Source organism: Hakea prostrata, chromosome 10 (genome assembly GCF_041222555.1).
Source record: "Hakea prostrata isolate BN-2017 chromosome 10, UWA_Hpros_2, whole genome shotgun sequence".
In the NCBI taxonomy this organism is placed as follows: Eukaryota; Viridiplantae; Streptophyta; class Magnoliopsida; order Proteales; family Proteaceae; genus Hakea; species Hakea prostrata.
In genome coordinates, this window is record NC_142609.1 from 24,996,280 (window position 1) to 25,068,368 (window position 72,089).

The 72,089-nt window shown below is 38.9% G+C and overlaps 2 protein-coding genes across 2 annotated transcripts; both read right to left on the reverse strand.

Moving 5' to 3' along the window:
* Window positions 1-12,701: 12,701 nt before the first annotated feature.
* Window positions 12,702-23,576, reverse strand: LOC149002345 (TMV resistance protein N-like). Its single transcript, XM_089137021.1, has 10 exons — window positions 23,071-23,576; window positions 21,792-22,899; window positions 21,459-21,701; window positions 20,098-21,372; window positions 19,081-20,009; window positions 17,811-18,979; window positions 16,767-16,824; window positions 15,020-15,883; window positions 13,857-13,908; window positions 12,702-12,795 (listed from the first exon to the last, which is right to left on the reverse strand). Exons 1-5 carry the CDS (start codon window positions 23,574-23,576, stop codon window positions 19,290-19,292), a joined length of 3,852 nt encoding a protein of 1,283 aa, XP_088993147.1. The 3' UTR covers window positions 12,702-12,795; window positions 13,857-13,908; window positions 15,020-15,883; window positions 16,767-16,824; window positions 17,811-18,979; window positions 19,081-19,289.
* A 24,095-nt stretch (window positions 23,577-47,671) lies between these two features.
* On the reverse strand, window positions 47,672-51,502 carry LOC149002346 (TMV resistance protein N-like). The gene is made up of 6 exons (XM_089138693.1): window positions 51,000-51,502; window positions 49,697-50,804; window positions 49,445-49,568; window positions 49,326-49,336; window positions 48,395-49,240; window positions 47,672-48,312 (listed from the first exon to the last, which is right to left on the reverse strand). Exons 1-6 carry the CDS (start codon window positions 51,500-51,502, stop codon window positions 47,758-47,760), a joined length of 3,147 nt encoding a protein of 1,048 aa, XP_088994819.1. The 3' UTR covers window positions 47,672-47,757.
* Between the last annotated feature and the right edge of the window lie 20,587 nt (window positions 51,503-72,089).

Here is a 72,089-nt window from a genome sequence, read left to right on the forward strand (position 1 = left end):
AGTGTCACTAAGGAAGGTGATCTACATGCATGTACCTTTTGATTTTACCATCAGTTAATGCCCATAAGAGCTGTCCTTGGTTGTTGCCATTAATATGTGCATGCCTGCATTTAAACCTTCTCTGATCATAATTCACTTCATTGATCCCAAGATTAATTAATGTTTTTTTCCATTTTCACATCAGTTTGAATCGTTTGATCACTTGAATCAGTCCTTCACTCCTAGCCCCACCCCCAGCCCAAAGGGAAACCTAGTAACCTACCCCAACTCTCCCCTGTACATGGGGCCCACATCTCATGTAACACTTCAATCAGTTCTTCACTCTCGGCCCAACCCCAAAAGGTAATTGATCCGACTCATCTATGCAGGGATTTGATCTTCTACCTGCAAGGGTAGATGACTGAATTTGGAAAAGGACTTGTTCATAGAGAAAACAATGAGTGTAGACTGAACGAGGTGGTTGGAGAGCCGCTTTCGTTGATTAAGTCAAAATGGGAAAGCAACACTACCTCCACTGCTAGGGGGTAGAAAGCTCAGAATTGGCTTTTTGCAGAGCCCAAGGGTAATAAATAAGCACTTGCCATTGATTTGTAGTTCAATTACCTTTGACTACGGTTGGTTGAGGGTTTTTATTGCATAACCTAAGGTAGTATGATCCATTGGATGTTCAAGGTCGGCCTTGCTCTCCTCTCTGTCTAACATGTCAAATGCCAATCGGTGTTGGTTACAGCCTGATATAGCAGTTACTGAATTTATTGCCGTGAGTAGCTCAGGTGCTACGCCATTCACAACAGATATGGCACTGAAATCTCACTTGAGGAGGATACAGTACTAGATCTTTGGTCATTTTGATTTATAGTTATGGGCATTTTCGAGCTTCATTCATAACTTGTCTATGCATCATCTGAAGGGCATAGGGTTGAGCCCCTTGGTCGACTCGGGTAATTTTGATCGAAGGCATGGATTGGGTTGGGCCATGGGTTTGGACCAAGTTGGTTTACTTGATGGAAATTTGTACAGTAAATACAAAAATGATCAAAGCAAATCCATGAACATTAATGCTTAATTGGCATTCAGCTATGCCAACTTTTATGGGCATATTCAAGATTTCTTCACATTGAGTAGAAAGAACAATTGTACATGTAGCAACAATTGGGCTTAATAAAACTCATACCCAACCCTGTATCCAAAGCCAGATACCCCTATTATACCCTCTCTCAACTCAAACTCTCAAAACCCCTAAAAGATGTTTCGAATCAAATAGTACTCCACAACTAGCTCACAGCTCGATTTTTACTTTCTTAAATGCATGTATCGATCCACCTTCTCACCCTCGTCATCTTATATAGGTAAAAGAGCATTTAGAAGGCTTTTGCCTACTATCCAAAATTCCTTGTAGAAGATTTGCTTCTTGGTCAAAATCTCAAACAACACAAGCTGCAGAATTCTGACCCAGGCAGCTAGTAGGAAATTAAAAGGTAAGGATAATCTAGGCATTTCATATGGGTTGTCATTTTCGGTTGAACCGGCTGGTTCACTTGATTTGTATATGTTTGCTGGGATGGTTTAAATCATTATGTTGCAACTCGATTTTGGGGTTTTCTGATTTGGGAAAAAACATGAGCTCTGGTGATTCGTTCATGGTTGTGCTTCGACTCTCTGGTTTCGTCTCTGTTCATCGTTCTTGGAGGATTCCTAAGGAGCTTTGAAAGGTTTGTGTTCACCACAAGGAGAGGGAGACTTGATGGAGGTTTGAGCATATTTGATTGCCATTATACGGTTATCCTGTGTACATTTCATTTCCCTGACTTGTAAGTTCTTTTCAACCCATAGTGAAGATCGGACTCTATCCAGAGTCCCAGAGAGTAGGTTCATATGAACCGAACTCCGTAATCAAAATTTTTGTGTTGTTCTTGCTTGAATTTGGTAAATTACACGGGTCTATCACCACCGCGATCACAGATTGGCATCAGAGCCAGGTGATTGGTGATTAGTGTTTAGATGGAATCAAATTAGGGCTTGTGTATGGTTTTACATCTAATTCGATTGTATAATCTCATACAACATGTAGGTTCATTACATTTTTCTTCTGCTGCTTCATAACCTAACCATATGTATTCGGTTCTATATGTATGACTTGTTTTTTGATTCTATAGTTGGTATAACCTATGTATGAGAGTTAATTCTGATATGTTTAATTGTTTAATTAATCACTGATTATAAGTTTGCTAAAAATTTATCCAAGTTTGCATTATTGTGTTCATTTGTTAACATTGGCACTTTATTTGGTTTGTATTGGCCTATTATGTTAACAATATGCTTGATTTAATGCTGTTGAAAACTGTATATTGTTAGCCAATAAAGTGTGATTGATTAATGCTTGATTATTATATTTTTTTCAGAATTGTTTATATCAGTATTGTGAATTATTTTCTTGTATATACTAATTGGTGTAATTTACCGGCTCCAAAGTGGAGTTAAGCAAGGGACTAAGTCTACCAGGGGAGGATTCTCCACCCAGTGTGGTCACCACTGGCTTTAGTAGAGCTGTAGGTCTAGGAGAGAACCCTAGGTACCTAAGTTTGGACACTCCTATGGGGGGTTCCAGGGATAGACATAGAGAAGTTTGATGGGACTCGGGATTTTGGAATATGGAAAAACAAGAGTCAGGGCCCTCATGGCACAACAGAAACTCCTTAGGTCAATAGATGATCCAAACACTTTCTTCGAAAGCATTGACCTTGTGTTGAGGACTGAAGTGATGAAGAATACAATAGGTTGCATGCTCTGGAACATCACTGATGGTGTTATCAGATGTTTAGATGAAGATGATAATACCCCTTTCAAGGTGTGGAATAAGCTTGAATAAATTTACCAGAAAAAGAACCTAGGTAACAAAATTTATTTAAAAGAAAGATTGTATGGGTTTAAAATGGACCCTGCTATTAGTCTAGATAAAAACCTAGACGTGTTTAAGAAATTGGTTCAAAACTTGGCCAATACTGGGGAAAAGAGCAAATTTAATGACCAAGACCTGTCTAGTATGCTGTTAAATTCCTTTCATAATGACTATCTTGTCGTTAAGAATTCAATTAAGTATGTTTGTCAAAACATTACCTTTGAGCAATGTATTGATGCTCTAAAGAATAGGGAGTCAAAGTTATTGGTTTCTGAAAGACTAAAGGGAGTGGGGAAAATTTTGTTTGTTAAGGGCAAGGGCTCTTACAAACAAGGGAAGCCCAAGGGAAAGGGTAAAGTGTATTACAATCATGAAAATAACAACAAGAACAATAATGGGAATAATAAGTCTAATTCTAGCACCAAAAGATGTTTTTACTGTAAGAAAGTGGGTCATTTTAAGAAAAATTGTTTTGCATACAAAAGGAAAATAAAAGAAAATGAGACATCTCATTCTGATATGCCTGGATCTAATAATGGTGAAGCTAATGTATATGAAGACTTTTGTGAAGTATTGATCATATCTGATAGTGATAGGCAAGATGGATGGATTTTAGATTCAGGGTGTACTTACCATATGTGTCCTCATTTGCATTGGTTTACACACCTGACTGAGGTAGAAAATGCCAATGTAATGATGGGAAATAATGATTTATGTGATGTGATTGGAATTGACACTGTTAAATTGTTCACTCACAATAAATCTATTTTCACTTTGCATGATGTTAGATATATACTTGACTTGAAGAGAAACTTAATTTCAATAAGTAGCCTTGATAGTGCTAGGTTTGATACAAGTATCTCTGGTGGTATTCTTACTATTTCTAAAGGTTCTCATGCATGTTTGAAAGTATGCTTAGTCTGGTTTGTATGTGTTTGATGGTAGAACATACCTAGATGGTGTTTCTAGTATAGTCTTGTCTTCTGGAAGAAACTCCTATTTTTTATCTCTTGTTGATGACTACTCTAGGAGAACGTGGATTTTCTTGTTAAAGTCCAAGGATGAAACTTTTGTCAAGTTTAAGGAATGGGTTGCTTTGGTAGAGAATTTGAGTGGAAAGAAAGTTAAGACATTAAGAACTGATAATAGATTAGAATTTGTAAATGAAATGTTCAAAGGGTTTTGTAAAGACAAAGGCATTCAAAGGCATAGAACAGTTAAGTCTACCCCTCAGCAAAATGGCATTGCTGAAAGAAAGAATAGAATTATATTAAATAAAACTAGATGCATGCTCATTAGTTATGGGGTACCCAAGGGGTTCTGGGGTGAGGCTTTGACTACAGCTGTTCACTTGATCAATAAGTGTCCTTCTGTAACCCTAGGGTCTAAAACCCCTGAGGAAATGTGGTGGGGGAAACCCCCCAAGCTAGGCTACCTTAGGGTGTTTGGTTGTGAAGCCTTTGCTTATCAGAGCATTGGCAAATTAGAGCCTAGGAGTAAGAAGAGCATATTTCTGGGGTATCCTGAGGGAGTGAAAGGCTACAAATTGTGGGATAGATCTATACCTGGTGTTAAGACCTTTGTGAGTAGGGATGTTCTCTTTAGAGAGAGTGTATTCCCTTGCCTGTCCATTGACAATATTAATCTTAATCCACTTGATCAAAGAATGACTGATTTCACTTAATTTGACTTAGAACAGGTTGATGTTTCCTTTAATCTTGTTCAAACTGTTGATTGTAGTAAACCTAAAGAACCCTTAACTTCCCCTCAACCCTGCTCTAGTGATAATGAGCCTGTGGTTGTGGTTCCTGATATTGATAGTGGGCCAATGCCCTCTTCTATGACTTCCACTGAAGAGGTGGTTGAGGCTCCTGATTTGAGTAGTTATCAGCTGGCAAGAGATAAAGTGAGGAGAGAGGTTAGGCCACCTAAAAGGTATTTAGAAAACTTTGCTCTTGAGACTAATGATTCAGTTTCTGAGTTTGAGTCTGATGAACCTAGTTCCTATGAGGAAGCTTTAGATTCCAAGGATAAGGATTTATGGATTCAAGCCATAAATGAGGAGTTGGAATCATTGAATAAAAATCAGGTTTGGGAACTTGTTGATAAGCCTAAGGACCAAAGGCTATTGCCTTACAAGTGGATATTTAAAATCAAAGATGATGGAGTAAACAACTCTAAAAGATATAAGGCTAAACTAGTTGCTAAAGGTTTTGTCCAGAGAGAAGGGGTGGATTAAGATGAAATTTCTTCTCCTGTTGCTAAGTATAAGACTATAAGGTTGTTGTTGTCCCTAGTTGCTCAGCCAAAAATGACAATAGAGCAAATGGACGTCAAAACTGCCTTTTTCATGGCAACTTAGAAGAAATGATTTATATGCAACATCCTTTTGGCATCTCGGCAGTAGGAGATGGATCTCAAGCTTGCTTGTTGAAGAAAACCCTTTATGGGCTCAAACAAGCCCCTAGACAATGGAACAAACGGTTTGACTCATTTGTTTTGAGTGTAAGTTTTAGGAAAAGTGTTTATGACAGTTGCCTATATTTTCTCATTTCAGACTCTGTTATTTTATATCTAATACTTTATGTTGATGATATATTGATTGCTTGTGTTGATTCTAATCTTATTCAAGATGTCAAAGACAAGTTGAAATCTGAATTTGAAATAAAAGAACTTGGGATAGCCAAGAAAGTTATAGGGATTGAAATTTATAGGAGTAAGGGGGAGGATACAATGTTCATCTGTCAAAGTTTATATTTGTTAAAGGTTCTTGAGAAATTTAATATGTTAAATTGTAAACCAGTGAATGTTCCTTTAGCTGCACATTTTAAACTTTCTAACGATCATTGTCCTAGAAATAGTTTTGAAAAGAATGAAATGTCAAAAATCCCTTATTCTAGTCTTTTAGGTTCTCTTATATATCTCATGATATGTACTAGACCTGATATTGCTCATGCTGTTAGTGTATTGAGTAGATTTATGTCCAATCCTGGTAAGGAATACTGGCTTGCTCTCAAGTGGCTCTTGAGATATTTGAGAGGTACTATTCATAAAGGTCTTGTGTTCAAGTTCACATCTGGTGACCTAATTCTTGAAGGATATACTGACTCTGATTATGCTAGTAATAAAGATAACAATAAATCATTATCTTCTTATTTCTTCATGTTATTTGGTAATTGCATCAGTTGGAAGGTGCAACAACAGCCTGTAGTTGCTTTGTCTACTATAGAGGCTGAGCTTGTTGTTGCATCTGAGGGTGTGAAGGAGTGCATATGGTTAAATGGCTTGTTATGTGAATTGGGTATTTTAAAGATTAAGCCTATTGTATTTGTTGATAATCAACGTGCTATTTTCTTGTGTAAAAACCCTGTTTATCATGATAGGACCAAACATATTGATATTACGTACTTCTTCCTTAAAGAGAAAATAACTGATGGTGTACTTTTGATTGAAAAAGTAAGTACTGAGCATAATCATGCAGATTGTAGTACTAAGTCATTACCTCTTTCCAAATTCTTATATTGTCTTGATTTGTTGGGAATTGGTAATGTTGTTTCTTAGTTTATATATTTTTTGTAGTCTTGCGTTGTATATTACTTGTTCTTTTAGGTTGTGGTGTGTGTGTCTTGTGGTATTTTATGTTTTATCAGGTTTGCATATGTTGCATTTTTAGGGGAGATGCTGCCCAATTTTTTATGGTTCTTGTTTTGTTTATCTCTCTTATGAGATATATGTCTGTTTGTGCATGTCTACTCTCCATGTTTATTTGGTTGAGTTGTGAACTATGAGTTGTTGTTTATGGGTTTCTCTACCTATTACATTTGTTGCATGATGTGCCTACAGTGAGTCCTTTGGTGTTGCATGGTTAGTTGCAAATATCTAGGTATTTTGCATATTTGTGTTTGCTTTGTACTTTGATCTCTTTTCTTTTGTATCTTGCAGGTACACTTGGACGATGACGGTTGAAGCCCGGTCTTCTATGGGTATTGTTTTAGGCTTACAGATTAAGGGGGAGATTTGTAAGGGTAATCTGGGCATTTCATATGGGTTAAGTCATTTTCGGTTGAACCAGCTGGTTCACTTGATTTATATATGTTTGCTGGGCTGGTTTAATTCATTATGTTGCAACTCGATTTTGGGGTTTTCCCGATTTGGGGAAAACATGAGCTCCGGTGATTCGTTCATGGTTGTGCTTCGCCTCTCTGGTTTCGTCTTTGTTCATCGTTCTTGGAGGATTCCTGAGGAGCTTTGAAAGCTTTGTGTTCACCACAAGGAGAGGGAGATTTGATGGAGGTTTGAGCATATTTGGTTGCCATTATACGGTTATCCTGTGTATATTTCATTTCACTGATTTGTAAGTTCTTTTCAACCCATAATGAAGATCGGAATCTATCCAGAGTCCCGGAGAGTAGGTTCATATGAACCGAACTCCTAATCAAATTTCTTGTGTTGTTCTTGCTTGAATTTGGTAAATTACACGAGTCTATCACCACCGGCGATCATAGAATTGTATCTACTTGTTGATCCACCTTTGCTGCTTGGAAATTTTGCACAATAGATGCATGAAACTGAAATTACGACAACCAATTATTCCATTGTAAAATTTCTACCAAATCCTTTTGAAAATGACTATTCTAATCATAGGAACTTATTTTTGGTATACATATTTTTGAATTAAAAGAAAAGTGGATAGCATACCTACGAAGAATGTAATTGGTATGATCATCATGTAATCATGGGTTTCCCATGGAATGTAAGAAAGCCAACAAAACCCCTTCCCACTACCAAAATCTTGATTTCCTCACCCTTTCAACTACAAAGTTTATTTATTTTTTCAGGTACTCACCTGCAGAGCTTGAATGGTGTGTATGCTTCTTGACTCCCAGAAAATGCTTAAGTAATTTCTAATTGGTGTTATCTAGTATCTACCTATTACGCGGAATCTAACCCCTTCAAATGGAACTATCGATCAGTATTGTAACCTGTTCATGCAACAAGACAACTGAGAAGGTCAATTCAGAGGTTCATCAGCCACCTCCAAAGGTCAAGCCAGATTCAAAAATAACATTTCTCTGACATAGGGAAAACAAATGAACAAACACAACCGAATAGTAACACGAGACTAATGCGCACTACTAGATTGTTGGTAGGTGGGGAATATTCATAACGGACTCTGGTTCAACGAACCAATAGACCGTGTTAATTCTATGAATATCAGCAAGTTTTAGGTCAATACATCAATCCCAATAAGCCCATCATCGTTTTAAGTACTAGCACATCTAGTGCATCCTAGACCGCCATTGTACATTTATAAGGTATTCAGAAGTTCCCTTCCATGGGACTTACCTAGGTAATCAACCTTTGGTAAAACCAAGTCTCGGCCATTCTCTTATATTTGATAGGCTTCAATGGGTCAACCTTGATTCAGATTTTCTAACTAGATTGATGTAGCTCATTGCTTGTGGGGGAATTAAATTCATATATGCATCCTTATTGTGCATATATTTTAACACAACTGGTCTTTACCTTAAAACAACGTGAATAGCTAGTCCTGAGTTAATATTAATTGTTAATAATTATCAAGTGAGGCCCACATGTGCATAATGACATACCATTGTGTCCAAACCCGACCTCTTGAGGAAATTGTGACTGGGTTTGGCAAAGAACTTGTTCCCAGAGAAAACAGTGAGTGTGGGCTGAAAGAGGTGGTTAGATAGCTACTTCCAATGATAAAGACAAACTACAAAAGCACACTACAAAAAAAAAAATCAGTTTTAGTGGTGGTTTTTTCCGCCACTAAAAGTGCCCAAAACCGCCACCATTTAATTGGTAGCGGTTTTTTACATCACCACAAATCCGCCACCAAAGGCACCGCAACCATTGCAAATAGTGGCGGTTTTATTAGACCGTCACTAATTATATAAATACGGTGGCGGATAATACCGCCACTAATTGTGTTTTGCGGAATGGAATTAAGTCTATTTAGTGGCGGTAAGAGAAAAACCGCCACAAATTCTGTCGTTTTTAGTGTCACCAATTGTGTCATTTTTATTGGCATGAATCAGGTGCTATTTAGTGGCAGTTTATATTAAACCGCCACAAAATGTGTTCAGATTAGTATCATGTGTTAGGGTGTGCTTTCCTCTAATTAGTGGCGGTTTTTTGTTTACCGCCACCAATTAGATTAATTTTTTTTTAAAAAAAAACCCCTATATTTGCTATTATATTACATTTATTCCTGAAAGACATTACAAATACATGAATACAAAGAAAATTCAAAAAAGCTAAATGTATTCATTGAACACAATTTAAGAAAAATAAATACAATACATATTAATCAAGTCAACAAAAACTACATGTAGTACTCTACTTGATGTTACATGTTAATCTAAACACCAATAAGAGAAGAAGAAGAAAACGACACAAAAAGGAATAATCCAATCACATTTCGAGTCTGACACAACCCCACCCTAGATCTCAATATCGCGTCTGCAACATCATCAACAGCTAGATCTTGTCCAACCACTCTTGTCTTCACTCTCTCTGCAAGGCTAAGCAGCCACTCTCTCTTTAGTAAGACTTAACACAGTGAGTGTGGGTCCACGGGCTCACCCTACATAGTAAGGAGCAGCATTTAGAATACAATTTAACATTCATTGAGGATAGCCAGATGATTTCTTCACTTGATAAGAAACAAACACATGCTGTAATCAGATTGGAAAGAGACACCCGACTAACATTTGAGGGAAGCTTATTAAATATCCTGCTACTTGGTAGTAGAAGGTTTAAACACGAAAAAATTGATGGACAGACAATAGCAAGATGAAACAACAAAGAAATAGCAACAAACTATGTCCCATGTATATAACCACTATTCATGTTGGCTCTAAAGTTGAAAATCCTAAATAAGAAATAACAACCATTCCAAATTCATAACCAAGGCATTCTAGTGCATGGTCTAGTCTCATCTCACCCTCCCAAGTAAGTTACATATAATCCCCACCCCACTTATCCTGTCCGCAACCTTCCCATTCCCTCCCACTTCAGCCATAGCATTCCCCAGCCCTTTCCTTCTTGCCTAAATCAACCCCAACCTAGTTGCAATTCACCCTAGCACCTTCCCTTCCTGCTTCCACAACTCTAGCTCCTCTCCCTCATCAATCATAGGTCATCCCCTTCCTCCTATGTTCCTACGCAAGCAGCAGCACCTCTCCTTGATTAAGCCCACCTCACCAGCCCTTCTTGAACCCTTGTCTCCTTCCCTAGAGTTGTACCCAGCCATATAACAGGAAACCCCAAGGCAACTACTCAAGGTCCGTAACAGGGGTTTTCCTTGCTCCCATAGCTTCAAAGATGTAAACATTAGTCAGTCATGAACAATCTTGAAAAACATGTTCTACAGGTGCATGACAGTATCGTCGAGGACTACTTTGCATCAAGCTCAAATCCAATTCGGACTTAGAGACAAATACAGCTGCAATAGCTAGTAACTAAAAATTTAGGAACATTGAAGTTGAACCACTGTGATAATTTAGCTTTCAGAGAAACCCAATGAATTACAGTGTTAACTTTGAAACAGCTGGACATGGGACCAAACCAAATGATCCTTAAATTAGATTGGCTCGTAGCCAGTTCCTAGTCTAAGTTAAAGGCCAAGGCTTAGCAACACAATAGTATTTAATCTATTAGTACGGAAGAAAGTTCAAGCCAGATCTGAGTTTCAGACCTAGACTTCAACTCCATAAATTAGTTCAAATTATTTTCTCCATTATGAAACTTCCCTCACAAGCATAAACACATGTAAGCTCTTCTAAATGCCAAATTGAAGGCCAATATATGACACGTATCACATTACAAAAGAAAGCAAAGGCAAACATTACCTAACACAGTGAGGTGTTTCGCAACCGATACCATATATGTTGTAGAACTTGATTCCTTGGGGAAGCTTAGCATGTGACATGATGTTTCGAGTCTCATTAATCCATTTCAAGATCTCAAGGTTGAATGGGAGCGGAATATCCACTCCATCATAATGAACCTGATCATGGCAGTAGTTTAGATTAATGACATCAACAGATCGACATACATATCTACCAGAGACTATCCTGCCAAATGTAGGACATGAAAAAATGTTCACCGAAACCATCCACAATAATGATTTGGGAACCACCACTACATACATTTCAGGCCACATCATCCTCAACTCAGAATTATCAACATCCTAGAAAATTCCCAGAATTCTAATTATAATTTATAAGTGCAGGCTAACTCCCAGTACGTTAGGAGGCATGATCTGCTTGGCTTTGTTATCATTGTTGTTATCCTGACCAGAAAATCCCTACCACCATAAAATTGGGAAATGCATTTGATCCACAATAAAGCTGTTGGGGCATGAGAGAGGACCATTAAACACCATGTTACTTGAAAGAGCTTCCGCCATTATTGATAATGCTTCCATTGGTTCAGATGATTCACACGCAACAGTTGGTTTACCATCGTCATCCTGCTTTTCTCTCCATAATTTAATAAGGGAACATTTTGCCAATTGAAATTTGGACAAGCCAACAATTCATATATTGAAGGACATTCAATCAGCTGAAAAAGAAAGCTAGTTAGACATGAAATCATAACATTATTGAAAAGTTTTAACATGACCTTAACAACCAATCATGATTAGTAGTCCACTATAGATAGGCTTAGGACAATTTGACCCAAAAAAATAGCAGCTTAGGACAACAATCTAAAGTTTCTACACTAGTGCATAGACGAAGTACATGGCTCAACATCAGCAGCAGCCCCTTGAAAAATATTAAAACACTATAATGTTGAAATGTCAAATGTGCTTCTGCATGGGACACTTTAAGAACAAACAACAAAAACCAAGGGAAGAGTTGCAAAGCATGTGAAAGAAAAAACTTACGAAAACAGTGAACAAAATAAGAAGCTATTTGGGGCATGGACATTTAAAAACAGAGCTTCTATGCCACCAAAAACTGTCAGGGGCTCAAATAAAGGGGGAATCAGGAACAACAAAGTGTATCACTGGGTGATGGTTATTAACTACCCTAAAAAAACAAATATATCTTAGACCATAAGACTCCTTTTCTTACTATAGATAGCAATCTGATTATTCAAATCCATCATCATATATGCATCAGTGCTACAATATTAAAGAGAACGACTGAGGGAAGCCAAATGTGTAAATAGGGATATTAGGAAAATATGAAATAAAGCATGTCAATTTATAAATTCATCTGTTATGTACCAAAAGTCATTGTGGGATATCACAAAAACACAAAATAAATCATGTCAATTTATAAATTCATCTCATTACTGCCTAAACATTGTATTTTACTTCACTGAAACTCTTGGAAGTCAGAAAGAAAGATCATACAAACGTTACAAAAGGAAACTTTAAAACTTTCAACTCAGACTTCCACCATGGCATCTATGAGATGGCAAAACAAAAGAATCTTCCAAATGACAATTTTTCTCCAAAGGCATTCATTCTTTCTAATCCCTAACGGCGATCCAATTCACCACTCTAAGTACACTAATTCACCACAAAGACGCATCCATGTATGCACTTAAAAAGTCCAAAACAAAAAAAAATTATGCTGACATCAAAATTTAAGAGAAGATACTCCAGCAGATAACTAAAATGTATTTTTTTTTGTTTATATATCCAAGGAAAACAAAACCAAACACACCCTAGTCAAAATGCAAGATATTCCAAAGAGAGGAGTATACAAACCAAGTAAGAATTTTTTTAAATGCAAATAGAACAGTTAATACTAGCTGGTGCATGCTCCATTTTGATATGAAAAAATTATGTTCCCACCCTTCAACAAATGACATCCCATTCAAGAGGGTGGATGTGACATAACCAGGTGCACCTGATCATGAATGATTGTATTAGATTTGAACATTCTTGCTTCAAAATATATAGAGGTCTGGTTAAAATCAAGAATCAAGAACGCATTAGAAGAGACATTTAAAAGCACAAGATGGAAACAAAGATTCATGGTACTATCTAAAGAAATATACACCTTTCTGATCTAAGGGAATGGGGTTCCCTCTACGAAATTACTCCCATCATGCCCCTCATATAAATGTTACATGAAAGATCGGTTCCCACTAAACGTTGGTGGACACATTGTTCGCATGGTGTTCTTTCTTACACTGCTTGAACAACAGCAACCCTAGAATAACAAGAAAAACTCCATAAATGTTTGTCCATTGGCAGACCGAGATTCACAAGTGGCATAGCCAGAGAGCACCCCATCTATCCAATGGACAAACTTATCGATTTGAGAAGCAGAAAACTACATGGCAAAGTAGAAAAGGTCCCCAATAAGGGCAACGAAGAAAATTTCCTTTTGCTAGAAGTTTGAAACTTCACCAGCCGGCAATAACAAGGGAGAAGTTCAGTGCAGAGCAGAAGGGGATCTAGAGTCTGAACATTACCAATCCAGAGGGCAATTTAATTGACAGTCTCTACATGGCTGATGATCAGCCACATGTTTTTCTTAACTAGTACTTTCAACATGGATGGGGCATTGTCTAGATCAACAATCTCAAGGTCAAGTGGGAGTTCAAGAGGGAGTGGCAGGGGCAAAGCCATCTATAACAACAGGATCCACATCATGATGCAAAAGAACAAAACCACCAACCATGTGGAAGATATAATCTGTATCAGTATTCCCATATTGATAGCACACCACATTGCCAGAAAGTACTCATCAAAGAGATATAATAAAGTCCACCACGTTTGCATCTAATGTATCCTTTTCTTTTCCTTTGCATGGAGGGGGCCCCTAATGTACCTTGAAGATTTGAACAACATGGAATATCGTTGCAGTAGAGTTCAATCAACATATCAAAAAACTTGAAGATAACATGTCAGACATCCAATACTATCAACAACACCTTATAACAAATTATCAAGGTTACTTACCCTGGAATGGTGCAGCAATCGCAATCCAATTCTTCACATACTTCTCAAAAACCTGAGAACAATATTTAAGTAAGATGAAACAGCAAAGAAATAGCAACAAAGAGTGTCCCATGTATATAACCACTATCCATGTTGGTTCTAAACTTGAAAATCCTAACTAAGAAATAACAACCATTCCAAATTCATAACCAATAAGAAATAAATTGCCGAATCATTGAATTTACCACGCAAAAATTCAGAAATAAAAGGAGTTGAAGATTAATTAGTAGAAGAATACTGATAAACAAATAAAGGGTGACTGCAATTAATAAAGATTCTCAAGAAGCCACTGTGAATGATAATCGGAAATGACTTGAAATCTTATAGTTGGTAAGGCACCTGAGATCATCAAGGCATTCCAGTGCATGGTCTAGTCTCATCTCACCCTCCCAAGTAAGTTACATATAATCCCCACCCCACCTATCCTGTTCGCACCCCCACTTCAACCATAGCATTCCTTAGCCCTTTCAATTTAAAAATGCTTCAACTCTTTGTAGATTATATTGACAGTAGAACCAAACACTTAGCATAAATCAGAAACAAAATTAAAGCTTAGGTGATTATGTTATGACAGAAGCTACAACAGCCAGCCCTCAGGATGCTTAGGTGATTATGTTATGACAGAAGCTACCATAGCCAGCCCTCAGGATATTTAGCAGGGACAAGTATAAGATCAATGAGGAACATCATAATGATTACTGCATTACCATGGAGGACTGGATAAAGAAGAGAGGAAACTTTGAGATAGAGCATTGGAATTGCAGGAGAGGGACAGAATCATGAAGCACACACTCAAGTCAGTAACCCAAAATTACTTTGTAATTTAAAACCTCCTTTCCAATGTTGGGTAGGTTCAATTATATAAAGAAAAACAAAACAAACTAGATTCTAACACAAAAACTAGACTTCAACACTCAAACTAATTTCTCATCATCATCATCAACAAGAAGCACAACAAACCATGTCCCAAATGAGTGGGATTGACTAGATGGATTGTTGACTTTCAATCAGCTCTATTTGAGTCACTTATATGAATCATTCATAAGTATTAAAAGCTTGATCAACTCAACCATCCAGCAGCACAATAAATGGGAAATAAGAACAAAAAGAGTGTAATAGAGCACCTCTTTCATATCAAAACTAGATCGGCTGAAGCATGACTGCCACGCTCCATCATTGTAATCAGGCCATAATCCATCTGGAATAGAATGGTTGTATATGATTTAGCTCAAACATTTTAAAATAGAAAAGGGAGTTGGGGATATCAAAATCTTTATTATTTGCTTGGACATCAAAATCGAATTTGTAGACCTAAGTACTCTGTAACTTGTAGACCACTCTTTGTACTGAAATAATAGAATTTCTATTGTTCAGTACAGTTTGGGTTGCTCTCATATTACAAAGAAGGATTTTTAGATGGGATACACGAATACCAAGCGTTAAAAACTCCTCTAAACAAACAGAACAGCATTGATGCAACCATCATTCTCTGGGTTATTTGAAACTTGAGCGTATTTTCCTGTAATCATTGATCAAGATTAGCAAAAGGAAACATGAACATATATGAACTAAATAAAATACAAGAAGAAGACTCACCCCACACAACTTTTCCAGCTGGAGTAACTAGACCAAGTTCACTAACATTCACCGCCAGAATGGAAAAATTTTTCATTAATCAAAGAAATATCTTCAGGAAGGTATAAACAAATGGAAGATATCAAAAGAACCACGAAGACTAGGCCTTAATATTACCTCAATGATAGTTCCCCTGGTCATAACACCCAAAGAAGTATACATCTGACCATTGGGATTTTTCTTCACTCTAATTATCTCTAGATTAAATGTGCACTTAAGCTCAGGGTGTGTAACATGGGCCTTAGTGAACCTCAAGGCGGAAGGACAAATGAACCGTTCATACTTTAGAGGCTTCCTTGTAAAACTAGGTCCCACGAATTTGGACTTGGTTATCATCCTCTTCCATTGCTTTGCTGCAAAATAAAATATTAGGAAACTTTTATAAATTTTAACAGCAAAAGGGGATGACAATGCCCAGAAGAAAGGAGAGGGTATTAACTCTATATTAATCCCAGCTTGGAATGACATGCAATGAGACATAATATGTATGCGAACAAGAACAAAATTAATTTTATTTTCATCCACTGGAGATAACAAAATAGGCCTGATTCTGTTTTGTGACTCCTGCCATAGGAATGCAACAAACCTAGAAAATGTCCTAGTTCGATTCTTAAATAATAATACAAATCATGCATGCAATGATAAGTCCCTGGTAAGGTTGGCATCCATGTCAGCCACCAAATAGATCTCTACCATATGGTGTACACTAAGCTCGGAATTTGTTTCAAGCAATACCTTTGACTTCATTAAAAAAAAAAAAAACAAACAAACAAACAAACAAACAAACAGCTTCCTTCATAAAAATTGTTTGCTTCAAACAAGCATTCACCTCACCCGGCAACCTCCTCAATCTTGTCACCTATTATAACTTACTTCTATGTTGCATTTCCAACTCTAGGCTTCTCAATCTCACTACCCATCAATCCCAAAATCTGCTGTCTCAGAAACCTATAGCTAAGTTCAAATAATGCACAGATAAAAAGACCCACAATCCCATGTTCGCATGTTGGAGAAAGAAGTCCAAAATCATCTCATCACATCAAATAAGCTCACAAAGATGTACACCAGCATGAAAGGAAGATACCTACCAACCTCAAGACTGTAACAGAAGTCAAAATTTGCAAAAACGAAATGCAGAGTAAAAATAAGAAGAAAACATGAAACAACATTAATCAAAATGAAATATAAAAACTTACAAATCAATATAAGAATAAAAATAAAAAAGAGGAAACTCACTTTTCCTTTTACCAGTCGTTACAACCCTGAACATCTCATCTTCAGCTACAAGTCTTACCTGCAGGGAAAAATAGTTCCCCATTATAATGATCTCCAAGAGTTAGAAGTGTACTGATTAAAAAAATCTACCAAGTGAACACATACTATTAACGTAGCCTCAAGAGGATGACCAGAGAAAGAGGAAAATGGAGTAGAAATTGCAACGGTGACGACATTAACAAAGATTACGCAGAAAACTGACAATTAATAATAGAAATTCAATTTGAAATAAAATGAGGAATTAGTTGTTTTTTTTACTTTCCAGAATTGAAAGCTTATACCTTGTTGGGGGTTTCCAAATCAACAGCAGGGATCCTATTTGAAAGCTTCTTTTAACAGATTGAATAAAAAGAAGAGAAAAGCAGACCCTTAGCCTGTCATCCTCGCACACCGACCATCTAGATCCTGAGGATATGCTCATTATCATCAAGCAGTTCGAGTCTTTGGAGATGGTAGTTGCTTGAAGCCCACACTTCAGAGAGACGAGTTGAGATTTGCCACAGAGAGAGAGAGAGAGAGAGAGAGAGAGAGAGAGAGAGAGAGAGAGAGAGAGAGAGAGAGAGAGAGAGAGAGAGAGAGAGAGAGAGAGAGAGAGTAGGCATTCGGCTCGAGTGACTAACTCGTTGACTACTGCTTTCTCCCAACTGATTTCTCCCAATTGAAAAAAAGGGCGCGCAGTGTTGGGCGGGGAGGCAAAATTTCGGTCAATACAGTGGCGGTATACAAAACCGCATTATTGGAGGCAGTTTTTCGGCGTGTAAGGCTGATTTTTTCAACATAAACCACCACTAATGATATATTAATTGCCATAGGTTCAGAAGTTTCTGTCCATTCATAAACCGCCACTAATTCTCCTTTTTCTTGTAGTGGCAATACTACCCCCATTGATAGGGGTAAAAGGCATAGAGCTGTGTTGTTGCAGGGCCTAAGGGTAATAAATGAGCACTTGCCAATTGTAGTTCAATTACCATTGACTAAGATTAGTTGAGGGTTTATATAGCATACCTTGAGGTAGTATGATCACTAGGTGTTCAAGGTCAGCCTTGCTCTCCTCTCTGTCTAATATGTCAGATGCCAATTGGTGATGGTTATACCATATCTGTTGTAGCAAGTAGCTCAAGTAATATGCCATTTGCAGTGGATTTGGCACCAAGTATCTCACTTGAGGCAAATAAAGTGCTAGATCTTTGGTCCTCTGCATTTATGGTTGTGGGCATTTCTGAGCTTCATTCGTAACCTGTCTTTGCATCATCTCAAGGACATAAGGTCAAGCCCCTCGATCAACTGAGGTAATTTTGATTGAAGGCCATGGACCTAATTGGGCCATCAGTTCAAGACCAAACTGGTTTACTTGATGGAAATTTGTACAATACATATAAAGATGATCAAAGCAAAACCTTGAACATGTTATTTGTGTTTCTTTTACGGGCACAATTGAGATTTCTTCACATAAAGGGCGTACCCAATGCCGAAGACAGAATAGAGTCAATAGTTCCCACCGTAAAATACCCAACTCTCTCCAAGGAAATTTGAACTCCACACCACAACTTGAAAAGATGTCATAAATTAAGTCATTAATTACAAATCACAGGTATATACATACCTGGGTTCTTTGTTCATCTGGACAGACATGAGATAGTCTATGTGACCCTTGCTTGACACCTAATATAAAAATTAATATCCAAAAAGTTGAATTTTAGCTTCGGTTTCATTCAGGTATCCTTGGAACAGCATATAAAAAGATTATCAAGCCAGATCCGAATGTTAAGCAGGTAAAGAACACAGTAGAGCCTGGTATTTTGTTAGTTCCTGTTCACAGGTTAAGTAGTTAGCACGAGTTACTTTCATTAAACAAGAAAAAAAAAATTCAGCACCTGTTTACAACAAAGAAGGTTAGAATGTCTTTTTCTTATCAAAGTGACAAAAGCAAATTAAAAAGGTTAGAATAGGACATATAAGGGCAGATTCAAACAACCTGTGCATGTACTTGGGGTTGAACTCAGTAGATGAGAAAAAGGCCTTGCCAACAAAATCTGTACTAAATATTTGCAGTAGCTAGCAGTCCCCAAACAGTTTCATATCCCATTTTAGAGTAGAAATAAAGCAGTGACAACAAGTACTTAGGCATGCATGAAATCAATGGGTATTTTTCACCAACTGATCTAACTTTGGACCTGATCAACAAATCAATGGTTCTATCCGTTAATAGACTAGAATCATATGGAAAATAAACTAAAATTATTACAACAGAATAGCTTGAATTTGGTTTTGGTACCTTTAACACCCAGTAAGCTCCAGAATGTCTTGCCCAGAAAGAAATAGCTCTCCACAGTCAGAGGCTAACTAAGAGATGAGAGGACTACTTGGTGGCTTATCATCATCACTGTCATTATGAAGGCAAGCTCTCTTATCCCTCTTCTCCCATCGCATCAGAAACAGAGTTCAGTCTTAAACACTGAGATATCTACTGTAGGAACTTTATTCTTATACTACTGTATTTTCAGAAGGATAATTAAACCCAGCTTCCTGAACAAGCGATGGACGTTCTAGCATCCACTGGTTGGACCCGTCATCATTTAAACCCAAGGTAAGGGCTGGAAATAATGGCGCCTTCATGTCCTCATCAACAACAGTCTCTTCTTCCTGTTTTTCATTAGGACGAGACTTTGATCCTTCAACCTCTGCTTCTGGCCAACACGTTAAGCTTGGGCTAAGAGGACCCAGTGCATCATCTTCTTGCTGGTTGGGCCAATAATCTAATGTAATTACTCCACCATCATCATCCACGTATGACCAATTCAAGGTATTCGAATTTTGACAAGACTTTTGCTTACCAAGTTCCCTGTTCTTGAACAAGAACTCGCAGAATTTTATGGAACAAGGTGTATTGATATCTAAAATCTCAATTACATCATTTTCCTGCAATGGAACTCCACACCAGTCAAAGCCTTTGAAATGGCAAATGTAGATTACATGTCCATCAATACTATGGTCAAGATGCTCCACCATTAGCGAATGGAAACAAATAATTTTCTTGTCCTTTTGGTGGATGCAAGCAGAAACATCTATGCTGAAGCCTTCTGTACAGGAGATGAGGTTTGAGATATCCAGAACAAGGCAAAGAATAAAACCACTATCATAAATCCGTTGATTTGCAATCAAGGAATAACTGTATCTAATGGCCTGTGACAAGGAAAGTCTTCCCTGCAAATAACCAAGAACAAAAAGGAAAGAACCACCAATAATCAGAATAAAAAATTTACCGGTAAATAGTTTCTACGGAAAACATGACAGGGATGACCTGCACCTGTGTCTTCTTTTGAGTATGTGTCAAGTTATATGATCCGCGCGCATCGAATTCGTACAATGATTCTAATTCCTCAAGGCCCTGGATTTCCTCCAGCTTATCGCAATACCTGAGCCTTAATGTTGACACTTTTAACTTTGACAGATCAGGTAGTCGTACCAATGATCCACAGAATTCAATATGAAGTTCAACCAAACATGGGGGAAGCGCTGGGATGTATTCCAATATTGCACATTGACAAATCTTTAATTGCTTCAAAGTTTTCAAGGCTAACAAATTTTCCGGAAGGGAGTTAAGCCGTGCCAGAAAAGTGATTTCCAGCTCCACTAAATTTGGGGGCATTGAAAAATCATCATGAAAGTCAGTAATACGGTTTTCTTCCAGTTGTATTCTATCCAAACATCTCATTCCCTTGAATGATCTTGGTAGCTTCACTAGTGTGATGCAATATCGAAAATCTAATAACTCAAGCTTTTCTAATAGTCCAACACCATCGGGCAACTTCTTGAGTGAGAAACAGGATTGAAGAATAAGCTCTTTGAGAGAAGTGATCCTAGAAATGCTGTCTGGGAGTTCTTCTATTTCTGTAGATGACAAATCAAGCTTAACTAGTGATTTTAGATCACCAATTGACTCGAGCAATTTCTTGAGTGACTCACAAGACTTGAGAATAAGCTCTTTGAGAGAAGTCATCCGAGAAATGTTGTCTGGGAGTTCTTCTATTTTTGCGAATGACAGATAAAGCTTAACTAGAGATTTTAGATCACCAACTGCCTTAGGCAATGTCTTGAGTGAGAAACATGATGCAAGAATTAGCTCTTTCAGAGAAGTCATCCTAGAAATGGTGTTTGGGAGTTCTTCTATTTCTGCAAACGACATATCCAGCTTAACTAGAGATTTTAAATCACCAATTTGCTCAGGCAGTTTCTTAAGTGACTTGCACAACAAGAGAATAAGCTCTTTGAGAGAACACATCCGAGAAATGCTATGAGGGAGCTTTTCTATTCTTGTCTCTGACAAATCAAGCTTCTCTAGGGTTTTCAAGTCCCAAATAGAGTCAGGCAGTTTCTTAAGTGATGTGCACAACTTGAGAATAAGACTTTTGAGCTGACTCAAATGCCCAATGGACTCATCTAACTCATTCAATGACTCACATCCTTCAAAGTCCACTTGCTCCAAGGAAGGAAACCATGAAAAGTTTGGGGACTTTAAAAGGTAGCAACAATAACTATGATTGAGAATTTTCAATTCTTGAAACCGCTGTAAACAAAGAGAAAACATACATATATTAGATTTATAAAACTTAATATTATTACTGGGAAATAGACAAAAATCAAATACAATACCTCGTGTTCATCTAAAGGTCCAACATTCCAAAGCTGATTAAAACCGTTGTGTGATAGCTTGAGATAAACTAATTTCCTATGATAAAAACTGGAAAGTAGGAAGCTTGTCAGCGTAAAAGATTCAAACCTAGAAGAAATGTTAAGAACTCTTAAGTTGGGCATCAGCTCCAAAGATTCCGTAGTTAAACCAAAAGATGGCGGTGAAGCATCAATGAGGCTCATGCCTTCTATTGTGTCAGTTTCCTATAATAGAAAATAATTCAATTAAATGGAAATGGTTGGATAATAGAACTATATTAACAAAAAAAAGGCCGGGGGGGGTGTTTAGGTTACCTTCTGTCCTCTTAACACTGTCACAATGTCGTCAGCAGACCACAGCCTACTACGCTTACCTGGATCTTTGCGGCTTTCTTCTAAGACAATTTGTCTTCCCATGTCTCTGATTTGATCATGCATCATCAGGTATTCACCATCAAACTTTAGAAGTGATCTTTTTATTAATCGGGATATTGTTGATTTTGGATGAAAGCCACAAGCCTCCCATATGGAAGTTACAATTTCCTTTTTCCATCCAATGAAAAAGCAAGCTGCATCAAGAAATATACCCCTTTGATAATCATTTTCCAAAGTGTCATAGCTTATCCTCAGCCTTCTTTGAACTTCTTCAGGAGGAATTTCTTTTAACATTTTTAATGTACATTCCCACTCATCTTTGTCACTTATATCTAATAGATAAGACCCAAATACCTCTAGAATTAAAGGTAATCCTCCGGAATGGGATACCACATCATGTGAGAGTAACATATAATCTTTTGGAGGTTGGCTATTTTGAAAGGCATGCCAACTAAATAGTTGAAGAGACTGTGCATGATCTAGCAATTGAGGCTTGTATATTTTATCTCCATTAACTTTAGCCAAGTTCAAAATATATTCATCTCTTGTTGTGATTATGACTCTGCTTCCTTTGCCAAACCAATTGAGTTTACCAGCCAAAGCATCTATCTGTTCTTTATTGTCAACGTCATCAAGAACAAGAAAAACCTTTTTCCTTCTAACTCTTTCTTCTATTAATATTTTTCCTCTATGAAGATTTCTTATGTCAAAGTCTTCCTTGAAAATTTCCTTTAGGAATTGCTTTTGCAATGACACTAGACCCCCGAATTGTGCGGCTTGTTCTCTAATGTCTGAAAGAAAACAATGGTTATCAAAGGTTGAAAGGATGTCATTATAGACAACCTTGGCAAGAGTCGTCTTCCCAATACCACCAAAACCACAAATTCCCAAGAATTGAACATCATTGGAGCTAATATTTAATAATGATAATATATCATTTACTCTGGAAACCATGTCAATAGGGTACTTGCACTCAGCCAAGCGTGTGCTATAAACCAACTCCCTTAGAGCCCTTTTGACAACTAATTCAACTACCTCTGCTTGATCCCTGTAGTTATTTTATTTAAAAATAAAATCACAAGAACAAGCAAGGGATGAAAAATCAAGTAAAGGGAAGAATAAATAGATTGAAGAATCTTTTGAAATGAAAATCAATAAAATTCTAATAGCTACAGAATGAAAAAAAAAAAAAAAAAAAGTTTGAGGGATGGAGACTTACTTAGTAACGTCGAGAACTTCTCCTTTCAAGTTCCCCACCACTCTCAAAGCTTGCCTCCAGCTCTCTACTTTATGGGGCTCAAACTTCTTCTGGTGCTCTAGGAATGCTTTCTCAAAAGTTCCAGTCTGATTGCGAACATCCGATGGGTCAACAAAGAAGAATATGGGCAGGATTATTTGATTGTTGCATCTATGGCATTGAACTATCTCAGCAAGTTCTTGCAGGCACCATTTGCTATCCGCATAACCTTTAGAGAAGACAGGGATTGAGATTTTGGAACTCTTGATCGCTTCATGGAGGGCTGGGCCAATTGCTTCTCCAGTCCACAGTTTTTCACTATCAAGAAAAGCATTGATTCCCTTGTGATTCATAATTTTGTAAAGGAATCCAATAAAGTTTTTGCGAATATCTTCACCTCTAAAATTGATAAACACATCATAACACCCACTTGCGGAGGCAACAGAGGAAGAGGAAGAGGAAGAGGAAGCCGAGTCCAAAGTGGCCATGGTTGCAATGAAGATAAGCATCACGAAAGTGATGTCCACCTGCTCCATTAAAAGTACATGAGACAAATTCCATTACAACCCAGATGCATATTGCCTCGGATAATATCTCAGGAGTGCCTAGTGAAGCCTGAGAAGTTGCCACGTAGAATATTCCAATCCAATAGCTCACATAAAACACTAAATTTTACCATATTAATATCCACCAATGCGGGTTGGTAGAGTGGTAAAATCCATACTTCTCAGTGGAGAGGTCATGGGTTCGACCCTTGGAGACGACAAGCATCCCCCTGAGGATATAGTCAAGGTGCGCGCAAGCTGCCCGGATGAACCTCAGATACCAAAAAAAAAAATGAATCATCTCCCCTAACGTATGTATTCTTTGGACGTTATAACTACAAATTATGTAAGACTTACAAGTAAAAAATTAGTTGGGTGTTGGATTTGTCGTATTCAATTATTTAAGTAACTTCTATCCAAAAAAATTATTTGAATAGTTATCTGATTAATTAATTCATAGGGGTTGGAAAATCTACTCATCAGTTCTTGTCGGCTTGTCTTGTGAAGTTTTCCTTTTTTTAATAAATAATTATATTAAAGAAACTACACCAAAAGAGAAAATACAAAGAGAAAAGATAAGAAAGAAATGGGAGAGAGGTGGGGGGAGCAACCAATTGAGAGGGAGATTGGAGAGAAGACTGAAGAAGAGCTAAAACTCTAAGAATTAATAATCAACATATTTTGTAGAGAATCAGTAACAGGGGGATGAGGCATAGAAATTAGTCTAGAAAAAACATCATAATATATGGCGTTCAAAATCAAGCTTTGAGAACGAGATTTGGAAGTTCATCTTTTCATGTTGCGCTCCCACCAAATGTGGTGAATAGTAGCAGCAAAGACGAGCTTACCCACATGCTCGCAAATCGTAGAGAACATTCTTTGTTTTTAGGATCCATTTCCAATCTCGAGTAAAACCAAAAGATTGCCTCGATCTAGACCAAATAGAAGCAAGGGCTAACCTACAGATGGAACGAGAGAATGGACAGGTGAAGAAAAAGTGGTCTGGGTCCTCATCTCTTGAAGTTATGATAGTGTTCACCGGGAATTCTATCAGTCCATTTATTACAAATGGACCATTCATTTTTTTTATAGATATGTAACACATATTTAAAAGTCACATCAAAGGGTTATAATTAAACTAAAATAATTTTTATATTGTAAATTTATAATTTAATTTTATCCCATTGATGTGACTGAACTTTTCAAAGAGAAAAGTTAATCTAAAACCTAAAAAAGCAGAATTTTGTTGATGCTTTGAAGATTGAGTAATTTCATATTTTTAATTAAGAGTTTGAAATAATTCAGTTGGATAAGGACGATAAAGAGTTAAAGTAATCCCACTTGAATTTTATAAACATTGATCATTTTGTAATGCGAGGGTGTGCTTCTCTGGCATCCACTTGGTCAAAAGAAAAAAACATCATCGTGTAATTAAATTATAAATTTACAATATAAAAATCATTATCTTGATTTGTGACCATATGGATAAGCTTTAAAAACGATTTTAAGAACATTATCTTGATTTCTTCACCTTTTTTTATTTTTTATTTCCTGGGTAGACTCACCTGCAGAGCTTGAATTCTCATGTATGTTTCTTTTTTCGGTGAGAATCTATACGCTTTCCTACTTTCAAAACATGTCAAACTTTACTCTCTTTTTTTAACTTCACAAAAGAAGTGAAATTTTGTGTTTTTTTTTTTTTATATCTGAGGTTCATCCGGGCAAGTTTGCTCGCACCTCAATTTTGGGAGCAAGATTTAGAAGTTCATCTTCTCATGTTGTGCTCCCACCGAATGTGGTGAACATATACAAAGACGAGCTTTACCGATATGGTCACAAATCATAAAACTATAAAATGTTCTTACGCTCTACTTCCAATTTCAAGCAAAACCAAAAGATTCAACTCTCTACGGAGAAGTATGAATCTTACCATTCTACCAACCCTGTATTGATATTAATATGATTGCATATGTCAGATCTAGTATCAGCTCTCTGCAATATGGTATTATCCTTCTTTTTTTTTTTTCACACTTAACTTACCAAAAACAAAAAACTTCATGCATTACGGGTTTTGATTTTTCTATGGTTTTGATGACTAAAAGCTTGTTTGTCCTTAAATAATTAAAAAGAGCTAACCCAACTTGTTTGCCCCTTATTTCCCCTTTATTTATGGGTGAATGTTGCAATTTGTTAACTTTTCATATGATTAGAATTTTAAAGAAAAGATATGATCACAATTTTACATTTCATGGAATTTAATCATGAAAATAATACCTTATTTTCAGTAGATTTCGAAGTTTACTTGAATGAATGCAAGAAAACTGAAATTACAACAACCAATTATTTCGTTGTAAATTTTCTACCAAATCCTCTGGAAATGACTCCATTGTTCAAAATTTGGAGGGTGTACCTCCAGGTAGTTTGTGCTAAAAGAATAATTTTTTGGCAATACAATATTTATGAATTACAATCAGGTTTTATTTATTTGCAAGCTAGAGTAGATGACTAGAGATGTTTTTTAGGGCAGGAATAACTCTGATACTGAACCCCGGTGACTGTAAAGGATCATGTGAAAGTCAATGGGCAGCTCACTGATAAGATTACCCTAACAAGAGGCTGACAACAAGGGTTTTCTCTTAGTTTATATATACATTTTGTTCTCTGTCACAAAAGCTCTCCCAAAGACTTATAAAAGCAACATTACCCCCACCGCGAGGGGTAAAAGGCTTAGAATTGCGTTTTTGCAGAGCCTTGAAAGAACACTTGCCATTTGTAGTTCAATTACTTTTGACTGAGGTTGGTGGAGTGTTTATATCGCATAATCTGAGGTAGTATCATCATTGGTTGTTCAAGGTCGGCCTTGCTTTCCTTTTTGTCAAGCCCGATCGAGCCTCATTCCTAACCTGTCTTTGTATTATCTCAAGGACATTGGGACGAGCCCCTTGGCTGACTCGGGTAATTTTGATCGAAGGCCGTAGACTAGGTTGGGCTATTAATTGGTTCGTGACCAAGTTGGTTTACTTGACGGAAATTTGTACAACATATACAAAATGATCAAAGCAAATCCATGAACATTTTTAGTATTATGTTGTTCAGCTATGCCAACTTTTATGGGCATAATCAAGATTTCCTCACATTAAGCAGAAAGAATAATAATACATGTAACAAAAATTGGACTTAATTAAACCCATTCCAACCCTGTATCTGAAGTCAGATATCCCTTTTACACCCTCTTTCAACTCAGACTCTCAAAATCCCCTAAAAGATGTTCCAAATCAAATAGTACTCGACAACTAGCTTACGGCTCAATTTGTGCTTTCTTAAATGCCTGTATCAACTTTTTCACCCTCACCATTTTGTTTAGGTGAAAGAGTTATATAGGAGGCAAATAGGAGGCTTTTGCCTACTTCCCAAAAATCCTTGTAGAAGATCTGCTCAAGGTCTTGGTCGAAATCTTAAACAACCCCAACCTGTAGAATTCTGACCCATGCATCTAGTAGGAAACTAAAAGAATTGTATCTAATATGGGTTGATCCAGCTTTGTTGCTTTGAACTTTTGCTCTATTCATGCAAGAAAACTGAAATTACAACCACCACATTATTTCATTGTAAATTTTCTACCAAATCCTTTTTAAAATGACTCTTCTGATCAAAATTTGAAGGGTGTACCTCCATGTAGTTTGTGCTAAAAGAAAAAAAATTTCGTTAATACAATATTTATGAATTAAAAGTAAAGTAAATAGTAATACCTCTATGAAGAATGTACTTTTTTTTTTAATGAGAAATAAAATAAAAACCTTAGAAACAGTTACATAATAGATTTTTTAGTTCCAACCTTACTGATGCGTCCAAAATCTGCTCAGCCCTTAGATCTCCATGTGATGTCCTACAAAACAAAAGCGTCAGATGTGGCCCGACCGCTGGGGTCGGGAGTCCACCTCCGAAGGCTAAGTCAGTTGATGAACTTAATCACAAACGGCTCTGCTAGAAGCACAGAGCAAAGGAATGAAGAACTGGGAAAGGTGATCTAGATAGCAGATCGCTGATAGTTTAGGTCTATCAGTATGTATCTGAATCTGAGTCTCAGATAGTATTCTTTTTTCGATCCCCTCACCTTGTATGGTAGTGAGGTTTATATAGAGTGTACCTTCGAATCTCCTTCGTTGGATGCACTTGAGCCTTCTTCGGGTAGTCGTTGGATTTTATCAGTTAGATCCGTTGAGCAATAGACTTCTACTAGTTTGGGCTAGTAGAGGACTCCTGTCACATCCTCCCAGCCGGTACCCTATCTGGCATACCCGAGAGTGTGATCCACAGCCCAAAAGATCAAGTTTAGGAACGATCATATCCATTTCGCACAATAACATAATCAAAAGCAAGAACAAATCATAATGTTCAAGTAATTTATAAGAAAAGTCAAGAAAGGATCTCAAAAGGATCACTATAGAATATCAGAGTGCGGAATAACAAGATACCAAATCAAAAGACAACTGTAGAGTATAGCGGAAATATACCCTACAAACACATGCGGAAGGTAGATCGAAATCTAAATAAAGCTCTAAGCTAATACAAGTAAAGTAAAAGATAAGTCTAGAAGAAACAAAGGAAATCTAATCCACATCTTCAGTCAGCTCTTCTTGTTCTTCAGTCTTCATCTTCTTCACCTTGCGCTTCCTCATACGGGCCGTCAAAGAAATACAAACCTGTAGGGAAGGCTAACAACAGATTGCACAAAAAAAAGGAATGAGTTTCGAAAGAAACTCAGTAAGGCAAGTTAATCCATAACAACATAAATAACATGGAAGCAAACCATAACAAGATGCAATGCAATATGAAACAAGTAATGTATGTATGCATCTAAACTCTATGTATGCTGGTCTCTATGGCAGACATGCTTTAAGTCATAGCACCATACTTCTTTGGGTAGGTCCGCTCACATCCTCAACCATTTAAGATATCTTGGATTCCCTCCAACCATTTAAGATATCTCGAGCGATCGATTGGTAATGGGTCCTGCATCCTTCTCGGACAATTTCCATGGTAAGGGGTTAAGTCAACACACTCTCTCACAACCGTTTGGCATAAGTACCGGCGCATGTCAGGGAAAAGCCTAGCCCAATGCAAGTCATCTAGTCAGTTATATCAACTCAGTTCCAGATATGTCCATTCCTCGTCCCTGACGATCCTTTCCGGTATCGTTCGCACTAGAGTCAGCGTATCCTATGGCACCGACCAACTCGGACTACGGACTCATCAACCCTATTGGTTATCCACATATGGTAAACGGGAAGCTCTCATGTCCTCTCACGGATATAACTCACCGATCTCGAGCGCCCATGAGCCCAAGTCTAGCCATATGCAACCCTCCAATAAATGGCCCCCACAATGTGATTCCCGTCCTCTCACGGGTTGGTTACCGGTCTTGAGCGCCCGTGAATCCCCATTGCTACCACGGGTCGTTCGGTCTCAATACCCTTCCGAATCGGGTCTGATATAACAGGGGTATATCCTAGCCAAACACTGCTAGACATCCCTAGGTATGACAACCATTGATTCGGGAAAGTGTCGATGGGCAACCCTGGAAACATCCCATACTATTTCCGATAATGTCCAAGGACAGAAGTGTCAAAAGGACACTTCCCAATCCCAAACCAAACTTAAGCAAACACATTCTCAGATCAGTCATGACATACACAACCAGTAGTTCATCATATAAAAGAGAATGTAAAAGCAACATCAGATTAAGCAGTAATAAGTAATTCATATAACATAAACAATGAAAAGATGATATAAATAAGTGCTACTGTTCCCACAGTAGGAGATCTGAATTAAAATACAATAACAGTAGGTAATCTCATAGTTTCATAAAGTAGAAACCAGAGAACAAGCAATCTATGTAGTTAAGGAATCAACTGTCCTTACCTGATTATCGCCGAAGATAATCCAAAGATCAAAGAGAGAGACACCAAACATGGCAAATAAACCCCTAACAAGCATAGATACAACATTAGGAAAGATACCTAAAAGATCGAGAGAGCAAACGAATCAAATCGAGCGAAAATTGAAGCTACTGACTTCATTGGTCGATTGCCTTGGTCTACTGACCCAGTCGACCAATGAGTCGACCAATCGAGTCAGTACGGAATAGTGAAAACTGTTTTGGCCATAACTTCTTCGTTTGAAGTCGGATTGATCCGAAATTCGAAGGGGAACTTCTTAGGATGTATTAGAATCATAAGGGAAGATAAAATCATCAAGTCATGGTAAAAAGATGGGTTCTTGATTTAACCCAAGAAATTAGGGTTTCAACCTTTATGGCTCTCATGAAAAGGTTATGATCACAGGAAGAAAGGGAATGGTTGCAATCAAGAACATAATAAGAAAATCTTGTTTAGGTTAATAGAAACATTATGGGAAGATAATCATGGTCAAAAGATGGGTTCTTGATCTAACCCAAGAAATTAGGGTTTCACCCTTATGGTTCCCATAAAAAGGTTAAGATCACAGGAGGGAGGGAATTGATGATTGGCCAACTACAACAAGAAGAATTAAAGAATATTGAATTTAGATCAACCTCCACATTACCCATGAGGTTTCCCTCACATGGGAGGTTACCAAAAAGGTTCTCAGATAATCACCCAGGTTAGGGTTTCAAAGGATTAGGGTTAGGGTTTCGAAGATTTCACTGGCTGAGGTTAAGATCATGATGATGATCATAGATCTCAAGGAACAAGATGAGATCATGGAGTGGATGGTTGCAAGAGTGCATCATCTTCTTCCTGATCTCAGCCAAGAACAGATTAAAGAAAGAAAATCAGAGATGGAGAAGAAAGAAAAGAGAGTAGACATACCTTTGATGCGAGAGGAAGAAGATTACTTCAAGTCTTGAGAGAGATCACCAAGGAATGCAAGGGAATTGATTAGATTAGGGTTCTAACTCGTTCCAGAGGCTTAGGAGGCATAGGAGGTGGAGTATTCCCGAGATTAGACTTAAATAGAGGAGACATGACCAAATTGGTAAATTCAGACACCATTGGTCGATTGGATTGGTCTACTGGTCCAGTCGACCAATGAGTCGACCAATCAGAACAGCAAGGTTCAAACAAGGATTCGGAGGGCTATACAAGGTCAAATTGAGTGAGGTTTTCTTCTACGAGTCAATAAAGAAGTCTAGTTTCCAGAAATACCTTCGGATCAAGAATTGGAGTTCATTAGGTTCACCAACTAGGCTCATCTTCTTCGATGCGCAAGCAGGATTTGACAGACATAGTTCAGCAACTTTGGACAGGGATTTGGAAGGTTGTATGGGGTCAAATTGAGTGGGGTTTTCTCTTGGAAGTCCATTAAGAAGTCTAGTTTCGGGAAATATAATCGGATTGAGCACAGGAGTTCATTAGGTATTTCAACTAATTCACCCCTCTTCGGTGCGCAGATTCAGAACAAAACTGACAATGCTCTCAAGTGAGGGGCATCATCGACAATGTCCATGGGCTTGGGTTCCGACACCAAATCGTCAACCAAAAGGGTCTACAAGCAACAATATAAGATCAAATCAAGGTCCAACTTTAAGGTCAAACATTTAAACTAACCCTTCTTTACCCAAAACAGATAGGGTGCCCTGGCTAGGTTTGGGCTGGATTTCACAACTCCTGAGATAACCTTTAGGTTATGCGATGATTATCCCTTCGATAATGATTATCCGCAGCCGTCAATTCGAGTCTGCCATCATTAGGGTGATTACCCTAATCCATAAGTAGGATTAGGGCACGCTTGCAGCCGAATAAGCTTTCTTCTTCAGCAAGCCATCTTCCGGATCCGGTTCGCTGGGGAGCGAGTCGGATCTCTCCGTCTCGACCGGGGTCGAGGGTCGGACCAGGTATGAATCCGGTCTGATCATAATCTCTCCATATCATGAGCCCCCCCAGACCAAGCGTTCGGTCGATCCCGAGGGCTTGGTTTTTAATTGGGTTCGTCGTCAAGTAATAATCTCTGCGTGCTTCATTAAATGCCATATCACATTTAATGCGGTGGTCACTTTTCCTCGAGCGTTGTGAGTGTAAGGCCACATATCTCCTTGCAGTTGATCTTTCGTGGCTCACGTCATCCAGGCGACGGTTTCCGAATGCCTATTTCGGATTCGTAAGTTCAAACTTTCAAAACGTCTTTCGATCTTGATCGCTGATTTTGAATCAATCTCGATCGTTCAGATTCCCGAACACTCGTGCGGGAGTTTTAAAAGCGGTTCGTTGTCTTCGTAGGTTTCATTCTTCCTGTCTGGAATTTGAACCTTTGTTGTCTGCTTCGCGCCTTCCTGCTCTCAAGCTTCCGCCTCACTGAATATGTAAGTTTACTGGTCTTTTTCTTTTTGTAGTTTACTGAAACAAGTAATGGCGGACGATAGGGCTTCTCTAGTACCCAATGTTGGTAATAGCAGTGATGCTTTTGCTTCTCCTGCTCCCGAACGAGTCGGATAGTGATAACAAAACCCTAATCGTCCTCCTCTGCGCGAGTTCGCTGAAGTTTCTCAAAAAGGTTTTGAAAGAAAAACCGAAACTTCTCCTGTCCTTCTCGAGTCTGGATCTTCCAAGATTGTCGAGTCTTCTAGGCAGCCTCAAACTTCCGGGTCCAATGGTGGACCTGGCTCTGTTCCCTCCATTTACAATGAGGAAACCCTTCTTTCAGCTGTCCAAGATTTTGATCTTCCTTCCTCATATCAGGTTAGGGCTCCCCACCCCGATGAGAGGGTTGATTCATCCCTTTCGGGTGAATTTTCTCTGTATATAGATGCACTTTGGAAAGCGGGGTTCGCTTTCCTTTTTTAATCCTTTGTTCTCCATGAGTTCTGAATCATTGGAACATTTGTCCCAGAATGCTCCTCCCCAATAGCTGGCGTCTCATCGTCGGCTTCTTGGGTTTGTGTTTTGAACTTGGCATTATGCCATCTCTTTCTCTCTTTGTACATTTTCATGTTCTTTCTATCTCCCATCCTCCCGGATGGGTTTTTCTGTCCAAACGCAATAAGGCTGAACTTGATTGGAGGGGCAGCATCCTTGTCAAAGGAACTTGCCCTTCTAACCACAAAAGATGGCGCGAACGATACTTTTTCTGTCGAGCGCCTCCATCAGATCTTAACTTCCCAACCACCTGGAGGAGGTGTACTTCTTCTTCCGAGAATAACCGAGGCCTTCCCTTATCCAGAGAAGACGAGGCGGCCATCAGGAAGATCAAATCCATTCCGTGGTATCAAGAGATACATGGATTTGAAGTGGAGTATAACTCCATCCTTCAAGATCTTGGGGCTTGGCTCATTGTGAGCTTCTAACCATCATCCTTTAATTTGACTGAAGTGATATGTTTTGAATTCTGACTCTTGTCCTTCTTCTTTGCAGTGCCTCCAAGAATGAACCTTGAAAGCCTGCGGGTGAAGGCCGCCAGGGCCGTTGTGATAGCCGAGCAACGATCGCCCAGAGTCTTGACCGTAGATCAAGAGGCTTCTCTTCCCTCTACCGACCCCTCTTATAGGGGTATCAGGAATATCAGGCCTATAGCTGATGCTTCGGGTAAAGGGAAGAAAACGATGGTGGAGAGGTCTAATGTCTCTTCCTCCGCCCGAACCAAGAGGAGGCATGACACAATTGATGCTCCCTCCAATAAAAAATCCAAAGCTTCAACGGATGGTGAGGAGGTCTTCACCCCCGGGTGGACCCCGAAGGCGACCGACAGGGTGACTCGGATCCCGAGAAAGCTGCGAATGGAGCTCCCTCGGTCTTGCTCCTTCTGATCTCCAGGAATTTGAAGCCCTGGATGACACCTCCCTTGTTAGTCAATCTACAAGGTACCGGTCTTCTTGCTTAGTTATTTTTTCATAATTCCTTATGACTTCTTCTGATATTTTTCGCCTTCCCAGGAATGTTGTGTTGAGCTTTTATCAACACATGGAAGCATTGAGCCGTGTTGGTCACACCAGCTCCTTGCTGCAAACCTGTGAAGAGAATTTGGCGAAAGCCAATTCCGAAATAGACCAGTGATCGCAGCTGCCCGTGGAGCTGCGAAAAGCATGAGGAAGAAATGATTTCCCTCAAGGAGGCCCTCGAAGCGTCGAAGATTCGTGCCGCTGCTGCCGAGCGCGAGGCCAGGAAGCAAAAAGCAATTGCCACGTTGTTTGGTGACAGGCTTGAATTCAAAAGTAGGGAGCTTGAAGAACATCTGAAGTTGGCGATCCCTAGCAAGCCCGAGCATATAAAGCCAGAGCTTCGGAAGGAGTGTGTTCGGAAATACCTGAACAGCGTACCTTTCTCCGAGCTGCTAGGTATCTACAACCTTCAAGCTTATCGCCTGGGGCGCGGAACGACGTTTGGGAGCAAATCCTCGATCAATCCCCGCTTCCGACACTTGCTCCTTTTCGTGAGGTGTGCCACAAAGAGGTCTTCGGGAAAGTTGGTATGGATCTCCCGGACTGGGCTCAGGAAGAAGATGATCCTTTTCCAGCTGACCCTCAATATGAGGCATACCTGGCTGACGAGCCGGCACTTCCAGAGGAGAAATCACAAGCCGAGTCTCAAGTTGCTGCTGTAGAGGACTCAGCCGATGCCATTCTTGAGGAAGGCTCTTCTCATGATCCTGAGAAAAGTCCTCCTGACCAGGGTCCCTCGGGCAACAATGAAGAAAAGGCTTAGGGAGTTATCTTTTTGTACAGATTTACCCTCTATTTAATGAATAGACATTTCTTTCTCATGTTGGCCTTTATATTTCCCCGTCTCCTGCCGAAATCTTGCCTTGAACATCAAAGTATAAATGATAAAACTCATCACTTAACTTCACATTCCTCGCCGAATAGTAATCTTGTAGAAATATTGTGAAGATGCGTTTCGCGAAGATGCATTAGTCTTCCCCGCTACTTCATTTATTGCAAAGTCCGCACGTTTCCCTTCTGCGAAGTTCAAACGTTTTCCTGCTTTTGTATACCATTTACTGTTTCCAATGAATCGGAAATACATCCATTATTTTAATGGCGGTGCGACGATTGGAGGTATCTCTGCATCAGGTGCTCGCTTCCACATGTTTCCATGTGGCATCCCTCCGACCGTTGATCTTGCTTTTTGCGGATTTCGAAGCGTCATTTCGATCTAGGTCGTCGGTTGTCCTTAGCCTTCAACCGTCGTCTTAATACCTGAGGCTATTTAAAGCCTTCGTGGGTACTCTCCATCTATCCTGACTTCTACAAGTTAGATTTGCTAAAGTGTTAAAGCGACCTTTCGTCCTTCGGCCTGCTTCCGTATTCCTCGTACTCCAACAACAGCTCTATCAACTTCTGAACAAGTGAGTTTTTTGATTACTCATCTCTTTCCCCACTTCCCCCCTGAGTAAACTGCATAGTAGTTATACTTGGGGTTTAGTTTTTTGGTTTCTCAGAAGTGATAGAAAGTAGGGTTTCCCCCTTGTTGTTGTCGTTTGTTTCTGTACTGATACGGCTTGTTTCTTTGCAGAGTGGCTCCCAAGATCAACCCGAACTTTATCAGAGCAAAATCTTGCAAGAAAATCGTTCCGTCGGTGGTGGTTGGGGCCATTGCGGTCGTTTCAGCTAGTGAATCCTCCAAGCGTAAGGCGACTGCTGCCGGTGAATCTTCAAGTCAGATTCCCGCAGTTTCTATTGATGTCGTCCCTGCGCCTCCTTTGCCCGAAGTGATCGCTCGTCTTTCCCAGGAAGATCTTGATCACTCCGTTGCCGATGGTGTTGCCGGCGCCCCTGCTGGTGAGCCTGTTGGTGCACCCCCGAAGGAGACTCTTCGGGCATCTGAGGCAACTATGTTGGCGTCTGATGAAGGTGTGGTCCCACCAGGTGCTGCTCCTATTTCCAACTCTAGTGTTGTTTGGCATCCTCCTCTTCTCCTTCTGAGTTGGAGGATTTTGCCACTAGGAAGCGCCGTCGGGTGACAAGTGATGCAGCTCATCCTTCTCTTGGTGTAGCTTATCCTTCTCATCCTTCGCTTTGAATTAGTGTCAAACGAGTTTGACAGAGCGTTGGAATGGTGTACTCGCTGCTCGAATGACTTCGAGAGCGCAGTTCTTTCCAAACTTCTAGATGAAGTCTTTACGAAGTCACCTGGTGATGTAAGTCTTTCTTCATTATCCTCCGATTCTGAAAAATTACTTTTCCGCTCCTCGTTAACTCGGAAGTTGTTTGCGGAGTCTTGCTTGGTAACTTCCACAACCAAGTGGAAGCAGTTACTAGACTCAGTAGATTGAGCAATGAAGTTTCTAGGCTTTGGGAAATCTCCGAAGCTAAAGATGTTGAATTTGCTCGCCTTCGGAATCTAGCTTGGGAGGTGGCAGGAGAGAAAAAATTCGATGATTGGTCGTCTTCGGTCAGACTTGGATGATGCCAGGGAGAAAATCCGGCGACTGGAGCGAACAGTTGGAAAGTCAGGAGCCAAAGGATCTGAAATGTTACCCGAAAGGCAAGCTGTTGTTCCTTTGCCCGAATCCCTTCCAACTGATGTTCGCAGAGCCTGCGTCTTCAAGTATTTACACAGTAAGCCTTTTGTTGATATGCTGAATGCTTATAACTTGCAGGCGTACCGGGATGGTGAGAACGAAGTATGGGAATCAATATTAAGGAAGGATCCTCATTTTGATACGACTCCCTACAGTGTTGTTTGCCATCCTGAAATATTTACCGACCTGGGTATTCCTCCTCCCGACTGGACCAAGGATAAGATTGATCCTCCACCTTCTGATGGAGCGTGGGATTCCATGGTGTCTTACTACATCTGAGAAGAAAGCATCTGCAACTTGAAGACTGTTAAAACCCGTCGGTAGTGGGCTAAAATGACCATACTTAGTGAGTCGGTCAATCACTACCAAGACAGCCGTTTTACCTTGAGAAACAGGGAGTCCCGTAATGAAATCCATGGAGATTTCTTCCCATACCTGTGCAGGGATGGGTAATGGTTGGAGTAAGCCGGCAGGAGTTTGTGGGGGAATCTTAATTTGTTGACAAATGTGGCAGGCAGCAACGTAGCGGCGAACTTCTTTGGCGACGCCCTTCCACTAGACATTAGCCGTGAGTCTCTTGAGGGTTCGCATATAGCCAGCGTGGCCTCCCGTTGGGGAATCATGACATTCGCGTAGGAATTCGGTGCATAGTGATGATGAAGAGGGAAGCAGGATGCGTCCTTTGTAGAGCAGGACTCCATTACGATCTTCATACTGTTGATATGCCTCATCCCCAGTATGTATTTTGTTGTATATATTCTGGAATTCAGAAGAAGTGGCTGTTTCATGACGCAACTGATCCAAGAAAAGTGGTGAGGGAGTGGTGGTTGTGAGATTCTGTAGTTCAGGCATGCGAGACAGGGCATCTGCACCCTGATTATCTCTTCCTGGTTTGTATTGTATCTCAAATTCAAATCCCATTAATTTGCTCAACCAAAACTGCTGCTCTGGTGTTTGAATTATTTGAGCTGTCAGTTCACGAAGGCTACGGTGATCAGTGCGGATGATGAACTTACTGCCCAGAAGATATTGCCGCCATTTGGAGATGGCCTGAGTAATAGCAAACATCTCACGAACATAAGCCGAAGCTGTCTGTAGTCGAGAAGAGAATTTCCGGCTGTGGTAAGAGATGGGATGCCCTTGCTGAGATAGAATGGCACCGATTCCTTCTCCTGAAGCATCAGTTTCGAAGACGAAGGGCTGTGTAAAATCTGGAAGGGCTAGTAAGGGAGCGTGAACAAGCCGTTGTTGTAATGTTCGAAAAGCTTGTTCTGCAACGCTGTTCCATTCGAATTTTCCTTTGCGTAACAGATGAGTGAGTGGTGTTGCAATCTGAGCATACCCTTTGATGAAGCGGCGGTAATAGCCGGTGAGGCCCAGAAAACCGCGAACGCCCTTTATATTCTGTGGAAGAGGCCAATCGGATACAGCTGCAACTTTAGCTTGATCAACAGACAAACCATCTCCAGATACGATATGTCCTAGGTAATCCACTTCTTTTCTTCCAAAGGAACACTTGTTCAATTTAGCATATAATTTTTGTTGCTATAAGGTACCTAACACGGTTTCCAGATGGTGCAGGTGTTCTAGCCAAGTTTTGCTGTAGATGAGGAGATCATCGAAGAAGATTAAGACAAATTTGCAAAGGTATTGCCAAAAAATGTGATTCATGGTTGCTTGAAAGGTCGACGGTGCATTTGATAGACCGAAGGGCATTACAAGAAATTCGTAGTGTCCTTTGTGTGTTCGAAACGCGGTTTTCTCCACATCTGCAGGTCTCACCCTAATTTGATGGTATCCTGCTCTAAGATCAATCTTGGAGAAGAAGGTAGCACCGTGGAGTTCATCGAATAGTTCATCCGCAGTGGGGATTGGAAACCTGTCTCGGATTGTAATAGCGTTAAGACCGCGATAATCTACGCAGAATCTCCACGTTCCATCTCTCTTCTTGACAAGGAGCACCGGCGATGAGAAGGGACTGATGCTCGGCCGTATTACACCGCTGCTTAGCATCGCCGTGACCTGCCATTCAATCTCTGTTTTCTGAAAGTGAGGGTAGTGGTAGGGTTTGATGTTTACGGGTTGGGCATCCTTGTGTAAATGGATTATGTGATCATGGGCTCTTTGTGGAGGAAGCCCAGTGGGTTCATTAAAAATATGGGAATAGCGGTCCAATAGGAGATGGAGTTCTTGTTGGGCTATCTCAGTGATGGGCTCATTAGGTGGAGATAATTCAAGACGTAGGAGGACCACTAAATCTTGGGCCTCATAGGCCTTGCGTAAAGCATGGTGTTGTAATTGGGTAGGAGTGTGGTCTATAGCCCCATTAAGGATAAATGTTCGGTCAGCCTTTGTGAATTGCAGGGTAATCTGTTGATAGTCAAAGATAATGGGTCCTAAGGTTGCCATCCATTGGACCCCTAAGATCACATCCGCTCCAAAAATGGGTAGTACATATGCTTCAAGGGTAGTAGAGTAATTTTGAAGAGTTATAGGCATACCTTGCACGAGTCCTTCACATAAGAGCTTATTTCCATCACCGATTAGTACTGATATGTTTTGTGCCTTTTCAACCATTAGATCCAAATATCTGGCCATTTCGCTGCGGATGAAATTATGGGTACTCCCCCCATCAATTAGTACCTGAACCGGACGGCCTGAGATGAACCCAGTGAACCGTAATGTAGTTGGTGAATGAACTCCCATGAGTGAAAACATCTCTCAAACCGGGCCCATAGCATGGGTTAACTCGTCATCAGGTATGTTCGTTCTTTCTGAATATTCTGGTTCATCTTCTTCATCAAACTTTAATAGATAAAGTTGTCGTTGCTTACAGCGGTGTCCCGGAATAAACTTCTCATCGCAGTTATAGCAGAGCCTCTCTCTATGGGATTGCATCTCTGTTGAGGTTATGCGTTTGATGGGTATTCCAGAATTCTACACTGATGGCGGTGTTCCTTTGATATAAGCAAGAGGTGCAGGAGTAGAAGATCTTACTGGTACAGATGTTGTACGCATGAAAGAACGTTTGGCCTCTGTTTGGTTTTGCTCCTGAATTCGCGCCAGCATCACTGCATCCATTAATTCTACTGGTCAAAATGCTTTTACCTCGTGTCGGATTTCAGATCGAAGACCAGAAACAAAACAGCTTACTAGAAAATCTGTTGGTAGCCCATCTACTCGATTAGCCAAAGCTTCAAATTGAGCTTGGTAATCAGTGACGGTAGAAGTTTGTACCAATTTAGATAAAGCTGCTCGTGGATCTTCATAATCTGTAGGACCAAATCGCATCTCCATTGCTCGAGCAAAGGTGGTCCAAGAATTGAAGAGTTTTGCCTTGCTCACCCATTGGAACCAATGAAGAGCAAGACCTTCCATGTGGATCGATGCGAGATTGAGTTGCTGCTCATCAGGTATTCCATGAAACCCAAAGAATTTCTCCGCTCCGAAAATCCAGCTGACAGGGTCATTTCCGTCAAATTTCGGAAAATCTACTCTCGCAGGTCGCATTTGGATCGAACTGGGCACAAATGAAATTGTGGATCCCGGTGGTGATCCAAGTATTCCACGATTATCTGAAATTGGTGTTTCAGTAATTTTTCTTCCTTCCATAGCAGTTAATTTGGACATAATCTCAACCAAAGTGTGTCGTTGTTCTGCTAATGCGGTCTTCTGCTCCTTCATGGATTCCTGAAGGAATCCAATTTGAGTAGTGTGATCCGTTGATGCTGTGCTAAGTTGTCGTAGCAATTCTTCAGCCATTCGAGCTCTGGTTCCGTCGGCCATAGATCCGGCAGGTCGGACCAAATTGATGCAGTCACAGAAGAACAGGGGAGTTGCAGAAGAAGAATTAGAAAAGGAGTAGAGGAATTTGAGGACTTTGGAGAATAACTTATTTCATATCCTTTCTCTATGGCTGAGCTATTACATTTATAATAAAGAAAACAAGAGTAATTTGAATCGGTTACTCCAGATCTGTTCTCACAACGTGAAGTTTGTTAGTGCAAATAATCTTTCAGAAAGGCGGGAAGTTGTTTGGTCCGTCGTGGTCTGCCAGCTGGGCTAAGTTGGACAGTTGGGGGTGTAGTATGTGCATCATGGACAGCTGGAGGTGTGGGATATGTAACACTTTATGTGACGAACTAGAAATAAAGCAAGTAATGGATTGTGATATTAAAAGAAGAGGAAAAATTTCAGGGACATCAAGAGTAAGAGTCAACAATCAATACTTCAACTGTAACTTTATAGATCTAAAAGCCATATATTAATATTACATTCAACAGTGAGGATAAGCTGAACCCTTTGAATATGAATCTCAAAGAAAAATCTAATTCAAAAGAAGTAGAGTGAAAACTTACCGACAGACGATCTTTAGTGAAGATTCAAGGTGAATATTTCGCAGGACTTAAAAGAGGTCTGCAGCCACCGAGAGCGTTCTTGCTAAAGCAATAGGGTTTCAAAGTGAGGAAAAAAAAAGGTTTTCATGAAAGGATGTGTATTGTCCACATCTTCAGTTAAAATTTTTAAGTGAATTCATGTAAATAAAGAGAATGAAATTTTCATCATAATAGATATAAATAAAAATGAAACTGAGAATAGATGCCAAATACTTTAAAATAATAAAAAAATTTAATAATTGAGAATGATAATAGATACCAAAAAGAGCCTTAGAAACATGAATTTTGAACCCGTGCATCTATACTCTCCAATTATTTATAGATAAAGGGGAAAAAATTCCAGCTAGCTCTAGGTGATGCGGCATGACGATGATTGGGCACTGCCAATTGACATTGCACAGAGATATAATCATATATGGAGCTTCTGCTTTCTTCCTAGCTTTGTTCTCTTTGAATCTCTATCCATAGAAGCACCAATTGCAAAGTTGAAGCTGTAAAAATTCAATGAAACTGTTGGGGTAATTGTATTACAAATTCTTCAAACATACAAAGATGAAATCGCAATACAATTGAGAGATGAAGATCGTCTTTAGCCAATCCGGAGAGCTTGAAGTTGCAACCGAACGAACCACCGATCGATGAGGTTGAGTCACACCTTGATGCTGTCTTTAAGGTAATTGATGCACCCTACTACCAAGGGTTCTTCGCACCACCACCTCCAAGATAAAGCAACCTCCAACTAGAAGATGAGGTAGTTCTTCTAGTCCCTTCAAGGAGCCAAAAGCTAGAGCACAACACTTAGACAACTCAAGAAAGAAATGAACTTTGTAGAACAAATAATGTGAGTGAGGAGAGTCACAATAGCACACAATATGCAAGGAAGGGTTGGGTTTATATAGGCCCAAACCACACCTCCCCACAAGGGGAGAATCAATTCTCCACTAATGGAGAATCAATGGTTTGTCCCTCCTCCACTAATGTGAATAAAACCCCTTGACCTAACCTCCCCACTACTTGGGGAAGTAACTCTCATATTCACTTCTTTGGAATGAATAGGCTTTAACCCATTCAAAGACCTTAACCCCCACTCATGGTAATGGCCATGAATGGTCATGAAGTTGAAATGAGAAATAAAGGTCAAGAGTTAGAATTTGAGTAATTCCACCATTCAAGTTAACCCACCTCATCACCATGATCAAGACCTTTAAGACCCATGACCAATGTCATGAAGAGCCTCATAACCAAGGCCATGAAGGGCCTCCTTTAACCAAGGTCATGAAAGGCCTCCTTAACTCATGGTGCCTCATTACCACCCTTACCTCATGGTGCCTCATTACCACCCTTACCTCAAGGGTCCCACACACAAACAAAACAATTAAATAAAAGAAAAGCAAAAACTAATTTTGAAACTTAATATATAGATAATATAGATTTTAATAAAAAACCTAACAATCCCCCACAAGTTTCAAAATTGCAAAAAAAGACTCGTGTTGTGACTTTATTAGACACTAAAGGACACATCGTTGTAGGTGTCTTTCGGACTTGAACCTACACTAGGTCTAATGAGTCGCGCTACAAAGTACGGGTAGAGTCAGACTCCTTGAACCTTTCCTCATTAGTGTAGCTGACCGCCCCATCATCCATGTCCTAAAGGTCGACTTTTGGAGCTACCTTTTACACTACACATTGGACTTTTGAACCGGCCATGTCCCTTATCTTGGATTCATGAATGTTTAGAGCACTCGCCTATAAGTTCTCATTAGTGGCGGCCAAACCACCTACACCCACTTAGGTTAGTCTCTGATGTGTACCACAACTAACACACCCCCACATTCCTTGGGATTAGACTAATTAAGAGCTTCGCTCAACCTTACCCTTGTGGTAGTACTATTACCTTCATCTACACCCTAGAATGGAATAATTATAAATGGTAGTACTTGAACCGGTCTTCCCATGACTTCGTTTGTACCCCTTGAACCTAATTCAGGTATTTAGCCTCTTCACATAGGTAGGGTATCCATCATGTGACCCGAGGATAAGGCATTAACCCCATTCCTGTAGATGCAATACAAAAGTTTTTGACAGACATAGCCTTTGTGAACATGTCAGCTTGATTCCTTTCTGACTTCACATAATCGATAGCTATCATTCCTTCATCTATGTACTGTCGCACAAGATTGTGTCTAAGGCGTATATGCCTCCTTTTACCATTGTACACCTTATTCTTGGCTAAGTGAATAGCCGCTTGGTTATCACAATGTAGTGATACCGATGGCGTCGGTTTTTCCCACAATGGTATATCCGCCATTAAACTTCTAAGCCATTCGGCTTCGTTCCTCGCCTTCTCTAAAGCTATGAACTCAGCTTCCATGGTAGAACCTGTTCCACATGATTGCTTTGTGGACTTCCAAGAGATTGCACCACCTGCTAGTGTAAACACATACCCACTAGTGGCTAAGGATTCGTTTGTATCCGAAATCCAATTAGCATCGCAATACCCTTCTAAAATCGTTGGTTTACCACTATAGTGTAAACTATAGTCTATAGTACCTTTTAGGTACCTTAGTAATCTATCAATTGCACTCCAATGCTCTTTACTTGGATTTTGAGTATGTTGACTCAACTTTCCTACCGCAAGAGCAATATCCGGACATGTACAATTCATAAGATATGAAACTGAACCAATGATTTGTGCATACCTTTTCTGGTTCACTGGTTCGCCCAAGTTCCTTTTCAAATGACATCCCACCTCAAAAGGTGTTTTGACTGCTGAAAGTTCATGGTAGCCATACTTTGTAAGTATGTTTTCCACATAACGAGCTTGAGATAGTGAAATACAATTCCCTTGCTTGATGATCTTGATCCCAAGAATCATATCAGCTTCCCCTAAGTCTTTTGTGTCAAAATTAGACATCAAAATATGCTTAGTTTGATTCACTATTGCCAAACTCGTCCCCATTATCAACATATCATCTACGTATAATAGAATAAATACGCCTTTACCACCGTGAAACTTGCTATATAAGCACCTTTCGGCATTGTTGATGATAAAGCCATTTGAAATTAGAGCCTTGTCTAATTTTTCATGCCATTGCTTAGGCGCTTGCTTCAATCCATATAAGGATTTTCTAAGCTTGCAAACTTTTTGCTCTTGTCCTTTTACAATACAACCTTCTGGTTGTTTTATGTAAATTTCCTCTTCTAAATCACCATTTAGAAAAGCAGTTTTTACATCCATTTGATGAATGACCAAGTTATGTATTGACACAATTGCCAACATAACTCTTATTGAGGCAATTCTTGACACAGGGGCAAATGTGTCAAAATAATCGATGTTTGGTTTTTGCCTAAATCTCTTGACAACAAGTCTAGCCTTGAAACGATCAAGGGACCCATCACTTTTTAACTTCTTTCGAGATATCCACTTGGTCTCCAAAGTTTTAGAGCCAATTGGTAAATCTACCAATTCCCAAGTATTATTCGCCAAGATTGAATCAAGTTCACTCTTGATTGCCTCCTTCCAAAAGATGGCATCTAGTGATGTGATAGCCTCTTTATAATTAAGAGGATCCTTATCTACCAAGTAAACAAGCCACTCATCATCCTTATATTTGGGTCTTTTGAGTCGTTTGCTTGTTCTTGATTGATTTCCATCACTAATACCCAATTGATTGATATTCTCTTCAATTGGATCCAACTCCCCATTGATCAATTGGCTCTCCTTACTTATAGGTAAGGCGGAGTTAAAGGGGAAAATTCTTTCAAAGAACTCAACGTCCCTTGATTCTATGATGCTATTTGGTTCAATAACATCATCCATGGATTTAATTACCATGAATCAGTATGCCGTGCTATTTATCGCATACCCCAAGAACACACAATCACATGTTTTGGGACCTAGTTTCCTTTTCTTGGAATCCGGTAATAACACCTTGGCCAAACAGCCCCAAACACGTAAATGTTTTATACTTGGTTTTCTACCAAACCATTTTTCAAATGGAACCATACCGGTCTTGTTATGTGGGATTCTATTTAATAGATAACATGAAGTCAACATGGCTTCCCCCCACATATCAAGTGGTACATTAGAACTCAACAACATGGAGTTCATCATCTCTTTAAGAGATCTATTTTTCCTTTCCGCTACCCCATTTGATTCCGGTTGGTAAGGAGCGGTCGTTTCATGGATAATTCCATTTTCCTCACAAAACTTATCAAGATTAAAATACTCAGTCCCTCTATCGGTTCTAAGTCTTTTAATCTTCTTGCCAAGTTGATTTTCAACTTCCGTTTTGTAAGATATAAATGCCTTTCCGGCCTCATCCTTTGATTTGAGCAAATAAATCATGGTATATCTAGAATAATCATCTATGAAGGTGATAACATAATTGTTTCCTCCCCTTGACTCATATGACTTATAGTCACATAAGTCACTATGGATCAATTCCAAGAGATCACTCTTTCTATCCATAGTCTTGTGAGGCATTTTGGTTAACTTAGCCTCCACACAAGTTTTACACTTGTCCTTGGGAGATTCCACCTTTTCGGTGATCATCCCTAACTTGCATAGTTTGATGATATATTTTACACTACTATGACCTAACCTACCATGCCACAAATCAAAAGAATTAGACGAAACAACAAAGTAAGCAGAAGAGGTACTAGCCTTTTCAATTACAACATTGGAAATACTAAGTACAAACAATCCCTCACTAAGATATCCCTTTCCCACAAATACATTGTTTTTAGTGATAATTGCCTTATCACTTTCAAAAGCCAACTTCATTCCTACTTTATTAAGCAAAGGAATTGAAATTAAATTTCGCCTAATATCCGGCACATGGAGAACATTGGTGAGAACAATAGTTTTTCCCGAAGTAAGTTTCAAAGTCACCTTACCTTTTCCCATAACAGGGGCACTTTGGGAGTTTCCCATAAATACCTTTTCATCATTTGAGCCCATGGAATAGGAGGAAAACATCTTGAGATCACCACAGATATGTCTTGTAGCACCGCTATCCAACACCCAATCCTTTGGTTTTTCAACCAAATTGGCTTCTGTGATCATAGCTACAAACACATCATCTTCAACTAGGTTCACCTTTTCAACTTTTTTCTTCTTGAACCTACAATCTTTCTTAAAATGGCCAACCTTTCCACAAACAAAACAAGTCAGTTTCTTCTTCTTAGAAGACTCATATATTCTTGATGACTTTTCCTCTTCTTGTTTTGCTTGTTGGTTTCCACCAAGTTCGCTTTTAGGCGACTTTCTCCAAGATCTTTTTCACCTTTGTCTTTGAACCGGTTCCTTTCTTCAATCTTGATCCTTACAACCAACTGGTCTAAGGTCAATCCTGTCTTCTTATGTTTCATAGACATCTTGAAAGCATTCCATGAAGGTGGAAGTTTCTCAATCAAGGCACCGGTTACAAATTCTTCAGGTAAGACCATTTTCTCTTTTGCTAGCTTCCCAACCACAATTTGAAATAAATCAATTTGGGTTGATATTGTGTCACTATCTTTCATAGTAAAATTTAGAAAGCTAGCCACCAAGTATTTCTTTGAACCAGCATCTTCAAGAGAATACTTTTTAACCAAAGCATCCCAAATCGAATAAGCATATTCTAATGAACTATACACATGGTATAAGTCATTAGATAATGCATTCAGAATTCGATTCTTGCATTGGTAGTCCGCTTGAATCCAAGCCACCCTTTTGCCCTCCTTAACAGGATCAATACTTTTTTCTGGCATGGGTTCAGTCAAGGCAAATGCCACCCCAATTTGGGCTAAGGCAAATAGCAACATTTGCCTCCACCTTTTGAAGTTTTGACCTCCAAACTGTTCGATTTTGTCGAACTCAAGTGACAATCCTCATCTTACCCAAATCCGGGATAAGATCTCACATCGTTGGAATTACATTAGTGGGGATTGAATCATGAGTAGCAAGGAATGGATATCTCATACCATCTATAGCAACGAAAGTGTCGTCACCTTGTTTGTTGACATTACCTTCAACGGTATTGTTTGAAGGATCTCCTCCGGTGTTAATTCCATCAACAACCTCAGTGTTGTTGTCTCCGTCTTTGTTGAAGTCGCCATCTCCAAGACTTGCCATTGGATCTTCCAAAGCAATTACCTTAAACTTGTTGGGGTAATTGTATTACAAATTCTTCAAACATACAAAGATGAAATCGCAATACAATTGAGAGATGAAGATCGTCTTTAGCCAATCCGGAGAGCTTGAAGTTGCAACCGAACGAACCACCGATCGATGAGGTTGAGTCACACCTTGATGCTGTCTTTAAGGTAATTGATGCACCCTACTACCAAGGGTTCTTCGCACCACCACCTCCAAGATAAAGCAACCTCCAACTAGAAGATGAGGTAGTTCTTCTAGTCCCTTCAAGGAGCCAAAAGCTAGAGCACAACACTTAGACAACTCAAGAAAGAAATGAACTTTGTAGAACAAATAATGTGAGTGAGGAGAGTTACAATAGCACACAATATGCAAGGAAGGGTTGGGTTTATATAGGCCCAAACCACACCTCCCCACAAGGGGAGAATCAATTCTCCACTAACGGAGAATCAATGGTTTGTCCCTCCTCCACTAATGTGAATAAAACCCCTTGACCTAACCTCCCCACTACTTGGGGAAGTAACTCTCATATTCACTTCTTTGGAATGAATAGGCTTTAACCCATTCAAAGACCTTAACCCCCACTCATGGTAATGGCCATGAATGGTCATGAAGTTGAAATGAGAAATAAAGGTCAAGAGTTAGAATTTGAGTAATTCCACCATTCAAGTTAGCCCACCTCATCACCATGATCAAGACCTTTAAGACCCATGACCAATGTCATGAAGAGCCTCATAACCAAGGCCATGAAGGGCCTCCTTTAACCAAGGTCATGAAAAGCCTCCTTAACTCATGGTGCCTCATTACCACCCTTACCTCATGGTGCCTCATTACCACCCTTACCTCAAGGGTCCCACATACAAACAAAACAATTAAATAAAAGAAAAGCAAAAACTAATTTTGAAACTTAATATATAGATAATATAGATTTTAATAAAAAACCTAACAGAAACAATCGAATTAGTAATACAACCAAGCTTGTGACTGTGAGGTAATTAATTAATCAATAAAAGAAATTTGCCTGTTTTGGATTACTCTTGCCAGGGAATCTCCAAGATGATTCCAGTGGTGATGCTCCCAGAAATTTGTATCTTCACACATTCGACAAGTCTGTCCTCGGCACATTCAATGCGAATTGAGCTGATACCTCCTTTGCTTGTTGCTGATTGGGCCAATAATCTAATGTAATTACTCCACCATCGTCATCCATATACGACCAATTCAACGTATTCCAATTTTGACAACGCTTCTGCAACGTACCAAGTTCTTTGTTCTTGTACAAGACCTCGCAGAATTTTACTTCGTAGTCACCTGCATCGATATCTAAAATCTCAATTGCATCATTTTCGTCCACCGGAACTCCAAACCAATCAAAGCCTTGGAAATGACAAATGTAGATTACATCTCCATCAATACCATTCTCAAGAACCTTCCCTCTTAGCGAATGGAAACAGCTGATTTTTTTTTCCTTTTGGTAGATGGAAGCAGAAACGTCTATGTTGAAGATCACAGGAACACCCAATACTGATGCCATGATTTTTTTTGAGAAATGCAGAACAAGGCAAAGAATAATACCACCATCATATATCCGTTGATTTGCAGTCAAGGAATAATGGTAACATGACTTGTCATCCGACAATAGTGTTCCCTGCAAATAATCATGACAATAGTTAAAATAATTAATTATTGGTACGTAGTTTCTGTGGAAACATGATCAAGAGGACCTGCACCTGTATAATCTTCTTTTGAGTATGTGTCAAGTTATGGGATCCTCGCACATCCAATTCGTACAATGATTCAAATATTTCCTCAAGGCCTGGGATTTCCTCTAGTTGTCCACAATTCTTGAGCTTTAATGTTGTCAACATTTTTAACTTTGACAGATCAGGGAGTCGTACCAATGAATAACAACCTTCAATACAAAGTTCAATCAAACAAGAGGGAAGTGTTGGGAGGTCTTCCAATTGTCCACACTCCAAAATCTTTAATTGCTTCAAAGTTTTGAAGGCTGAAAAAATTGCTGGGAGGGATTTAAGCCATGGGATAGCAGTGATTTCTAGCTCCTCTAAATTTAGGGTCATTGAAAAATCATCATGAAATTCAGTGATAAGGATTTCTTCCAGTTGTATTCTATCCAAAGATCTCATTCCCCCGAATGATCTCGGTAGCTTAACAAGTGCGGTGCTACATCGAGAATCAAATACCTCAATCATTTCAAGTAGTCCAACATTATCGAACAATTGCTTGAGTGACTCGCAGGAATCAAAAACATTAAGCATTTTCAGAGAACACATCCCTGGGGGTTCTTCTATTCTTGTGTATGACAACTCAAGCTTCTCTAGGTTTTTCAGTACCGTAATTGAGTCGGGAAATTTCTTAAGTGATGTGCACCACTTGAGAATCTGACTTTTGAGTTGACTAAATTGTCTAATGGACTTATCTAACTTATCTAACTCATCCAATGAATTACATCTTTCAAAGTCTAATTGCTTCAAGAAAGGCAACCATGAAAAGTTGGGAGACTTTGATATGCTATAACAATTATTGTGATTGAGAATTTTTGACTTTTGAAACTGCTGTAAACAAAAAGAAAACATACATATTATGAACTATAAAACTTAATATTATTAATGAGAAAAAGAAAAATGTTGAATACTATACCTCATATTCTTCTGGAGGTTTGACATTCCAAAACTGAATAGAATTGTTGTCTGATAGCTTGACATAAACTAATCTCCTCTAATATAAACTGGAAAACTGGAAACTTCTCTTCGGAAAACTTTCAAACCAAGAAGAAATGCTAAGAAACCTTAAATTAGGCATCAACTCCAAAGATTCTGTAGTTAGATCAAAAGGTAACTGTGAGGCATGTTGGAGGCTTATTCCTTCTATTGTGTCAGTTTCCTGTAATAGAAACAGGAAAAAAAAAAAAAAAAAAAAAAAACTCAATCAAATGGAAATTGTTGGAAATAGAACTATATTAAGAAAAAGAAAAGGGGGGGGGGGGGGAGAGGGAGGTGTTTAAGGGTTACCTTATGCCCACTTAATACTTCCACAATGTCACCATAAGACCATAGCCTACTCCGCTTACTTGGATCTTTACGGCTTTTTTCTAAGACAATTTCTCTTCCCATGTCCCGGATTTGATCATGCATTGTCAAGTATATACCATCAAACTTTAGGAGGGACATCTTTGTTAATCTGGATATTGCTGGTTTTGGATAAAAGCCACAAGATTCCCATATGGAAATTACAATTTCCTTTTCCCATCCAATGAAAAAGCAAGCCGCATCAAGAAATATGTCTCTTTGGAAATCATTTTCCAATCTGTCATAACTTATCCTTAGCTTTCTTTGGACTTCTTTAGGAGGAATTTCTTTCAACGATTTTAATGTGTGTTCCCACTCATCTTTGTCACTTAGATCTAATAGATAAGACCCAAATACCTCTAGAATTAAAGGTAACCCTCCAGAATGTTGTACCACATCATGTGAGAGTTGCATATAATCTTCAGGAGGCTGGCTATTTTGAAAGGCATGGCAACTAAATAGTTGAAGAGAATGCTCATGATCTAGCAATTGAGGCCTGTATATTTTATCTCCATTAACTTTAGCCAAGTTCAAAATATGTTCGTCTCTAGTTGTAATTATGACCCTGCTTCCTTGACCAAACCATTTGAGACTACCAGCCAAACCATCTATCTGTTCTTTACTATCAACATCATCAAGAACAAGAAAAACTTTTTTCCTACTAACTCTTTCTTCTATTAATCCTTTTCCACTATGGAAATCTCTTATTTTAAATTCTTCTTTGAAAATATCCTCTAGGAATTGCTCCTGCAATGACACTAGACCCCTAAATTGTGCTGCTCGTTCTCTAACGTCTGAAAGAAAACAATGCTTATTGAAAGTTGAAAGGATGACATTGTAGACAACCTTGGCAAGAGTCGTCTTTCCGACACCACCAAGACCACAAATTCCCACAAATTGAACATCATTGGAGCCAATATTTAATAATGATAATATATCATTTACTCTGGAATCCATGTCAATAGGGTACTTGCACTCAGCCAAGCGTGTCCTATAGACCAATTCCATTAGAGCCCTTCTGACAACTGATTCAACTACCTCTGCTTGATCCCTGTAGTTATTTTATTTAAAAATAAAGTCACAAGAGCGAGCAGGGAAATGAAACTATCAGGTAGAGAAGAACAAACAGGTTGAAGAATTTTTTGCAATGAAAATCTGTAAAATGCTAACAACTATAGAATGAGGGGGAAAAAAAAAAACATAATGAGACTTAACTGGAGAAAAATTTTGTGGGCTGGAGACTTACTTAGTATCGTCAAGAACATCTCCTTTCATTTTCCCTACCACTCTCAAAGCTTCCCTCCAGCTCTCTACTTTCTCAGGCTCAAACTTCTTTTGATGTTCTAGGAATGCTTTCTCAAAAGTTCCGGTTTGATTCCGAACATCTGATGGGTTGACAAAGAAGAATATGGGCATAATTATTTGTTTGTTGGATCTATGGCATTTAACTATCTCAGCAAGTTCGTCTAGACACCATTTGCTATCTGCATAACCTCTAGAAAAGGCAGGAATTGAGATTTTGGAACCCCTAATCGCTTCACAGAGGGCTGGGCCAATTGTTTCTCCAGTCCGTAGTTTTTTACTATCAAGAAAGGCATTGATTCCTTTCTCATTCATAATTTTGTACAGGAATCCAATGAAATTGTTGCGAAGATCTTCGCCCCTAAAGTTGATAAACACATCGTAAGTCGAAGAAGGTTCAGTTGCAGAGGCAACAGAGGAAGAAGAAGCTGAGTCTAAAGCGGCCATGATTGCAACAAAGATAAGTTGTTGAAACAGCTCTAACTTCTCGTGACAAGCTGGGATTAGGTAAATGCCTTAGAGGCTAACCCAGTGAAGTAGAGGATTTATTCTTTTCTTGGTTTCAGAGTTGATTGGTAGAGCAAAGTATTTTGCAACTTTCGTGGGTTTTTTTTCTTTCTTTTTTTTCTTAGTATGGAAAGTCACTATTCTAAAGAAAACCGTGAAACAACCGAGGTTGCATGCCTACATAGCGTCTAGAGCCAAGGAATAAAATTAGGCCAAACCGTCGTACACGAAATCAACAATGCCCTCCTAGCAAGAGCGTGCGCAACTTCCTTGTGCCTTCGAAGAATAAAAGCATTTTCAACCAGCTCCATTTTGACTCTCAACGGTGGTACGTCTCTTTCTTTGATTTCTTGGTTTCCGTGTAAATTTGGTTGAGGAAATTGTCACACAATTTTCTGTCCTCGTGAAAAAGCACCATTGGTCAGTGATTGTGATCACATTGCCTTCACAAATATCCAGATTTCATGGACATCATATTTAATTTCATAAATATATAATGATTATCACCAAGCTCTCCACTTACTTTAAGTCTTTAACCTAATTATCTGATTAACTAATTTACAGGAGTTGGAATATCTAGTCATCAGTTGTTTGTTTGCAGAAAATTTTTATTACCAAAAGAAGGAAAGAAGTTTTTGTTTGCTGGCCTTATGGAGTTATTGATGCTGCTCACCATGAACGAGAATAAGTCAGCTTGAAAATAACATTGGGTGATCCCATCCAAACCTGCACATCATCATCCAAGCTGACTTGTTCAATTTCGTCGCCGGATGGGGAGGGACTGTGGTGGGGTTTCTAGCTCAAGGAAGATGATTCTCTCTTCACCCAGGGCGCAAAAAATCAACGAAAATTAATTTAGGGGTATTTTAGCTTTTATACACCTAAAAGGGTATATTGGATATTTTACACTCCATTCTTAACAGTCAAAGTGCTTGACACTTTGTTCAGAGGGGGCACAATGGATTATATCCCCTTTAAGGGGGTAGTCTCGAATTTAAACCCCACTTAAGGGGGCACCATGCAAAAAATTCAATTTTTTTTAAATTTAATTTGAACCTTTAAGTATGACTGATGGACATATGTTATTTATCCATAGGGTTAATGACTTGATGACGATATGTTGGGATTGTTATAAAGCTTTTGGTGTACTGAGCCCCTTGAGGGTTGATGCCTTGATTTCTCCACCTATTCATAGGGGTGTAAATGGACCGGATTCGGATCGGATAGTGGTAATACCATATCCGCATCCTATTATATTCAGACGGATTCGAATAATATCCTATCAGTTTTTGGACGGGTTCCGTTGGATTCGAATGATAATCGGATAGTTATTTTCTTAAGTAGCTTCTTTTTTAGATGGACATAAATACATATTGAATATAAGTTTTTGACTACCTGTTTATTTTTTTACCCTTTTATTTGTGAGGGCTAGGTTTGAAATTTAAGAATTTAGCAATTTTGGTAGCTATTTTAGTAGAAAATCTAGAAAAATAGTCACATATCATAGGTAATTTTTTATAAAATTAAGAATAATAAATCTAAATAAGTAACTTAATCAGATAATTTTATCAGACGGATAATAATTGGTAAGAAATGGGTATACCATAACCGCATCCTATTAGTTATCGGACGGATTTAGATACCCTAAAAGGATGCGGATACGAATTCGGAAGCAGATTTCGGTTATCCATTTACACCCCTACTTATTCACATGCCTTGCAATGATTTGAAAAGTATTGGAGTAAGATGCGGCTGAACACGCTAGATATGGATTCTAAGGAAAGTCTAGATGGTTCCTTCTCCCAATTACGAGGAGCACTCTGTGCTTCCTGACGGCTGCTGACCACAAATTACAGGGGGAGCCCACAGCATTAGGATAATGGGGTTTTTTTTAATATTTTATTATTTTTTACTTCTGGGCCCCACATAATTTGTGGTTGTAAGGCTGTCGGGGGTTCTCTCTCCCCTTCAGAAAAGATGATCCACACTCTTCTATAAGGAGGTAAGAGTTTGTTTCGTGTGTTATATGCGTGTGAGAGAGGTCCCTTAGTGTATGAGACCCTCGTGATGTAATTCTCCTTTCACAATTTCTTTTAATAAAGATGACCCCTTAGCAAACCAAACCACCAAAAAAAAAAAAAAGTCATCAACCCATTGCCATTTTTTTATCTAAGACACATTTTCTCTATCTAAGCTAAAACTTGTGTGATAAGATATAGCAAAATCTAAGTGTGATTAGCAAACATAGAGCTGTTCTAGTGGTGAAACCAACACTTCTTAGTGAAGAGGTCATGGGTTCATCTCTTACATCAACAAAAGATAGCTTAGTATTTACCCTAACCTGCTACTTCCTTAGTGCCTTTCATTGATACAGTTGTGTACCTTATGCTATGTTTATCTTAGACCTTTTGCAGACTTAGATTATTTACTAGTATTAATAACCAACGGAGGTCTCAACATATTAGGCAGACACACTGTCATTCAGTTTGAGATGGGCCAAACCAGCCTCTGTGGAAGTGTACTAAAGTTTGGAATAACTATTATAAATAAAAAGAGGCACGGAAGGGATGATGAAGTGATTGGATAACACTTTATCACTTTGAACGCCATGGACATAGATTCCTAACCTGTCTTTGCATCGTCTTAATGACATAGGGTCAAGCCCCTCATGACTCAAGTAACTTTGATTGAAGGCCATGGACCTAGTTGGGCCATCGGTTCGGGACCAATTTGGTTTAGTTAATGGAAATTTGTATCTTTCTGATTTACAAGTTGATCTTGAATTGTAGGAAGCTAGTGTTGCTCAGTTCTAAGTTTTCAGTGACAAACTGGGATTAGGTAAATGTCGTTTTATTCTTTGTTTTCAGTGACAAACTGGGATTAGGTAATGTCGTTTTATTCTTTTTCTTGGTCTCAAAGTTGATTGACAGAGGAAACTAAACTACTCAATTTCCGTGAAGAAAATTTAGTTCATGAAAAAGTGTTCCCCACTTGCTCCATTTTGACTTGGAGTGGTATGTCTCTTTCTTCTTCTTTTTTTCTTTTGAAATTGATGCCTCTTCTTGGTTTTTTCTTGAGTAAGTTTCCTGGAACCTGTTATTTTTTGCTCTGCGTCCCTCTTACGCTGCTCAGCAAACGAAATTTTGTGATTTTAGATTTTAAGGGCATCAAATAACTGAACATGTAAGACAAAAATCAAACGTGAAACATGAGAATGAGAACCTCTATTTAGTCAAAAAAAAATGAAATCAAGTATCCTAGAGAATATCTACAGAACTGCAATTACCGACATTTCTAGTGAGACCGCGAAGAATTAGGTCACGATCCTTCAAAATATTTCTCTCCACTGCCTCATCTCAACCGTTGAACAGAGAAGGCAACCAGAGTGGATTCACACACGGGTTAGGGTTTCTTAGTTTCTTAGTTGCCCTCTTTTTGTAAATTTTAATCCGGCCAGCGGCAATTTTTTTTTTTTAATTTCAATAAAATTTCAAACTTAATAAATCTAATTACTAAGTTACACACTCGTCTTATTGTTGATTTCTTTGAATGACAGGTGTCGCAATAATGTGCCTACGTCCACACAAACATGAACACAAATTCAAAGAATGGTGTATAGCTACACCATTGGCTTCCCCATTGACAAGCCTAACTATCAAATTTGATTTCTCTTCACCCAGCGCATACAACAATACAACCATACTATCCTACCCTGATATAGGCTGCTCTATGAGAGTGAGTTTAAGAATGTAAATAGATAGTCGAATTCGATTCGTATTTACATATGTTTAAGAGTATCCGAATTTGAATTCGAATGATCCAATTAATAATCGGATTCGAATTCGGATGTGCCAAATTTAAATTGGATATTATCCAATTAGATACTTGACGAATACTATCCATATCTAATATCCGTATCAATTAACGTCTAATTTTGGGGAATGCCCCTCTGTTGATATTCATTAAGAGTAACTAATTACCTTAAACTATCAATAATTACTCTAGTCGGATATTCGAACTACATTCGGATATTTTTATCCATCGGATTATTTTGAATTCGGATTGGATATTATCCGAAAATTCAATTAACCAAACAAATTCGAATTCAGTCATAAATATACATATTTGATGGATATCGGATTCAGATATTACCATATTCGAGCCGAATCAATCCGTTTACATTCCTATGTGAGTCCACACTCATGTGATTGTGAGTGTATGGCTATACGAGTAGGCTGGGTGGGAAGGATCTGGACTCATAACTATCACACAGCAATACAAAGACTCAGAATTTATGCCTCAAAACTATGTCCCAATCACTGTATCGTGTGTCGGCGATAATCGCCGTATCGCCAAACCCTCCAGCGACACCGACTTTACATTAAGTCGGCGATATATCCCCACTTCTGGTGATAAATACAGGAATTCAGGCGAATTTCGGCTGAATTTCCAAATCAATTTTTTTTTTAATTTCTCTCTCCTATCTCACTTCTCCAGAGCTTCTCTCTCTCTCTCTCTCTCTCTCTCTCTCTCTCTCTCTCTATTTTTCGCACTTTTCACCATATTTTAGTCGGATCTTTGACATCTACAAGTACATTTTGCTTCGTTATTGCCAGATATTACATTGTTTCTGTCGATCAGGCGGGGTTTCTCACAAATCTGGGAGTTTTTTCATCAAACAAATAATCATTCTTCTCCAAGTAATTTTTGACAAAATGCATGCTATAATGATGTTGGATGATTATGAAATTAATATATGTTGAATACCATGAGCCGATCTATAATCTCACAGAGTCAGAAATTTTTTTTTTTCAAAGTAATTTATTTTTTATTTTTGTGAGTAAGAAATTATATTTTGATTATCTTGTATGGTTACTTTTTAAGTGATATAAATGTTGTATGATGATAAGAAAAACATATGTGGAACTCCGTGAGCCGATCTACGGACTCACAGAGTCGAAATATTTTTGACCCAATAAATACATTTTTTTATTTTTCAAAATTATTAAAATATTAATAATAATATCAATAATTATGAAAAATAGAAAAAATAGGGGGAAATGGGGAAAAAGGTTTTGAAAATTATGGAATAATTATGTAAGTATTTTTTTAACTGTTGGCTGTGTTACCCATGTGGCTTCATCGCTAGTTTTGATATGGGCAGCTTATTTTTTTTGCCGACAAAATTGTAAAATTCATTTTGTATTTAAAAATAAGAAGAAGAATTGCTAGTTAATACTTAATACTTAATAATTAGTATTTAATACATAATAGTTATATACTTATAAAGTTATGCACTTATGCAATTATGCTTAGGTATATCAGTACATGATTACATATTTACATCATACATGCAATATTCATAATTTCATATATGATTGTTTATTTGTGTATAAAAAATAATTTTGATGTTGTTATTTGTTGAGTGATTTATGCGGTTAAGCCATCATTTTGAATGCAACAGTCATCATGTATGCTAGTGGGAGTCAGAGGGGAGCTGAGCCTTCCCAGGGTGGACGGGGACAGTCATAGGGACGGGGACAGACACAGCCACAGGGACAGCTTGAGAGACCAACAGTAGGAGGGAGGACTGACCCAACATGGCAATACTGTGTGACTATTGATGGAGACAAAAATAAAACACAGTGTAATTTTTGTGAGAAGAGAATATACTCAGGTGGCATCAGTAGGTTCAAGGGTCATATCATTGGGAGTTCAAAGGATGTGACTACATGCACAGAGGCCCATCAAGATGTAGTGAAGGCACTTGTTAAGGATAAAATTGATCATTCTATACATTCCGGTCTAAACTCATGATTGCACGATCCGACCAGGCTTGTTACTTAATATGGCTCGACCATACGGTTCATGATAGGACCAACCACAACGTCAAGAGTATCCGACCTTCATGTTTAGGAAACCTAACAAAGGTAAACTCCTATCATCTATCAACTTGATGGAAAGAAAAGTTAGGTAAAGAACTCTTCGTAGAGTTACTTTCCTAGAACAACTCATCTTAGAGTCATATTCCAAATCTAACTCTACTATCTTACACTATATAAACACCTCAGGTAAACATAATGAGGAGAGAGAGATTATGTGTGATCAATTACTTGAATTCTCTATTGAGTAGTTGTGATCATATCACATTGGTACTGACTTGCTCGTCGGAGACATACCTCTACCACACCAGGTCGAGCTCATGTTTTACAGGATTCGTGACAGGGAAGGACGAGCAGGATTCCGTATCAACGACACTTAAGCTTTAATTTTCACGTTCTCGACTGCATTACTACCAAGGACGGTAGTCAGTTTTGTACTATTTAAGTCAATTACTTAATCAAGTTTTTCTTTTTGTATTTAATTCCTTCATCATTATGTTTGATGTGTGCTTTATCGCTGAGCTGATAGAATGAACAGTCAAACCACATCAACTCCAAACAAGACTCCCCCTTCCTGCGGGTGCATGTGCAGTGCCAGTGGGTTAGTTCTCTTTAGTTATCGTAGAGTGGGTAGGATATTATATGGCGTGCACATGTTAGGCATTCATTTTAGTCTTCTGATGCATTAAATTGGATGAAAAATGTGATATGCCATTTTAGTTATTGAAGAGCAGATGTTTAATGCACAATGCAGAAAAAGGTTCCTTGGTAGATCAATTACATAGTTGATGCTAAGGTATCCTATTCCGTGTTAGGCTGGTATAATTCTTTTCCAACAATGTGTTCTTACTGATTAGGTCTTATTTGGACTATCGGATGCGCACCTTTAGATCTGGGTCTCCCCCTTGTGTTATAATAGGTTGTTGTTCTCCTTTGATACTCTTATGTTTCGATACAACGCATTTTCTCTCACTTCATCAATAAATTCTAGATTTGCCCTCAGTCCTTTTTCATTCATTTCTGGATCATATGCTTATGATCTCTCCAATCCTGCTACCACTTCTATTGGTGCTAGGGCCTCTGAACCATATGTTAATTAAATGGAGTCTCTCTAGTAGGGGTTCGTATTGTAGTTCTGTACACCCAGAGTACATACGACAACTCTTCTACCCATTGAGTGTTTGCCTCCTCCAATCGCCTCTTTATCCTTGTTGAGAAGGGTTTTGTTGGTTATCTCAATTTGTCTGTTAAACCGTGGATATGCAACAGAATTGTTTTCTTGATCCTCGCTGGAAACCATTCAGGACCAATAGTCTTGGAGTTTTTCTTCTTCCCATGCAATGGTTTCTACATGCTCGTAAGGGACACTGACTTCATTGTGGGCATAAGGAACAGGATCCAATCAGCACTGGGGCTCTATAGGGTCTAGCAGCAGAAGGGTCAAGAAAGGCCTTTTTTGAAGAAAGATTCGAAGAAGCCTCAAGTTCAGGAATAGGGCTGGGGCCTGCAAGGTTGTTAGTCGGGTCTTGAAAGGAATTTTAAAGTAAAAGGAAGGTAAAAAAGAAGGGAGAAAGATGAAAAAACTTCAAAAAGTTTCGCACAGTAACTTGTCTTGCAAACAAATTTTGGGTTTAAAAAGACGAAGCACAGAAAAAAGATGAAGAAGAAAAGGCGTAACTGAGGACAAGGTAAACAAAGAAGTGAAACAATGCAAATGGAAACTCTCTGAATTTGGAGGGAAAATATACGATGCTTCGAATTAACGGATGTAACTAAATTGAATCGACGCTTGAGAAAGAAAAGGCGAATCATCAGCATTTTGGAGGGAAACAATTGGACACGTGGAATAAACAAATTAGTCAAACTAAAAAGAGAGGTACAAAGCCATACCTTGGAGGATCAAGTGTATTGGATACGAAAAACCAAGCATTTATGAGAAAATGCCAAAGGCTGACAAGATGGAACTCTATTAGACTTTTGAAATGATAATGGGGGTTGAGCATTTTCCCAAGATGAGGTGATCAAGTTACGAATAATCTCGAATCAAGACGCGATTCCTACCCAGTTCTCGAAGAATCCTTAACATTGGGGGATTCAAATTTGGCCATGTGGAAGTAAAAATTTTAAGATAAAGCTTGAGTCAGACTTATAACTCTAAGGAAGAAAGGATGGCTCTGATGAACCCAATATTCATTGATGAACTCTCATGGTCAAGGAAGAATTTAACATCCTCTAATGAAATCTTTTGATAAAAAGATGAGCTCTAGGATTATCCTCTGATGACTCTTTTGATCAGAAGATGAGCTCAGAGCTCCCTGATGAACTCTCTTGATTATAAAATGACCTCAGGATTCCTTGATGAACTCTTTTGATCAAAGGATGAGCTCAGTGTTTCCAAATAAATTCTCATGACCAGTCAAATACTGATGAATTCTCATAGCTAAAGACGGATTGAGAACAAATCCAAACGAATCTGACAAAGAATAATCATGCGGATCATAGGAACAGTTTAAGCCTCTTAACCAGAGTATCAGCTAAGGTAAACCTGGTCAGCAGGCGTGGGGGCTCATGTGATTGGTAAACCATTAATTATCGGTTTGTACTGAGTCAACCGGTGGTCCGAGTATAACACAAGGTTGAGCCATTAGTTACACGGGAATCTAATCATAACCATTTATCTAAAGGTGTGCATTCGATGGTCCAAATATGACCTGATCAATAAGAAAAATTTATAAATCGGGAGTCAGCATAAGAAAAAAGAGGACACTCTATTTTCACTATAGACCTGCAACTTTCCCGCTCTTAGCTCTTTGAAATCTAGGACTCTCTCGAGCTCTATTTCGACCTCATCTAACTCTCTATTGACTTGATCGTCAGAGATAAATTGCTGATCATACTGATCAGCTCCATTTCTGACAATATCTTTTAGTGAATTTGCAAGTGTATGTAGATCTGATCAGTTTGAGCCAAAACTAAATCGTTTGGTGTAATCCATGATTTGCAACCTTGGTAGAATCGCAACCTTGGTAGAATCGACACCAACAAGTATAGAGAACATCTTGACATTAAAAATACAGGTGAGAATAGATAAATCCCTTCGAGGATTCACAAGTTCAACAAGCTATTAGAAGTTAAAATTTCAGTTCAGAGACCTAGTGGGCCAGCAGCCCTGAGTTGATAACCATCCACACCATGACAAAATTGATGAATACCATCAGTATTATGGTAGAACAGATGACAACCGTGTTTCAGTACGTACCCTTTGCCAATTATAAGTATATTGCTTAGGAGATAAGAGGCATAAATGTTGCCATGAGGACAGCTCCCAATGAATGGATGACTGAAATCTAGAATCTATAGGCTATGCTTCTCAAATTTATGAAGAGGCTGAAGGCTGAAAGAAGAATATTAATTGAGGCCAACAATCAATCTGCGAATGGTCAACATCAGCAGCCATTAGCTTGCCAAAAAGCAAACCAATTAGTCTCTGACAAGGGGCAATCAATAAAGTTCATCACAAGTGAACCATCTACACAAGAGTTGATCTGGGGGAGGGCGGAATTGGCGAAGCATGGCGTCCTGGGTTTTGAAGACTTTATAGCCAAAGAAAAGGCCAAAAATCAATTTGTAGGTCAATGTCAACAGCCATTAGTTAGCCAAAATGCTGACCAGTCAGTCCCAAATCAGGGGCTAACGGGAAGGGCTATATTTGTTGGTAGAGACAACGTTGAATGTTGTCCTAGGATGCCATCACAAAGATCGAGAGGTGTTTTAAAGAAAGCTCTTCCACAAAAAATAGTTGATATTAGACTGAATAGTAATTCAGTCAAGAGATTAAGCCATGTTGAAAATGTTAAAAATAACCAATAAAATAAAGGCCATGAAGGGCGTTCCAATAAGGAACAGCATTATGGAATGCCTAAGAAGAAAAGAGTTTCTGAGAGGGTTTCAATATGGAACTATACCTTAGAACGTAAGTGCCTCAACAAGGGGCAAGTGCTGCAAATTCTCCATATGATACTCTTGTCAAGGAGACTGAGTGGACTGCAAAAGACGAAGAAAAAGCTTTTGCTCATGGCCAACTCTTCCTCATTGAGTACAGTATAATTCTGCCGTACAGTTACCATTTTATGATGATGGGGAGCTACTGTTCAGCCACCATTTTTTTTGATGATGGAAGGTTGCCATAAGGTCACCATTTCGTGCTAAGGAAGAGAATAGCAGCCCATAGAGTGGACTCTTTTTTGTGAGAGAATCATCTAAGTTGGATGCACAAATGAATTTAAAGCCATTATTTATAGAAATAATAGACTATATTACTGTTGAATGGTGTGAGAACTTTTGACTTATGTCAAAAGTGCATAGTCAATCTTTATTATAATAATGGAAGAGTACAATGATGTGGGATTATTACAAATAATACTCTAGGGACAGTTCTATCCTTTATTTTTTTCAGACTTACAACACCCCCCTCTAGTTGATATATAGATAGCTATCATAGCCAATTACTAAAACATCTCCAAAAACTTTAGTACTCAAACACTTTGTGAAGATATCAACGTTCTAGTTCTCTGACAAGACAAAGGAAATGTCAATTTGTCTAGGCTCGATCTTCTCCTTGATAAAATGTCTGTCAATCTCCACATGCTTGGTCCTATTATACTAAAATGGATTATGGGCTATGCTAATTGCTAACTTGCTATATGAAAACTATTGTGAATGAGCTTTTGACTTTACAATTAGATCTTGAAGAAGCCCTTTCAACCACAACACTTCACAGATCCCCTATGCCATTGCTCTAAATTCTGTTTAGGCACTAGACCTAGCAATAATTGCATATTTCTTACTCCTCCAAGTCACCAAGTTTCCTCCCACAAAGGTGCAGTACCCAAAGATAGATTTTCTATCATCTGGGCATCCTACCCAATTCACACATATGTATACTTCAATGTTCAAGTTCCCATGTGGAGAAATCAAAATTCCTTTACTTGGGGCGGCCTTAGATATCTTAGGATTCAGTAGACAACATCTAGATCTGTGGAGTAAGGATTGTGTATGTACTAACTTACTAGGCCAACAACAAAAATAATGTCTGGTTTAGTATGAAATAAATAAATCAGCTTCCCAACCAATCTTTGATAGTTGGCGTTATCCCCAGGTTTCCCTTCCTTAGCCTTCAAGTGTAGGCTAGGCTCAACAAGAGTTTCAGTAGGCTTGCATCTTAACATCTATTCCCCCCTCCCCCCACCCCAATAAGTCTAGAGTATATTTTCTTTGGAAAAGAGAGAGACCATTAGCTAAGTATGCCTGATCGAAGCCCAAAAAATATCTAAGTTCTCCCATGTCTTTGATTTCAAATTTAGCCCCAAGGAATGCCTTTAGAGCATAAATCTCTCTTCATTACTACTTGTGATGACAATGTCATCCACATAAACTAGAAGTGCTCTTATACAAGCACTAGAAGGAAATTGGTAGGCTAAATACCTTAGGGATACTAATGAAATGTCGTACCTTCGCAAGGGAAACCCCACCAGAGAGTGGGGAAGAAAAGCCCCAAATTTTGGATTGGGTTATGTGCAACAACAAAGGCAGTCAATACGGTATCAAATAGCTTATGTTGCTATCATGGAATACGTAGTGTAATTCTTATGAAATGAGTCCTACACGAATACTAAGTACGTTCTTTCCCAAAATCACTTTTTGACATTTTTATCAAGAGACAGCGGTATGAGTACAAAGATTGGCTGTTTGGTAAAACATGTGCTTAGAACTTTGGAGAACAGTTGTGGGCCAAACTGGTATTTGGTTATTTATGTTCTTAACATCAATTTCTATAATAAAAGATTCCATTAATACATATATAAAATAAGCCCAAATTTTTTTTGAGGTTTAATATACTAAAATGTACATTAATATTCAAATTAAAAAAAATAAAAATAGATAATTATTGTTGCCCCAATTGTATTATAGCTTAATTACTAATAGAATCATGTTCTTTATGAAATTGCTATTGCACTCCCCCCCCCCCTCACTTTTAACAATGTTCAGAGGCTACTAAGGTTGGATGTGCAATGTCCAATCTATCCTTCATCATTGGAATTAACAAGCCAAAAAATGAAATACCCTAACTTAGAAAAAAAAACATATGAAACATCGATTTTGCCCTTATATTCTTCTCATTTGGATTTCAAAGAGTCGAATCCTAGTGAGATGAATAAATATTAACAAACCTTAGACTTATTTTGGAGTTTTAGAAAAATACAAAGCTACGCCATCAATTAACTAACAGAGCTTACAATAGTAGGCAACAATAATTTCAAGCAAAGTCTAAGGTTATATTAGTAATTTAAAAAGTTGTAGGTGATAAGGTAGTAATTAACCTATAGTTTGGGGTGTCACAGTAATTAGCCCTTGTTTAAAGTCTTTATATATATATACCCAGCTCGGGCAAGCTCAGCTCTTTGCTCTTGCTTGATACGACAATAGCTCTTGGCTTGTCAGCGGGCAGCAAGCAATAGCTCAGTGTTCTCGTGTAAGCCTTTCAAAGACCTCTAAAAGCCCAATAACCCAGAGAGGTATGGAAGGGTAGGAAGACAACAGTCCATAGGGAACAAGGCTAGGGAAGTCACCAACATAGGTTCCAGTAGCTCATAGTATGTAATATTTCCAATCAGAAAATCCATCCATAAGCTAGCCCGGTGCCAAAAACCAGCTGTTGTCAGGATGGCCAGTGGGAGAATGTAGTAAATGGATGTTCCAAAGCCCAAAGAGGCTGAAAAGCAATAGCAAATCAATCCACCAAGGAATGAATCTTTTTGATCAGCATCTGTAGCAGACCAAGCAAACGAAGAAAGCCTTTGAATAGAATCATGTGTGAAGGAAATTTAAGTTGAGTGCAATTCCTATTGATTTCCAATGAGAGTTTCTTTTTGATCATGAGAACAACAAAATATGTCAAAGTTGTCTTGCAAAAAAGCCTTCTCAAGCACAAAAACTGAACCAGTTCATTTCCTGAAAATGATAGAACCACCCAGTTTGCCAAATGCATTTTTGTCATTTTTCTATGTTTTGAAAACGATAGAACGCCAAAAATAGTTATATAGCTCATTACCAAACGTGCTCCGACTTGTTTGAACATTAATAGGGGATTATGCAATATAAATTGGGGGATTTTAAAGGTGACACCTAAATTCGGTCAACCAAACTTCAAAGCAAGGTGAGGGGAAATTAGATGGTAGCTTTAGGTTTAATTATGCAATATAATTATTTTTACATTTGGATGTCATGAGTATAGTAGGTCATGCATTCATAGGGTGCATTCATGCAAGTGGTTGTGATATGACATATCTTGCATTATCTCTACAATGCTTGTTTATTGTTTTTATGATACAATGGTATGGAAATGACGTGAGAGATTTATGATACAATCGACTAAAAATGATATGAGAGGTTGGGAACTTGCATCCAATATGGTGTATAGGGGGTAGTGGCTATGGCCATTGCCTCTAACTAGTCATGCATCTCCACATGATCATGCATTCCTACATATGTACATAACCATATAGTTGCATTGGGTAGCATCAAACCCTTATCAAAAGGGTTATTGAGGTTGGCAACCCGTGGTATAGAATAGTGGTATTAGTGGGCGCCCAAGAGTGGAGGAAAATCTGTGAGGGGACATCAAGTACACTAGTATACCATTTATGTCATGCCAAAATAGTGGGTGTTGGAGGTATTGGCATAGGGTTATTAAGGTGTACATCCAACAGAGGGGTGTACATGAGGATCCATGCTCCTAGAATGGTGGGGATACTAGGCCAATAAAGTGGAGTACTTGAGGGTAATATTGCTTAAACATTGTATGCACTCTAAGTATAAGTCCTTCTATTAGGCTAGGCAAGTCCCTAACACATGCCAGTCCTTTGCCATGAATGCTAATGATTATGATGAGTGGTGAGGATGATGATGGAATGAGATGATAAAAAGTTGAGATGAGATTAGATACAAGCAGACTAAGAGATCCTTAACCATGGTCGTGGGGCTGAGTGTGGTCTTTAGCTCAAATCCCCATTCATGGATTGAGTGACATAGATTGAGTGTGGCTCTTCCATAGAGAGCTGAAATTTATTTTAAAGCATGATACAGTAGTTAAAGACTTGCATAATGATACATGTTTATGGGTGGCATATAGGATTGCACTGCATGCGTAATGGGTGTGATTGCTTTCCCCTCACGAGTTTGGTGGAACTCATCCCTCGAAAAATCTTTATTTTAGATGATGTTACAAGACTTGAGCTAGTTCCAGTACAAGATACCTCTGCTTGAGGAGGCAGGAAATGTGGAGTCTAAGGAACCATTTGTACCTCTACATAATGCATTATGTTACTGCTACACCTGTTCTTATGGCTCACATATATCTCAAGGGTCGGACATGCTCATTGTTATGTGTTGACACATTTATTTACATTGGATACAATTTCTTGATATTTCACATAGATAATTGTATTAATTAAGAATTGTTATCGTCATCATCACTCTGCTAAGCTATAGTTACCAACAACATTAGAATTTGTTATTTTTTCATTTAATGGCATAGATATTATAAATAATGCTCGATTATAGTACTACATGTAAAATCCAGCCCTGTTCTAACCCTGACCCTAACCCGGATCCACTGTTGTTTTTAGGTCCGAAGACCCGAAGAGGTGGTAGATGAGACTTATGGACCCTTTTGATTGATAATTATGAGTCGGAGACTGAGCCCATGGAGATTGACGATGATACCCCTTTCTTGAGTACATTGTCAGTGTTTAATGAAAGCCTGCGCATCAAAGAAGAATGATTTAGTTGAAACACCTAATGAACTCCCGTGCACAATCCGAAGGTATTCCCCGAAACTAGACTTCGTGATTGAATTGTAGAAGAAAACCCCACTCAATTTGACCTTGTATAGCCCTCCAAGTCCCTATCTGAAGTTGCTGAACTAAACCTGTTTTTCTGCTGAAAAACATTTTGGTCGATGCCATCAACCAAAGACCATCGACCAAAGTTTCCCAGTCAAACAAGTTAATGATTCTTGGAATATTCCCTATTCTATTTATACTAGCCTCGTGTTTTGAGCCCTATTGCAATCATTTTCACTCCTGAGAACGTGGGGGGGAGCTTCCCAAAGCAACTCCTAGGCATTTGTGAAGAAGACTCCACCAAAACTCTTTGTTAATCATTGTTTCTTGTCTCCATCTACAACTACAAGGTATGATTCATCACTTCCACTCTCCATCCTATCCTTTTCTATTCTTTTCTATCCCTCTCTTGTTGTTGAGACCTTGGAGATGGTGCTGCAACCTTGCAACCATCACTCCAAGTGTCCACTCATGCTTAACCTATGATCCTCTCACCTATCTATTGATGCTATGCCCCCATTTCAAGTCTAGCACATATATTCTTTGATTTTCTTCTTAACATCATGCCTTCTTGTACAAAAACTGAAGTGTATAGTATGCTATGTACATGTTTATCACTAGCATATGATCCTAATCAAATTCCTATAAGTTCCCTTAGCTAACGCATGCCTTTTCAATGCCAATGCAATCAATTTCAACCCGTGCTATGATGCTAGTCTCTTGAACTTAGTAAATCAAATTGGGGCTTTCTATTTAGACCATTGGATTATGTTAATTCCTTGATTTGTAGTGTTCTCATATTGTTCTTAAGCATCCCTCCAAGTTCCGGATTGATCCGAGCCCCGAAAGACCAACTTCAGACCAAAATCCCTAAAACCCATTATTCTGTCCCGAAGACATTTTGGTCGATCCTCTTTGGTCGATGCCATCGACCAAAGACCATCGACCAAAGTTGTTGCTGACAGCAAACTTAGCCAGTTTTGACCCGTTCGACATCCGATCTTCCCGATTTCTTCTCTAACTTCTTATTTATGTTTGTTTAGGGTCTTAACACTACTTTTGGACCATTCCTTGGTAAATTCTTGATTCATCAACAACTCAACCTAAGGTAAGGATGGTTATCTCCATAGATACATAGGCTATGAACTTATGTTTTGGTACTTGTACTTAATGTGCATAATCTCTTATTTGATCTTGATTATTATAGGACTGCTATACATGTTTTAGAACAGTAGTATTTTGATTCATATATTCTTGTCATAATGATTTATTCTTGTTACTTGTTTTCATGGTGAATCATTTCAATATTATGACTTAACTTTTACCATGAAGATGTATTGAATGTATGAGAAATGATGGACTTGAATATGTGATTGCTTAAGTATAACTTGAGATTTGGGAGTGTCCTATTGATGCTTCTGTCCTTGGGCATCGGAGGGAATAGTATGGAATGTTCTCCGAAGTTGCCTATGGACACTTTCCCGGGTTATTGAATGACATACATAGGATTGTCTAGTTGTGTGGTTAGGTTTATCCTTGTCGTGTCAGACCCGAATCGGAAGGGCATTGAGACCGAATGACTAGTGGTAGTGTATGGTTTGATGGTCGCTCAAGACCGGTAACCAACCCGGGAGAGGACATAAACCATGCTACGGATACCCGAAAGGGGCCTTTTATTGGTAGGGTTGCAAATAGTTAGACTTGGGCTCACGGGCGCTCGAAGATCGGTGAGTCATATCCGTGAGAGGACGTGAGAGCTTCCCATCTACTATTTGTGGATGACCAATAGGGTCGATGAGTCCGGTGGGTAATATCCATGACTCTAGTGTGAAGGATACCGGAAAGGGTCCCAAGATGGGAGGAATGGAAGTTTCTGGATCTGACTTGATACGACTGAGTAGATGACTTGCATTGGGCTAGGCTTTACCTTGACATGCGCAATACTTAGACCAAATGGAGATGTGAGAGAGTGGTGACCGAAACCCCAACCATGGATTTGTCCGAGAGGGATGCAGGACCCAATTCCCCCCAGTATTGAGTGATTGAGACTTACCTAAAGAAGTATGGTGCTATGACTTAAAGCATGTCTACCATAGAGACTAGCATTCTTAGAGTTAGAATCATATTTGCATCATATGTCTCATATCACATTGCATAATGTTATGACCTGTATTTGTATGATTTTAAATTATGGAATAACTGCCTTGCTGAGTTCTTTGAACTCATTCCTTTTGTGCAAATGTTTTTAGATTATCCTGTAGGTATTGAAGACTCTGATGGCTCATTCTACGAGACATACCTTGATTCCTCATACTACCCTCCAGGTGGTAGCTACAGTGAGGATCAAGGTTATGGTGCCGAAGAGGATTATTCTGCGTACCAGGGTTAGCCCCACCATTGTGCGGGAGCGGCCGAGCTGGGCTTTCTTCATCCACACCTATGAGGAGACGATCATTAGGATACAGGAAACCCTTGTCTAGTGCCCCATTTCCCTGGTTTATTGCAGAACATTTGGATATGTAATTAACTTTCTTTGGATTACTCTTAAATATGGGATTGTAATTAACTTGATTATTACTACATTTCTGCTGCTTTGAGAGGGTGATTTTCACTTGTTCTCTCGTCCTTATGATTACACTTACACATTGATATTATCTACTTCCGCACTCTGATTAGTTGAATCTTATCTTATTCATGATATCTATTATTTGGTTGCTTTTACCTTGATTATTATTGTTCATAATTATGTTATCGTGTATGTGGGAGGCATGGTCCCTCGATTCTTGATCCTTGGACTGTGGATTACATTCCCGGGTATGCCAGATAGGGTACTGGCTGGGTGGATGTGACACTACATCCGTTGGTTCGACCGGGGTTCCATATCTTGTGACTTTAGGTTACTCGGGTAGATCCGACATGTCTAGGGTGTGGTATGACATTCCCTCTATACAAGTCCTCCTTCAGTTGTCTCCACCATTTGGCCAACAGCAGGGAAGGAGGATTGCTTCGTTGGATCATCTTTTAGGTAGTCATTGTCATTCAACGTATTTTCCTTCGAAGGTGCCACCAGTCAGAAGAATGGGATCCCAACCCTGATGCTACCTCCCAAGCTCATCATAGACCTCAGGATCACAGACGTCTTGGTACTTGACAGCAATGAATTGCATCTCCCCATGTAGGATTCACTTCCACTCAGCCCAACACACATACTTGTATCATGGGAGGGCATACTACAAGAAAACCTCCTTAGAATTGGCACTGCCAAAGTACTCTTGATGACGGCCTTTTGTGGGTTTCCGGTTGGAGGAGGTAGGGAGCATGACCAACTGTTGATCCCAAAGGTGGTCTCACTCCTCCAATGCATCGTTCATCTTCTGCTCGGCCTAGAGAGTGGCATAACTGGGCCTTCATGGAGAAGTCTTGGAGTCTCTTCACCCTAGAATACGCAACATCCCAAGTAGCCCTCGACTAGGACTCAATCTCATCCCAAATAGCTTCCTTCTTCTTTAGACTTTCCACATCCCTATCTAGATGACATGCCTCCAACTTATATCATTGAGGATTTGGAGGGTACTATTGAGGTTGGTACCATGTTAGTCAGGTCTCAGTATGGCCTCAGCAAAATGATGAAAAAGTTTGCCATTGACCTAAAAAAGAAGAAAAGTCAAAATATGAATACAACTGAGGAACGAGACTTAAACAAAATGAATAAGTTACCTAAATTTGAACTCATAAAATTATTTGCCTAAGAGCTTGTTGAGAAACTCTTGGTTGGCAGGCATGCAAGCATGCATCTCCTGATTCCAAGCGGAGGTAGAATCCCTGACATTATAGTATCACAAGTCAACTTCCAGCGTGGAATATAGATTTAGGATGTAGCTTCAGGGACCTACTCTTGGCTTATGACCACCTCTTCATTGTTGGGTCCCGGTCTAATATGCTTGAAGGTGGCATCTTCAATTCTCTTGAGACCCCGATGAGCGAGCAGAATCTCATCTTCAGTAGACTCCTTGGGGATATCTATCTGAAGGTCTTTACCCTTGTTAAACATTTGAGCTGCATCCCGAGGGGCAGGAGTTTGGTAGATTAGATTGGAGTTGGGGAATCCTATGCCCTTCTAGACACCTTCTTCTTTTGAGTCTAAGCCTCAGGTTTATTTTTGTCATTGCAAGCAGTGGTGGCAAGGTTTGTAGAGTTGATTCTCGGAGTCATTGCAAAAGGAAAAAAAAATTCAACAAAAGTTAGGCATTTTTTTTTCTAAAAAGCAAGACCATCACAAAAAGGAAATGGTAGCTCACTAGGAGCAAATCCCTAGAGGCGTAGGACATGGAGCTGCATAGACATTCCATGGAACATACTAGTGTCCTATGTCTTTGGGGATTTGCTCCTAGTGAGCCACCATTTCCTTTTTGTGATGATCTTGCTTTTTTGAAAAAAAATGCCTAGCTTTTGTTGATCTTTTTTTTCTTTTGCAATGCCTCCAAGAATCAACTCTGTAGACCTTGCTGCCACTGCTTACAATGACATAAAGGAACTTGAGGGTCAGACTCAAACAAAGAGGGTGCCTAGAAAGGCACAAGATCCCCCAACACCAAGGGGATCATAATATGTGATCGTGTCGCTAACCAATCAAAAATAAAATCCTATACTAATCTAGCTAGCAGAAAGTACGGGGTCGAACTATGGGGAACTATAAGGCTAAATTACTAAGATTGAATTCAAAAAAAAAACTAAATTTAAATTAAATCTATTAATTAATGCAAAAACTTTAACTATGAATATGTGAAGATCTTTGGGATTTCAAATCCCCAATGCTTTTCACTAACCGATGTAACTCTAAATTTCAAAGCAAATTACGGGTGGTCTTCCTAGTTATACCCTATCTTCAAAAGACTATCATCCTTCGCCGAAGCTTGGCATGCTTAGTTTGCTGAGCTATAGAACATCTTTTGCCAAACTCAAACACAATCAACTAGAAGATATAGAACAATCAAATTAATGAAATAAGCATGGTTCATCCACATCCCAAAGAAAAGGAACTAGCTACTCATTATAACAAAGTTCATAAAGCAAGATGAAATTTAGAAAGAGAGAGAGAGAGATGTGGTCTTCTTCTTGACAAATGAGAGAGATGAGAGCCAAGATCCATGTTCACCGTCTTCTGCTCTTCTCTGTGGCTGGCTTCTCTTTTATGCATCTCCCACACAATGAATTCCCTCTATTTACCCGTCCATTTGACCTTTATTCGTTTGGATTTTGGAAAAACTTAAAACTAGAAAGTTGTAGACAGAAGGTGGGTCTGTTTACACGATTTTCAGATTTATTACCAATTTTGTTCCTTAGACCTCCACTTGTTTCCAATTTGGCTAAGAGATGCTCTCTTGGGCAGCAAGATTGAATCCCATGATTTAAAATCCACCAATATCTAATATATTTGCCTACTTCACTTCACATTATCTCTAATAACCAAAATCACCTTATTCCTGAAAAATACACAAAAATACTCAATTAGCTCTCTTTTAATTAAATAAGTATGGGAAATTAAATCAAATAAATAATGATACATGCATGCTTATCAATATGCCAAACTCCTGCCCCTCAAGATGCGACTCAATGTCCAACAAGGGTAATGACCTTCAGATAGATATCCCCAAGGAGTCTATTGAAGATGAGATTCTATTTGCTTGTCACGATCTCAAGAGAATTCGAGAGCATACGCCTGATGCATGCACTTCATGGCCC

Excerpts from the sequence above, each read along its gene's own strand:
- LOC149002345 (XM_089137021.1), bottom strand. The coding sequence starts at position 23,576 with ATGGCCACTTTGGACTCGGCTTCCTCTTCCTCTTCCTCTTCCTCTGTT. Across the intron at positions 21,702-21,791 it reads CAGTGTTAAGAGGACAGAAG|GAAACTGACACAATAGAAGG; the intron begins GTAACCTAAACA and ends TTTCTATTATAG. Across the intron at positions 20,010-20,097 it reads CACAGGTGCAGGTCATCCCT|GGAAGACTTTCCTTGTCACA; the intron begins GTCATGTTTTCC and ends GGTTATTTGCAG.
- LOC149002346 (XM_089138693.1), bottom strand. The coding sequence starts at position 51,502 with ATGGCCGCTTTAGACTCAGCTTCTTCTTCCTCTGTTGCCTCTGCAACT. Across the intron at positions 49,569-49,696 it reads AAGTATTAAGTGGGCATAAG|GAAACTGACACAATAGAAGG; the intron begins GTAACCCTTAAA and ends TTTCTATTACAG. Across the intron at positions 48,313-48,394 it reads CTCAAAAGAAGATTATACAG|GGAACACTATTGTCGGATGA; the intron begins GTGCAGGTCCTC and ends GATTATTTGCAG.